The 72,089-nt window shown below is 45.4% G+C and overlaps 1 protein-coding gene across 1 annotated transcript; it reads right to left on the bottom strand.

Annotated features, from left to right (window-relative positions):
* Positions 1–31,871: 31,871 nt before the first annotated feature.
* Positions 31,872–40,688, bottom strand: net1 (neuroepithelial cell transforming 1). The gene is made up of 9 exons (XM_080022197.1): positions 40,387–40,688; positions 36,832–36,939; positions 36,406–36,570; positions 35,603–35,665; positions 35,125–35,298; positions 34,309–34,566; positions 33,968–34,138; positions 33,002–33,188; positions 31,872–32,779 (listed from the first exon to the last, which is right to left on the bottom strand). Exons 1-9 carry the CDS (start codon positions 40,477–40,479, stop codon positions 32,229–32,231), a joined length of 1,770 nt encoding a protein of 589 aa, XP_079878323.1. The 5' UTR covers positions 40,480–40,688; the 3' UTR covers positions 31,872–32,228.
* Positions 40,689–72,089: the final 31,401 nt, after the last annotated feature.

Genomic DNA, 72,089 nt, shown 5'->3' with positions numbered 1-72,089 from the left:
TAAATTTATCCAGAGGGAAATACTTGTGCAGCAGTTGCAGTACAAAGTAGGAAAGGAGTGCAAATACACAAAATAAACAATAGAAGAGTTAAAATGATCATTGAGGCGCAATAACCGTACGTGCAGCCAGACATGTCACAGGTTAGTGGTAGGTATAAGTATGAATGTCAACTAGTTCGCAGTCGGGCCAAAAGTAGCAGTTACAGAACAGGTCATAAATTAAAGATCCTCTATGATCTGCAACCAAATGTACAAATGCAAGAAATTGAATTGAAAGGTTAAAAGTAAATATCATAAATGTAAACAAGTTAACGGTAAGGTGCAGTCACTAGATATTCAGTTAAATTTCCCGAAATGAAGTGTTTATAATCAACCATTGAATGGTAAGGTGCAAATCCAACATACAATGTTTCAAATATCACAGGTTAACGGTCCAGTAGGAATAACAGAGACGTATGAGAAGTGGAAAATGTCTATGTACTGTATCTACAATATCAGTTCAAAATACAAGTAAATGTACATGTTTGATTCAAATGTTCAATGACTGTCCATGATATTTCACATAACGTCCCTGTTATTGCACATAAGACTCACGGCGTCCCATAAATCAGGGCGTTGTAAATAACTGCAATCCACTGAGAGATAGTCATCCTGAGAGAAAGGGGAGGATGTAAGGACGGAGGCTGGAACCACCTTAGCACCTCATGCCTCTGATGCCCATCTCTGTCTGATGTACGTGAGTTGTACAGTTCCATGGCCACAGAGAGATAGGATTTCATGTGACGTTCTGTCATGCATCATGGTATCAGTTAATTTATATTATATATATATATATATATATATATATATATATATATATATATATATATATATATATATATATATATATACACACACACATACACACACGGACACACACACACACGGACACACACACACACACACACACACACACACACACACATACATACATGGAAAAAAAACACTGAAAATATCGAACCCTCATTGTTACTGTAGGAGAAGTAGAATAATTACAAGTAGAAGTAGTTATGAGGCCTATATTGGTATATCAGTAGTTTACTAAAAAACGACTCAAGGATTAAGGTTCTTATTGAGTTACTTTTTTCGTAACAGGTAGAGGTACGTGTGCTGTGGTGAGAGTACATGTAACGAGTTACTTTCCTCCCCTGGATGTAACCGTCCAGCAGTGATGTAAGCTGCTCATTTCTGTGCCTGAGGTCCAGTCGTTCTACTTTGAGGTGCAGTCCCCCTACTCCGAGGCTGCGTGCTCTGCGCGGCGTCCAATATCAAGCTGGGACATTTTAGTTTGGATGCCACGCGACATCTAAATAAAATAACATTTAAAATAAATATACACAGAACAGCTGCGAGACACCACCTGCTCCACCAAATTCATCTCAAAACGCCACCTAAGAAAAACACCCGCTCCACATAAAAGCAACACCTAAAGACACCACCTGCTCCGCCAAATTCATCTAAAAACAGCACCTGGAAACTCTGAACCCGACTCTGACAACAGCAGAGGTGGAAAGTCCAGGATCATAAAGTCAAACTCCACTCCAGGGTTTTGAGTCGACCGTGTGGGATTTGTTTGTTCGCACCAACCCAGATGGATCGAAAAACACAGAAACTGGGTTTTTACTTTTCCGAACCTGGAGTTTTCCCAAACTGGGTCCAGTTCAGGGAGTTGATGATCCCCTGTGACATCGTCATCATGGATTCCCTAACCGATTTCCAAAACAATCACCATTTGATTGATGTCAAAATAACAATAGTTTGTTAAAATGTTGAAGAATAACATTGTTTTTGATGTTCTGATCAATGGTCATAATATTACATTATTATGATTGTTTCTTGTATGCAAATATCTTCTGAAACCACCGGTTGTCACCCCCAGGTTAATGCCCAAATTGGTCCCAGCTCTGCCCTCGCCACTGACCCAGAGGAACATGGATCATCTCGCCCAGAACCAAGATGTGGATCTCCGCAGGATTCTGGAATCTGAGTGTCCAGGCTCAGCCGAAAGTCGCATCAATATTTGGTTTGGCCCTGATTGAGCGGCCTCCCAACACACACAAACAAACACACACACACACACGCACACACACACAAAGTTAGTAATGCATGAGAAAGACAGACCTGCAGACAGACAGGCATGCAGGCAGACAGTCATGCAGACAGATGTTCTATTTCCTGGTCCGTAGACTCAACCTCCAGCTACAGTCAGGGTGTCCAGACACTGTACATATAAACCTGGAACAAGTTGCTTACGTTACATAACATATCAAAGTGTAATATGTGACTATCTACTTGTTTCTGTTTCAACTTTCCTCATAAACATAATCCCTTTGTCATCTCCTTAGGTCGTCTGACTCAGCATTTGCCTGGAAGATACTTCACGTGTGTTTATCTACAGTTGGAAATCAGAACATGTGCATCATGGCCCCACGTATGACAACATTTTCACATTTAATCCAAAGGACCAATTTGTCATTTTTTTTAAGTTCCTAGTACACTTACATTTTAATTACTAGTTGCTATTCCAATGGTTACTTGTAGCTATTTTAATTTTACTAGTCAAAATGTATAATGTACTTGTACTTATTTATTAGATACTAGTAACTATTCTTATTGTTGCCATTAACTATTGTACTGTCATGTTACTTACAATTGTATTAAGCCATTGAATCCGATGGGGCTCTGTGTTTCAGATATCAAATATTTGGCTCCGACTAGTATCTATTCTATTGTTAATAGTATCTATTACATTGTTTCTAGTATCTACATTGTTACTAGTATCTCTTCTTTTGTCACTAGGGTCTCTTCTATTCTCACTAGGATCTCTTCCATTGTTACTAGTATCTATTCCTTTTGTTACTCGTCTATATTCCATTGTGACTATTATATCCCTATTGTTACTAGTATCTGTTCCCATTGTTATCAGTATATACATATACACAGTATATTCCCATTGTTATTACTGTAGTATCTGGTCAAAAAATACACTGTTACTGGTAAAACTTTTTTTTTCTTTACTGCATTACTGTAATATGTGTGGTTTTAAAATGAAGGATACTCTGTGTCTTTGAAGACTAAACATTCCAGTTCCTGCTTTGACTGCAGTTTGAATTCAAGGAGGTGAATAATATTTCAAGTGCTTTTTGGTCATAACTTCTCACTCGCAGCAGAGAAAAACAGGAGGAAGTGTGGACTCTAAACTTGTGCAATGACAGCAGGTACATGTCTGTGTGGGAAGGTCGCGGAGATTTCTATCACATCACATCGAGGACAAATCACCACATTATCATTTGTTTACTTTGAAAGAGTTGAGACAGAATATTTCATGTTCTATACATCTATTCTATGTATAAACATGGAGATTTTTGGCCTCACTCTGTTCAATGCAACATTATAATATTTTCGTTTAAATTTTTGTTATTTTATTAGCCTACAGCAACACTCTAGGATGACGTCAACAGTGTGAGAAGCCTTTGCTCAGACGTTATTAATTCACAATCCCAAACTGTAGCAGAGCGACACGGCGCCTCATGGCGATCAGATACCGCTGGAAGACACTCGCGACAATAATTATAATAAAAATAAACAATAGATCTATGGATATGATTTATGTCTCCTCCTCCCCATCACTGTGAGGCTTGTACTCGTGCTCTGACTCATGACACCCGTCTCTCTCCACAACGTTGTGCAACAGCTACATGAGGAGATGGTTATCTGCACCGGGGGGCAAGAATTAAGTCACACATTAAAAAAAAAAAAAACACCATTTAAAAAAAACAATGAAAAATAAGTATTTACTCACAGTCTTACTGTAGCCCTTAATGACGAGCTGAGGTTAACCGCTAAGCACTGGTTGACAGACAGACAGACAGACAGGACATTGAAAAATTGCAGCGTTACAGCAGCTCATAAGCAATAGGCAAAAATAACAAAGGAAATGAAAATAGAAAGTAATGGGGAAAAAAAACAGAAATAATAAAAAAAATAAAAATTGGCAAGATGCTATAAAACGAAATATTTACTGAAAAAATAGTTCTGCATATACAATAAAACAAGAGAAATTAAAAAGAATTTGGCAATATACAAACAATATAAAAAAAATATTTTACTGTTTATTGTTTAATATACAGTACATTTTTAGTGTACTGTACAACAAAATTAATTTCAAACAAAAAAATAAAACAAGAAAAAACATGTACAATGACGCTACAAATGTACGGTAAAAGTGAAGCTAAACAATAAACTATTGAATAAATAAAGGGAAATTAGACCAATATTTTAACATGAACCAGGGGGAGAAAGTTGTTTGTTATGGTCTAGCGCGCGGACAACCATACAGTACGACTCAGGAACGAGCTGATCTCCTGCTCGGCCGCCCGCCACATTTCATCCGACGTGAACACAACATACACGTCTGCTGTCGGACACTTAGAAGGGCGTTTCCCGTGCGGGTGGTCCCACCGTGAGCATGTGTACTATATATCTCCCTGTTCACGGTTCATCCCACAGATTCCCCAAAAATCCCCGGGAACTTTCTATGGACCTCCTGATACTCCTGAAGAGGAGGGTTCTAGACGGAAAAAACACAGAACTAGGTCTCCTTATCAGGGCAACACAAGTCATTGAGAATAATATCTGTTCATATACTCTACTGAGCGGTACATGATCACATTACGGCAAAATATAATCCTAGGTCTGTGCATGAAACAGTAAGAATCCAACCTGTGGTCATTAGCTGCCTGTCTCTCAACCCCTCTATTCACTGCACGCTATAAACAGAAACTACAATAAAAAGACAAAAAAGGCAAAAATGAAATACATCAAAAATTAAAAAGGTGGTAGGATTTGAGGGGGGTCCGAGTCGGGCGACCCCGGCTCCGAGCAGAGGGGGTAAAACAATCCGGCAGCCACCACCGAGCTCCTTGATCCTCTGGGCAGCCAGACAGGAAGCGCTTTAATCACAGCTTCCGGTTCTGAGCGGGCCGCCTTGTTTTGTCTGGTAGAAGGGTGGGAGGCGGGAGGAGGGGGTTGCTTGGTTGGTTAATGCATCCAGCAGCTGTTGCTGGAGGCCACAACTGTACACCATGGGTATCTGCCGTCATGGCGGAGCACAAAGACGCGATTTGATGTGTGTGTTTGTGTGTGTGTGTGTCGGAAAAACAAAGTGACTGAGGAAACTTTCTCCCCTCTTTCCCCTCGGGGCATTTCAGCAGTGGACTTGCACTAAGTCACTGAGTTGGTGTGTTTTCTGCCCTGATACACGCTAATTAGCAGCAACACAGTAGGTTTTCAGTCGTTTAAAGCATTAAAGTGGTAATCCATAAGATTATTTTGGTAAAAAAATAAAAAATAAAAAAAAATCACATAGTCAATATTCATCTCATATTTGCTGAGCCGACACTTGCAGAGCAGACATTTGTATTTGCATTATACATGTGCTGCTCGATATGTGTATTCCGTCATTGGTGGCGGGGTCCGCCGCCTTTCCCGGAGAACAATGCAAAGATCACTGAAAGGCAGGTGTGGTGAATTTGATAAAGCAGCGTTGCTCGTTGTGGTCAGTAAACCGTGTCGATCAATATGGATGAAAGGTCCCCAAATATCCCCACAGCCTCAAGTGACCAACAAACAAACAAACAAAAATAAAAAAAATCAGGAGAAAAGATTAAATTAATTCTTCTGCTCCACACACACACACACACACACACACACACACACACACTTTTGCTATAGTGCATATCAGGCTCTCTTCACCAGACACTGCATAATGTTGGTGATCAAGGAGTATTCCATAAACTCACTTTACAGGACCACACGCTGGTATTTAACGTCCATGTTACAGACGTGGTCATCGTTGTTATTCCTTTTGGCCGCGCTGGAGCTCCACAACCTCACCGCAGTTGAACAAAAACAACAACAACAGCAGAAACGCACTCATTATGGCTAGTAAACGTCTTAACTCACTGGCAAAAGGAGCCGGACAAGAGAGACATTGTTCGGTGAGGAATGAGCTCACTTACGGGCAGATCCGTCTCCGTGAACCAGTTTTCAGACACATGACACCCGCACACTGCATCTGAACATGGGAGTTATGATTTAAACATGAGGCGGTGGGAGGGCGAGGCCCGGGGGCTGAGACAGTGGACGTTGTTCTGTGGGACCCCAACCTTATTCGTGAAGGGTCTTCCTAAACACGGCTCCCATGGTGCTTTGGGAGCGTTAGGATTCCGACGCTTACCTTGTATCCTAAAAGTGCCAAAGCTCTCATGGCGCTTTATCCTGTTCTGAGTATCCTGAAACTCCCAAAGCGGAAGCATGGTGCGTCGGGAGGTTTAAGGTACTTGGACTTCCCGAGGACTTTCCTTGTACTATAAAACTCCCGAACGCACCATGGGAGTTATGATTTAAACATGAGTCGGTGGGAGGGCGAGGCCCGGGGGTTGAGACAGTGGACGTTGTTCTGTGGGACCTCAACCTTATCCGTGAAGGGTCTTACAAAACACGGCTGCCATGGCGCTTTGGGAGTTTTGAGTTTGATGACTTTCCCTGCGTCTTAAAACCTTGAGTCCTAGTTTAAGGGTACGAGGACTTTCCTCTGAGTTTTCTAGTACCCTGAAACTCCCGAAACACCATGGGAGGCCCGGAGGCTGAGGCAGTGGAAGTCGCGCTGTGGAAACTCAACCTTATCCGTGAAGGATCTTCCAAAACATGGCTCCCATGGCGCTTTGGGGGATTTAGAGTGTTAGGAAAGTCCCATTTTGTATTCCAGCAAAGTCACAGAGTCCAAGCCACTGAAATTACCCTCAATCACATAGTTGTGATTACGCTCCAGATCAGTGATTCCAAACCTAGGGAGCCAGACCCCCCGAAGGGAGCCGCCAGAGATGGGGGGGGTGGGGGTCGCAAGGCCTTGGACGATTTGAGGCACATGTTTACAATTTGTCAAACACCGGTTCAAAAAGAATGCACCTCGGCGTCAAATCAGTTCAAATGTAAATTGACGCAATTCCATAACTTAATGTTCTCATGTACGGTGTCCTCCGTCTCTCACGCTCGGACTTCAAAGTCAATCACGAACGGGAGGCGCAGCTTACGGACTCATTATTTCTGGCGCTCCTGGGAGACTCCCACGTAAACAAAGAAATTCTTGTCACAGGAGCACCATCAGATGCACTCACTGGCCCTCAAGATAAGAGCGTCAACAGCATCGTTTTGCGTTCCGTCTCGATGCCCGACGCGACAATTCCGTGCGTCCCGGCCTCCCTCTAATGCTTAAAACACAGTGTTGTCGCGTCGATGCCAAAGCCGCCAATGACCTCCGGGCTTCTCAGAATGGGCTCTCGCGGAGCCAGGCCTCGCTCTACTCGGAATTCACCGCAGTCAAAATATCAAACCGCCACGGCGGGCTGTTGGGGGGAAAACAAGGACGGTGCCGGCGTCGCCGCGCTGGTCCAACCAACGAGCAAGCTGCTATAGCAACGAGCCGAGCGGCGATTATCATAAACAAATAACCCAAAACGAGACACTTTGGGGTTATCTTGTGGAGAGCCAGAGACAGAGGAGGCTCAGGAAGCAGGGAACAATCCCAAAATCCATAGTTCAAATTACAGGGGAGATCGGGGGGGGGGGGGGGGGGGGGGTCTGACCCCTCTAATTAAGACTTGGACCCCCCCCTCCAAAAAAAGAGGTTAAAACAACAGGTCGGAAGTCGAGTCGAGTCTAAACACATATATATCCTTCTTACCTGTAACCATAAACTTTACAATATACAGTATTTCACATATTCATGCCTGGAAGAAATCTTTGTAATACCATTTCAGACACCCCTAAAGTGGACCATGACACTGAGCATCGCGCCCTGCCAAAAAAAGGCCCGCGTGTAGGCATGTTTAATGGGGACACGTTCTCAGTCTCTGTCTTACAAAAATCATTTATGTCTATCCTATATTTTCCCTCTCCTCTAATAAAGTAATAAGTAATTTGTGATATTTGAATCATACAAATCCCCAACTAATAACCATCTCATTTCAGTCTATTTTCAAATATCCAGACATACATGCTCCCACTTCCTCTTTGTGATGCAAAAATAATTCCAAATTTTGAAAATCCAAGTTGTTGTTTTTTTTTGTTTTAAATCACACGCAAACTAAGGCGGCTTTAAAATTAAAGTTGATTGATTTAAAAATAAAATATGGATCAAGCTCACGTATCCGCTCTTCCATGTTCGGCTGAAGCTCCAAAAGTGAATCCATCCACGAAAAAAAAACAGCAACTGATAAATTAGTTTGGTTCCCAAGCTGCACCTGCAACTCCTCCATTTGTTATTTTGCGATCAGGGAGTCTACGCCGCTGCAGCTACACCAGGACAAACATTTCTAGGGCGGCCATCTTAATTCCTTCCTTTAATACCTTTTCTGCCCCGGCCCCAATTAAAGCAACTCATTCCATGATCCTATTCATTTTTTTCACAATATATGTTTTAAACGAACAAATTCCATTTATGTAAATGTGTGTAGCAGGTCTAATATAATCCAATATAATACAATGTTGTATAAAATAATATAATATAATATAATATAATATAATATAATATAATATTATATTATATTATATTATATTATATTATATTACATTAAACTATGTTATATTATATTATATTAATGCTAATATATATAATATATTAGCATTATATAAAAAATACGTCCCAATGATGTATTTATGTGTATATGTATATTGTTGTTAAAAATATAAATTAAGAAGAAAATTAATATATAAATAAATAAATAACTAGAAAATCTTTACAAAATGTGTATATATATATATATATATATATATATATATAGAGAGAGAGTCTTGAATCTTGAAACCTTGCATATATATATATATACATACATATTCATTTTTTACATAATCATCCTGACACATCAATTAATGTGCATTCATCACGAGCGGCGTCGGGAGAGAAAGCTGAGCGGTAGATTATATAACATTTGAGCAGTTATCTGATGTAGTTTGAAGTCCTGTCGTGACCTGAGCCGATATGGCCACACCTTATCAGCAGCACACACGCTGTCAGTGCCTTATCTCCTCGTGAGTGTTCTGATCGTGGTGCACAGACAGGTATTAGAGTTTGGACTGAACCATATCCAATAATACAGATCCAAACGAAATCCTATCAGGTTGGCCCAATCACCGTGGCCTCATGCGAAACAAACCCGGGGTCCTTGAAACGAAAAGGTCGAGAATCACTGGATTACATTCAAAGGTGACTTTTTTTAGATTCGGTTCCTGACGAGTCACTCGTTAAAAAGAGTCGTTCGATTTTCTGATTTTTCTGGCGTTCATTTGATTCAGTTGGTGTAGTTGAGCTCATGTGAGCTCATTTAATTATGTCAAAATGACTTCTTTAGACGGAAGAACGCAAACTGTGGATAGCAGACAATCTTTTTTATCCCAATTCTCTAAATATATGTATCTATGTATTTTGGGAGAGAAATGCAAAGGGTGATTCACAAAAATAGTCCAAAGTTATTTATATTGGTGGAATGTGTAAATCAGTCACATTCATGCTTTGTTCCTTTTCGGCCATACATTTTTTGCTGAGTCGTAGATTCGACATTCAAGAGGTTTATTTGTCACATACATATACATACGGTCATACATATATGCAGTGAAATGTCATGAGACCCGGTGATTACGCACAATAAGCTCCAAAAATACTAAAAATACTAAAAATAGAAGATGTGCTCGGTATGATTGAATGGTTCGCTGATCGTACATGGCTGTGTGAGAGCACTCGGGCTTTATCTTTTTAGGGCTGTCCAGATGCTCCACTAAGCCCTGCTGTGACACAATATCTCACCCCGCCTTATCAACGTCACACTAGTTATCAGTCCCTCATCGGAGGAACAATGGAGCCGTTTCCCGACGGCCGCCATTGCCGTAGATTAAGGAGCGAAGGGGTTTCGTGCTTTTTCGCACTGAGACAGAAACCCGTCCGAGCCGCACCACGTCTTGGGGATCGGCCGAACCGACTCGGCCATTAAGTCCACCCCCCCCAGCGGCTTGTTCAAACACCGCCGAGACAAAGGAGAGCAAAAGCGACGGGCGCCAACGCGGGTCAGAGGGCAAGGAGCGGAAACGCTTCCAGTCAAGGTGAGGAGCAGAGGAGACAATGCAAGAAAAATAAAACAAACAAAAAATATATGTCTCCAGGGAGTCAACTCACATAACATATTCAAACTCAACAGGCTGGAAAACAGTTTTTTGTTTTTTTTGTTTTGTTTGTTTTTTTCCAAGAACATCCCTCCAAACTAATCAGGGATAAACCCAAAATACCACCCCTAACCCCCGCGCTGCCCTCGCTCCCCTGCAATCCTCCCCATTATGGAAACTAAAGGGGGAAATGGTTGATGACTGCGTCTTTAAAAGTGGAGATAATAAACGCCAAACAGCCATGACTTCACCCGACGAACCACTTAATGAAAAACGAGACGGGGGCCTAACGAAGCAATCTGCAACCTTTAAATCCTGGAACCTGGAACCGCCCCCCCTCCCCGCTACCACTTCCATTTTCCGTTTTTACAAGAATCCTCCCAGGTCCCGTGAAAATAGTTCACCGACCCCCACCACCCTCCCCAACTAGAGGCCGGCGTCTTAATGACTTCATCGCGGGTGGATGAGAGGTCACTGCCGGTGAGGAAATCGCAGCGTCCTCGCCCGTTCATCTGCAGCCTTTTCCTTTTTATCGCTGGGTTTGATTCCTTTCCTCTTTGAATGCGTCTTGGTGCTCTCCCCGGCGCTGGGATCCCCTCCCCTCCCTGGCTTGTGTTGCGCCTGTTGTAGTTAAAAAAAAACGACGAGGACGACGAGGCTCCTATCTTGATTTAGTTACATGTTCCAGGATGCAACGGGGCTTGTTTGCGTCTTGTAAAAACGACGGGGCATCCTCGTGTCGGAGCAGCGTGAAGGTCCCCCTGAGGAGAGGCCAGTGCAGGTCGGCATGCAGGTTATTTGGGTTTTATGGTGTTGTTTGTTGCTTCCCCTCATCTACTGAAGTGAATACATTCATTTTACTCTCACTTGTTGGCCAATCGGATGATGGAAAAAGTATTATGCTTATAGTTGGAGGAAAACGTTGTTTTTATCTTGAGATAGATAGATAGATAGATAGATAGATAGATAGATAGATAGATAGATAGATAGATAGATAGATAGATAGATAGATAGATAGATGATTGTTTGTTTGTGACTCGGCAACTACAGCCAGACATCAAGGCTGAACCGAGACCCGAACGACATGGGTGAGTCACGCCGCGAGTCACGCGAGTCACTCCCGAACCGGATCATGAACAAATGCGTGAGCACAGAGCCTGTGAGAATTCCATTCACGGAGCCGTCTCTTCTGTCTCTCATTCACCCCGAAGATACACCGACTGAATCCAAACGAGCGAAGGGTCGGAAAATTGAACATAAAATTGTAAAAAAATGATTTAATCATAGCTAATTATACTTTACAGTACATTACATGATATAGTCATCACGTGTACATAATGTCAATTAGCAGACGCTCCATTCGTCATCATTTGTCATCAGTTGTAGAACAGGTGTTGATTTGATTTAATATATAGACGGGCGGACAGAAAGACAGACAGACAGACAGACAGACAGACAGACAGACAGTCAGACAGACAGACAGACAGATAGATAGATAGATAGATAGATAGATAGATAGATAGATAGATAGATAGATAGATAGATAGACAAATAACAATAAAAAAGATAATAAACAATAAACCTAAAAATAAAAAAATGTAACCATCAAAATGTGGCAATATACAATACACCTAATGATAAACAATTTATAAATAAAGAATAACATAAAAATTTACAATCAAAATTAACCAAAGAAATAATAATAATACACAATGAAATAATTTGGCATTCATCTGTGTGCCTGCGGTGAATTTCTGAGACAAGCTACACCCGCAGTCAGACTCAGTTCCAGTCAGACTTGCAGGTGGCGTCATTTTGGGGATCTCTGGGGATTCCTTCAAGTCACTGACCCAGAAGCCAGTGTGAAGTCATCTCACCTGAGTCCCCTCCTCTTACCATGGCCTCCGCCACCACCACCACCCACTACCAACACTGCTCCACCAATCTGCGGCTGTAATCTGCTTCCTAGTGCTCGCCTCACCTCCTGCCCCGCCCCTGGTAGAGCTGTGGTGGGGTGAGGCGAATCCCGCCCCCACACAAAGGACGCATTGTTAAAAAACCTGTCCCAGGAGGAACCCTGGCACACAAAAAGAGGCTTACGGGCTGGAAGCCAGGCAGCCACCCCCACCCCGCAGGTGTGGGACCAAAGCTGCTGCACTGGAACGGAGCATTCTTGACGAGATTTCAAGTTCAACTTAAAAACAAAACAATTTAGAGGCGTATTAAGCCGGTTTTTCATGAAACATATTAGAAGACCATTTTCAATATTAACCATACCATACCTACACAGGCTAAATCTCATTTGGAGACCAAAACAAGGTGTTCAGCTTGACAACAGTTTTACAGACGGCTTGTGTCTACATTTCAGATGCAGCTGTTTACAGAGAGAGGATGGACTGGAACTAGAACTATATTACGTTGCCATGGCAGCGGCTAATCTGGTTCCAAACACTTAATAAGGCGCCCACTTTCAATCACCCCTTATGTCATTTGCATGCTGCACTTCTTTTATTACCTGAATTGTCTTATCTTTATATCATTGTAGTCTGGGGGTGGTGTGGTTTAAGCAGCCCAACCTGTCTTGGGTCTAAGTAATTGGCCCTAGGATCTGAGGAGGCTGTACGCCTGCTGCTCGTCAGAGACAACAGGTAAAACCTCCATCCCCACACACGCGCAGAGGGAGACTCCGTCATGACAATGTTGCATCTGCTCCCGGTTTGTTACATCTTGCCCACTCTCTATAATTTACTGGTGTGTTTTCAACATTTCTGCCTGTGTCTCTCTGTCGAAGGGTGCTGGAAACGGCACTCGGGTGGCGTTCGACGTAATTTGTCAGTTATTGTCGATGTGTACAGAATTGAAACGTAACTGGTTGGAGTTTTTTTTTTATGTATCTTATTTAACCACAAATTGAAAAGTTGGCAAATCCGATGTATGACAGCGTTGCCCAGGGCGTAGACAGATGTCACACCATCGCCCTCTATAGCAATTAGTATTGGTAGATTCAGTGCCAGGCCTCGGTGGAAAACACTGACAGTCAATCAACAGTGAAAACGCGCCACAGATTAAATTTCCGTCTTAGCAGGGCTGTAGGTTTTGTTTGAACATTGTGGGTGGGATACACTAAGCGGGCGGCCTGGGGGTCCTCCCCCAGGGTGTTTTGAGGGTCAGACTCTTAATTTCCTGCATTCTGCTGAATGTTTATGCACCAATTTGTGCCTCTTCTTTATCAATTTAAGGTGGAAATGTCTTTATGTAATTTCATGTTTTTATTGAGGGGTCCACGCTGCAACTCCTCTGGCTCTCAGGAAACCGTGGACAAATGGCCTAATTTTAAAATATTTAATTTAGCGCTACCAGACCCTTTTCGACGAGCTGCCTTTGGTCTGCTTAGCTTGGGAGTGCTCTGGAGACAGATAATATTGTGCTAGATCCTCTGGAGGCTAAGTGCTTTACCCCCCTGACGGTCGGCCTTTGAAGCGTCCTCTGCTTTATCCAGGGGAGATTGTCTTACCGGTTATGTAACCGTCTGGCCGCGAAAATCCGCTGCAGCTTCACACGCCGCTGCCGTCGCTATTAGCGTGATGGGTGAGACAGGGCTCCGTCTCACCTCACCCCCCCCCCCCCCCCCCCCCGTCTCGCTTTTTGACAGAGGTGTGGCGCTTGGCACGGTCTCCACTCTTCTCCAGCACACAAAGGTGTTGTCGAGCGCGTAATGAAGTGTGCCGTGTCTGAACAAGGGAGTGAAGGTGTGAGTAATGGCGGTGCAGCGGGGGTGAGTAACCTCTTAAATAACATGGCGTGTTCCCCGGGGGCCGGGAATGGGATCCAGGTGCTTCAGTTCGGTTTGGACGGACAGCGCTCACACGCGATCGGAAGGGGGGAAACGGAGCCTGACCCCCCCCCCCCCCCACCACCACCCAGGATCACCTCGGCTGGGTCTGGACCGGGAACCCCCAGCGGACCCCCGATGGACCAGCCGCACGGATCTGCTTCTTATTTGCACCCTAAGCGGACATTGGAACAAATGGTTATTGCCGGAGTGGAAAAGTTCGGAGACGACTCAGTTACTGACAAGAGTCAAAAGCCACTTTCACACTGAATCCGAAAAACGCCGGATCGCATCCGATCAAGCGTGCATCAACATTTTTACACTCTTGTAACAAGTTTGTTTCGGATCCACTTGCAGAGTCACTAAGTCACTATTTTAATTGGAACTGGGCTTTAAACTAAGTAGATAAGTTAAGTACAGTGGTACTTTGACTTACAAGTTTAATTCGTTGCGTGACAGAGCTCGTAATTCAGTCTGCTTGTATAGCAAATCAATTTTCCCCATTGAAATTAATTAAAATGCCATTAATCCGTTTTTTAAATAAGAAAAATGTATTTATAAATAACAAATATTGTATAAAAACATAATAAAACATAATAAATAGAATGTCGAAGAGAATCGCTCATGTTTTTCTATGATTTCATGCTTTAATTCAATGGACATCATCCGCTTCTTCTTCTCAGCACGTATTTTCTTAGGACCCAGGGTTAGAAAAAAAAAATTAGCAAAATAACTGCACAAAAAGCCCAAAACGTGAGCACAAAACATGAAAGAGACGCTTCCACGGTCAGGTAACCACGTGAGGTGAAGGAGTGAGACGCTGGATGCTGGAAGCTGGAAGCTGGATGCTGGATGCTGGATGCTGGATGCTGGATGCTGGATGCTGGATGCTGGATGCTGGAAGCTGGATGCTGGATGCTGGATGCTGGAAGCTGGATGCTGGAAGCTGGATGCTGGAAGCTGGATGCTGGATGCTGGATGCTGGAAGCTGGAAGCTGGATGCTGGATGCTGGAAGCTGGATGCTGGATGCTGGATGCTGGATGCTGGATGCTGGCCGCATTCGCTGGCCACGATGGCCATCAATATCTCTTTTTTCCTGTTCCCGTTCGCACTTTGCAAACACTATATCGGGGAAGTTTTAAACTGTCGTGAATGGAAAATATTAAATATCCTGCTGATCAAACAGCTCTCTGTTGTTCTGGCGTTTTGGAGCATTTTCCGATCTCTACGACATTATTTTGTGATGCGAAATCCGGACACCTGCAGTACCGATAGTCACCACTAGTGGAGGGAGGTCCTCCACCACTGATTCCGACAAACGCCAACGACTCACCAGAAGTCCATTCATTTCTATGGAGTCAGAAACTGCTTACGAAAACTGACACTGGTTATTTGGTGTTATTGTTGGTGTATGTGTTTTTTTGTGACACATTTTGGTTCGACGACAATTGTAAGCTACTTGCTGAGCTTATAGGAACTGTTGGGTGCAACTGTACGCACTATCAATAAATCTTGTCTTAAATGAATTAATTTGTTGTTGTGTGCAGTTATTAATTTGTGGCTTTGCAAAAGATATGGAGCAAGCCGAGCAAACCGCCTGCGTTCCAACATTTCCTCCATAATGGAAATGAGCGATCCCTTTATGACGGGGAGGGAGCTCCGACAGACGGATCCGTTGTGGCATTCGGTGTGAAGGCAGCGTTGCAAACATGTGATGACGACAAGAGCAGTCATGCACTTTTAGTCACCGGGGCCAGAAGGCAGAAAGGCTGAAAGGTCATTCTGGGACGCTGTGTCCCCGTCTGGATTTCTGTTTGTGTTCCAAGTTATACACCACAGGTGATGTTAGAAACCTTGTGGAAAAACAGGTTTGACTGACCCGACAGAGACACAGTTCTGTATAATCCAGATTAATGTAAATAATCATCTCTGTAAATAACACACATGCTGGGTTTGAGTCAAGCCCAACAGCTTTTACTAGTATTGTTATTATTATTGTTATTGTTATTATTATTATTATTATTATTATTATTATTATTATTATGGTCGTTGTTGTTGTTATTATCATCATTATTATTATTGTTTATATTATTATTATTATTTTATTTTTTTTTAATAAGGCACCTGGAAATGTACTTACACGAAATCCTAAATTACACAGTTCAGTCACACGCTGCAGAATCAATGCTCACACAAAATAAACAACAACGTGGCGTGTCCTGGCGAACACCAGTCGTCCCCCATTCTGAGTGTACAGCCAGTCGTGATGTCATGATGATAACATTTCAAATTTAATTAAAGAAGCGAGACGCTTGCCCAACTGCCTCTCTACCGCACTGCTGCCTGTCTACCGCACTGCCGCCTGTCTACCGCACTACTGCCTGTCTACTACACTAGTGCCTGTCTACTGCACTACTGCCTGTCTACTGCACTACACAGTCTAGACATTGTTTTATTCAATGGGATCTTCCCTTGACCAGGAGTCTCATTGAGCTTCATCATATCTGCCACTCGAATACACTGAAGGTGAGTGGACGGGTCAATTGAATGCACTGGTGATGAGTTGGAGTCTCGGCGAATGCCCCGCGCAGGGCCTGGCTGCGTCTGCCGAGCCACGTACGGGAGCAAGCAAACGACCCTTTTGCAAGAGCACCTCACGGCCCCCGACTCACTTCAACTATTTGGTCCCTGAGAAGCGGGTGCAGACAGGCGCTCGCCCATGCAGGAACACGTCACCCTTCTCCGCGGTCGCAGTAAAACTCTACCACCCGACCTCCGACCCCTCCGCCTGGCCAACGCGTGCAGCTGCCACTATCCGCCGCTATCTCCGTCCGCGCCCTCGAGCTGTTGTTAGCTGGCTACAGGCCGTGAGGGACCAGGTCTCCCAGTTCGACAACCACCGGCCCCACCCTTACACCCGGCTTTAGCAGTTTTGAGTTCGGCCATTAATCAGCGATCCTCGCCGTGTTCAGCGAGCCGGCAAATCAGGAAAGACAAGAGTTAACACGGCGGAAGTTTGACGTTTTGCTCCGGTGACATGAAGGGCGATTAGTGTCAATCACATTTCTAACCGCAACCACCCCCCCCCCCCCAAAGGGCTCGCCGCCTTCGGAAGAACGTTTCCCACAAGCGGGTTTAATCCTCTCATTCAACGGAAAGGATTCCGCAACAACGGGGCGACTTCCTCATCGGCGGTGACCCCTGGTCGACCCCGAGACGCGAGTTGTATGAATGTGCGGGAAGGCAAAAGACGAACGTCATTATCCTTGGGAATTACACCTTGAGCCACAGGGGTTCGACTTGGAGACTTATTGGGATGACGAGTCATTTTCGTTCAGCCTTGGGCTTTATTATTACATCACCTTCACTCCCTCTCAGAGGGGACCCGACCGTACATTTGGGGGGATTTGCCCGTGGGCCCCCACGGTCCGGATTCCGCGCTTGAACTCCCAAAAAAAACCCTCCGCATTACAACGGCGGCGTCGCGCGACGTGATCCGGACGCTTTGGACACATCAGCTCCTCCGTCACTTCATTCCTCAGGTGAGATCAAGAGGATGGAGGAAACAGGAAGCCAAGATGAAGAAAAATTAGGTGCGAGTCAAGGACGGAGGGAGAGAGGGAGGGAGGGAGGGAGGGGGGGAGGGGTGTGAAGCGATAACTTCCCAGAAAGTATTCTCCAACAAATTGGTTTATAATTCCAGTTTGGAGACTTTCTTTGATGTTGGTTGGGGGCGTGGTCGTTATCATCAAGGCGAGGGGGAGGCTCTCGGCTCATAATGCAGATGCCTGGCGATGAGTCTTCCGAAAAACACGCTCCGAGACGGAACAGAGGATGAGAGAAGAGGGGAAGGAGGGTGAGGGGGGGGGGGGATTAGCGGTGCATGCTGGGAGATGTGGGCGGAGGGTGGGACGCGCTTCAAAGAAATGACATCTTCGATGGCAGACACCGGAACGACGGCCTCACTCCGATGTCGGAGAGTCTGGGAACGCATCCCGGTCCTTATGCAACTACCCCCTCCCCTACCGCCCCCCTGCCTCCCCCCTGTCTCCCCCCCTGTCTCCCCCTCTCTCCATGGGGGAGACCTGTGATCTGATGTTTGTATATATCGATGTGGATTTCCCGTTCTGCCCTAATCCTAACGACCTGACGCTGACTAACACTGACGTTCTGGACATTCCTCCGCTGGGACGCAGCACTTTCCCTCCTCCTCAGCCCAGACACTTTATTTCAGGAGTTATTATTATTATTATTTAAAGTTCTGCAAAAAGACCATTTCCAGACCGTTCTCATATGTTGTATATTAAACATATTTTTTAACATATTTCAAAATATAAATAATCTATATACAGTATAATATACACTACTCACAAAAAGTTAGGGATATTCGGCTTTCGGGTGAAATTTCAGGATGAACCTAAAATGCACTATAACCTTTACAGGTGAACTTAATTTGACCTTCTCTAAACTTTTGAATGCACATGTCCAACTGTTCAATGTTTCAGTACGTTCAGTACTCCGTGAATCGACCAATACATTTCCTGGTTCAATTAGAAATGGTATTTAAACAGTCCTCTTCATCATGCTGTTCACATTTTTACATCATGAGACCAAGACGACACCTAACAATTGATCAACAGTACCTCGCCACTGCGAGGCATCAAACAGGACGTTCTCAGAGGAAAGTGGCCACTGAGCTTAGAGTGTCACAGAGTGTCACCAGCAGGTTGCAACAGAGATACAGAGACTGGAAGAGTCACAGAAAGGCATGGAAGTGGACGTCCTTTGGCCACCTCCCACACTTATGAGCGCTTCATTGTGAAGAGTGCCCTGCGGTACGGGATGATGATGCCACTCAACTCCAGGCACATTTAAGGGAGGTGAGAGGCACCAAAGTGTCACGTCAGACCATTCGAAACCGTTGACATCAGCATGGTCTCCGTGCTAGACGACCTGCAAGGGTACCTGACCACACCACCAGGCACAGGCATCATCGTCTTGCAAGGGCCAGGGAGCATTCATGCTGGACGAGGGACCAGTGGCCTCAGTGCTGTTCTCCGATGAAAGTCGATTCACGCTGAGCAGAAATGATGGCCGCCAACGATGTTGGAGACGTCAAGGAGAGAGCTATGCATCAGCCACTGTTGTCACCAGACGAGCCTTTGGTGGTGGTGGTGTTACAGTGTGGGCAGGTGTGTCTGGTCAATACAGAACTTCCCTACACTTTGTGAATTGTACAGTGACAAGCCCAGACTACCTGAATAACATCATTTATCCAGTCATTGTGCCCCTGCATGAACAACACAGGCCTAATTTCATCTTCATGGACGACAATTCTCCACCTCATCGAGGTGGCATCATTAGGGAACGGCTGCTGGAGACTGGGGCACCTCAAATGGAGTGGCCTGCACATTCTCCAGACCTGAATCCCATAGAAAACCTATGGGATCAGCTGAGTGGCCGTGTAGAGGCTCGTAACTCTGTACCCCAGAACCTCAATGACCTGAAGGCAGCCCTTCAAGAAGAGTGGGGGGCCAGGCCTCAGCAGACAATAAGTCGACTTGTGAACAGCATGAGACGTCGTTGTCAAGCTGTAATTGATGCTCAAGGGCACATGACAAGTTATTGAGACATTGACATTTTTTGTTGTGGTAAACCCACCACTGTTGTTGGCTTTTGTTTCAATACATTGTTTGAGATGAGGAATTCACCATTGCATGCTTCTACTTAAATGCCCTACTTTCATGATATAATATCACTGTAGCGTGAACTTTTTACATTTTCCTTAAATTTCACCCGAAAGCCAAATATCCCTAACTTTTTGTGAGTAGTGTATATCATAATATATTATATATATATATTTGTAATATATTACAATATAAATGATTAATCAACATGAATATATTATAATGTACATCATTCATATTTTGAATAATTACATAAATTAAAACATGTGGAATTTAATTGAATAATATATTCAATTACAAACATATACCATCATATATTTTATAGCATATTATAATATATTTATTATCTATATATTAAATGTATAATAATAAGATGTTTGAAATGAAATTTGAAATTGTATTTTCATCCAAGCATGAATAGCTTGAAGAAGGCCTGGGAGATTATTGACATTTTTTTACTGGTGATTTACTGATGGCTACCAGCACAAAAAAAATGTAATATAAGTTTTTCATCATGCTTAAAATGACAAAAAATATAAAACCATCAGTAGGATATGTTTTACCAAAAACTACCAGCCACGCCCCCCCCTTTTATGTTTTTTTTAACACATAAAAGTCAATGAAACACAACACCACCTAATGACATGGAGCCTTTCTTTCTTTTTCTTTCTTTCTTTCTCTCTCCCTCTCTCTCTTTCTTTGACAAACAGGCGTGTTTGACTTGGCCCCGGCACTGCAGCTGCCAAGCTCTTAACTCCAGTGTCTACAAGAGAGCTGAGCCGCTGCAGGACAATGGACTCCTGCACACCTCCACCTCCCAAAACAGAAACACTGTTATACAACCCGGCTCCTCCTCACGAGGAGGAGCGGGAGGAGGAGGAGGAGGAGGACTAGAAGTAACAGTGAGGCCTTCACCTTTTTCCTGATTAAGTTTGCATGTTTATTTTTGGACCCCAACTTCCAGGCTGGATATTAAGATTCTGATGTTTGTTGACGGTGTAAAGTGTTAAATCGGCCTCTATTCTTGTTCTGGAGCGCTGTAGAACCGCAAGTCTGTTCTTGACGGTTTAAAGTGGTAATCCGTTACACTACGAGTCCCGGAATTCCATTTGAAACTTCAACGTTTGTTTTTTGGGGGGTTTTTTCCCCACATCCAGGTTTACCCTGAACTTTGCTCCACAACAATCAATGTAATTTCTCCAAACCCTGCCCTCTTCTGATTGATTGCCTTGGTCTTGTTTTTTCTTGGTCACTAGAGGTCGCGGGGATATTTTTTCCTCGGGCCAGGCAGGAAAGGCAGGAAAACCCATTATTATCGAAATCATCATTAAGTCACAGTTTGTCAACATATTCCGTGTGATATGTCAAATCCTGCCAAACGGTCTACCACGCTTTACTAGCCTTATCCTGTAGTGCTGTAAAGAAACGGGTGACATTTATCAGTGTAGGACAGTTTTGAGGAGGGTTTGAAACTATCCAAGTCCTCCTCCAATCTATGTTCCACACTGTGTGTGTCCCAGGACCAGGTGGAGAGGAGGAGGAGGAGGAGGAGAAAGGGAACACACCATGGCGGAGTGATGGAGGACGGAGGGATATCAGCCTGACCAATCTTTCATCCGGGGATTTGCGTTAACACCCATCTCTCCATGCCAACCCCTGCCTGCAAATCTCTTTCTCCCCCTTTTTTTTGGACTTAAAGTGATCAAGTCCACATTGTGTCCTCGCCCCCCCCACCCGTGGCCAAATGGCAGCAGAGGAGGGGTTAGGATGAGGGGATTAGTCTTGAAATTCAGCTCATAATTATGACAATCAGCCCCTGTTTTTGTAACGGATCTCCAATTTGGCCTGGGAGGGCGGGGTGGTCGGTGAAGACCACACAGCTGGGAAGGAAGAAATGCCTGTAGGGGCTCAATCCCACCCATCTCCTCCACCGGGCCAGGCCATCCAGCTAGGGATCTGTGTGGTCAGGAGAAAGGCATCATGCCTCCAAGACACATGTACACTACGGGAGATGCGATTTTGTTTTACAGCAAGACCTTTTCGGGTGTCCCACGGGATGGTGGCAACCTTCGCCTATTCTGGAATCAACGGAATCCCCCCTGGATTGGTCAAGTGCTCGAGGGTCTCAGAGCTGTAACCGGGTCAACTTTACTCAATCCTAAGCAACGTCTTAAATCTTGAGAAAGTCCAACTCCAACCCAAGTCAGTCTCAAGTCTTGAGAAAGTCCAACTCAGGCCCAAGTCAGTCTCAAGTCTTGAGAAGGTCCAATTCAGGCCCAAGTCAGTCTCAAGTCTTGACAAGGTCCAACTCAGACTCAAGTCAGGTTCAAGTCTTGACAAGGTCCATCTCAGGCCCAAGTCAGTCTCAAGTCTTGAGAAGGTCCATCTCAGGCCCAAGTCAGTCTCAAGTCTTGTGAAGGTCCAACTCAGGCCCAAGTCAGTCTCAAGTCTTGAAAAGGTCCAATTCAGGCCCAAGTCAGTCTCAAGTCTTGAGACCCAAGCCAGTCTCAAGTCTTGACAAGGTCCAACTCAGGCCCAAGTCAGTCTCAAGTCTTGCAAAGGTCTGACTCAGTCCCAAGTCAGTCTCAAGTCTTGAGAAGGTCCAACTTAGGCCCAAGTCAGTCTCAAGTCTTGAGAAGGTCCGACTCAGTCCCAAGTCAGTCTCAAGTCTTGAGAAGGTCCAACTCAGGCCCAAGTCAGTCTCAAGTCTTGAGAACCAAGTCAGTCTCAAGTCTTGACATGGTCCAACTCAGGCCCAAGTCAGTCACAAATCTTGAGACCCAAGTCAGTCTCATGTCTTGAGAAGGTCCAACTCAGGCCCAAGTCAGTGTTAAGGTCTACAGTTGACACTCGGTTAATTCCCTGACGTTCTAATCGACAGCAACCTCCACGTAATGTGAAAAGGAAGAGGTTTAGTCTACGCTCCTGAACACTGTGACAGCCTGGTAATTGGTCACTTCAGCTGTTTTTGGGGTTATGGAACTTGTGAACCTGCCATCCCAGGAAGGTCCCTCCGCCCGGTCGTCGAAAAGCAGAACGCTAAAGGTCATGTCTTCAAGAAAGGAAAAGTCCAACTGTGGGTCTTTCCTCTTTACTTGATTTATATGAGCTGTTTTCCTGCTCTTACGTCAACTACGATTGAGGGGAAGTCTGCTACAATATTGAGTTTGCTAACTTTACTTCTTTTAATCAAACTAACTGAAGGAATGTAGTTATCTAGATATAGTCTATCTATACATGTTGAAAATAAATTGAATGAGCTAATGTTGCAGGTCTTTGCAGAGATTTGCATTGGCCAGCCACAGAGGAAGACTTTCATCACCGGTTGTGGCGGAATTTATCTGTCGTCCACTAAATCATCTTATTTCTTCAGTGCTTTCATGACCATGCTGAGGGCTAACAGAACATTTTGCTCCATCTGTTGTAAGGGTCGGACCATCTGACCCCTGCATTCTTTACCAACGGCTGCTTGTAATATTAGAGATCAACCCCAAATCTGGCCTTACGTTATTTTTTGCTCTGTCTGCAATGTGAAATTCAATTAACCATTGGATTTGTTCTTCTTCATGGGACAGGTACGACTGAAGTATCTTAAAAAACATGCACAATTGTTTTTTTTAACGGTACATTTGGGTGCTGTCGTTGTACAATCTGGGTAAAGATTGAGACCACCTTACCCCCAAGGGAGGGGAAGCAGTTGGTGAGACTGCATCAGAATCAGAATCAGAATCAGAGCGAGTTTAATCCGCCATTTTCATGTACGAGGAATTTGTGTGGAATTTTTGAGGGTTTAATGCTCAAAAAAATGCTTGACAGTCTGAAAAATAAAATTTTATAGAATAAAAGTAAAGTGAAAATAAAATAAAAAGAAAAATTGCCAATGGGTTCACAAATAGCTGAAAAATACAAACAGAAATATTCAAACATTAAAATATACAGAAAATGCAATGTGCGATTCTATGCACAGGATCAATTATTGGTCTGGGTATATAGGGTATAAATAATAAAGTAAATAAATCTTTTTTGGACAGACTTTCTGTTCTGTTCAGTTTTTTAGGGTTGCATTAAGTGACTTGTTATAGACAAAGAGATTTGTTTTTGTGAGCCCTTGCTTGACTGGAATTCCTGGAATACCTCACAGGTCGACTTTTTTTTACCCATAGACAACCAATCACAAATAAAAATAAATAAATGTAATTATGGCAATTATGGCTTTTTTTTTTTTCTTCAAAGCTTTAAAGTGAGTGATTGGCTTAAAACATTGCAAAAACTGATGGAACCTGATCTGAGAGCAACTCCCAGAATGTACTTCTGGAGGAGTCAACAAATCCCAGAATGCAGTTATGTGGCAGTAAAATGTATTTACGGCTCAGTGACTTCTCGAGGGGCGGGGGTGCGGCCACAGCATGGGATGGATGGACACATGCAGGCTTATCCATGTTGCAACACAATTAAGACAACACACAGGAATTCACCTGCTCAGAAATATTTGCCTGGTTTCAAGGTAGAAGGTACAACCCATATCTGCACGTTTTGAAAGGAGGAGGTGAAGTCCTTCTTAGTCTAAATCTTATTTGGGAAGCCTTTTTTAGACTACTATTAAATTACATTATATTATGTCGGAGGGTTAAGGAGAGCTTTTGTCCAAAGCAACTTACAACGAGTGCATTTTGTTGGTAGTATGAAACGCCTGTAAATCACAGTCCCTGGAAAAAAATACAAAACAGGAATAGGTGACTTTTACAGGAAAGATCCCTTAAAAATATGCCATAAGCCCAAAAACAGAGGACACTGGAGTGGGAATAGAAGTTGAAAATGATCCCCAAGACATATACTTTTGCTGATGAGCGGATGCTCTTTGGACCGTTCTGGACTGAACCAAGTCTTTCATTTCTGCCGCATAAGCTCATGATCGCACAGGTCAAATCTTTCAAGTCTTAAGGGAAATGTTTACGCCTCAGGCTGTTACAGGGACCTTCTTAAAAGGGCCGTCAAAGACAGTAAGTGTCTGTCTCAGGACGGACACCCTAGTAGCAGCACTTACTTTTCCTTCCAGTGTTGTCCAACTGTTACTGTACATGTTGTACCTACTGACACACTCACTCACCCAGGCGTTTTTTTTCCGTGGCCTAGAAAGAGCAGGTCTCTTTCTCAGCGGATCTACGGTGAGATATGCACAGGCCCAGATGTCAAAAAGAGCACACAATCTATTGACAGACTTTGAGACGGTGTGTTGGAACGACAGAACAATCTAAGCTGAACTGAAGACAACCAGGCATTCAGCTTTTTTTTATCTCTTATCTGTTCCCCAGTCGGGTGTTTCCAGGGCGAAAAAGCAACAAATATCCTTTGGAAGCAGGCTCCTGAAACGGAAGGAAACCGAGCGAAAATAAAGAAAATACCAAATCTGCCGGCCCCGTGCTGTATCTCAGCCATGCAGCCTCAGCACATAGTAAAAGATTGATTCCACACGTCAACGGACTCAGAAGATGAAACGGACAGGAAGGTGTGGTGTTACCAACCTGCGTCCAAAGAAAACAGTCTTTCAGCCTGAACAGAGCTGTTTCTCCTCCGTATCCCTAAATCCACAGGCCTCTCCAGGAGGAAATGAAAGAGCAAGTGCCATTAGAAAGCTATATATTGGAAAATTAAAGCTTTTCTTCTACATCTCAAAGAAAACATTTCTACTAATGTGTCATGTTATTCCTCACGGCTGTAGAGGTGTATAGCTCCAATTCTACAGCCCCCAAAATGTTATCTCGGCCTTTGCTGTAAACGCTAAAAGCTTTCGATTTAAGTTATAAAACAAATAAGGTGTGGCTTTGTGTCAGTGTTGGGGTCATTGAACAGATTCCCAAGTGAAACATCCTTTGGCTGAGTCGTTCTGGTGCAGCCGCACACATTTTTGACAATGACAAACCAGTTATTTCACTGCAGCTACGGGAGGTTATTTCGCACCCGGATGATACGGCTTTTCTCTCCTGTGGAGATGCCGTTCCCACCAGATCACAACAGTCTCTTTGGCGGGGCGGCCGATTTTTGCACACCAACCCAAGTATTTTGATAAACGATTGCACCTCTGAGCATTCCTGATACTCAAGTGAAATCTTGTTTTTTACATCATTTCAATGTCTCTTTCTTGTCTTTATGGTATCTTTATTGTATCTACATTATTAAGTATGTACTTTTTCCTCCCACACTAGACTTTTTAAAAGGTGGCAATTTTTAGGACACCATTATGAGTCGTCCTTCAAGGTTCTTTTTTCTTCTTCTAACGTGTCCCCTGAGGCGAAAAGGAAATCCCTGAGAGGAGGTGATATTTGTCTCAAAAAGCACAGCGCACTGGGCTGACAGGTCCCTTTTGCAGCATGTGAGTGATGACTGATCGTGCCCTTCTGTTCTCCCTGATCCAACCTTGTTTTGTCCGGACGAGTCTAGTCGAGCCGAGCGAGTGTTGACATAAACACCGAGTTGAGTTTTTGACTGAGGTGGCGTTATGAACCAGTTCGACCCCAGGCTTCTCTCGGGTTACCCCCAGGCTGTGCCAGAGTTTGTTTAAAGCTTTCTGTGGCTTTGCGGTCCAGGGCGTGGGTTAAGTAAACCGATATTAAAGGTTTGTATTTAGGTGATTTCCAGCGGCCCCTGTGGCGTTTGGCCCATTGACACCGGAGGAGGCCACCGTACTCACTGGTGTCTTACACAAGTCTAAAGGGGATGTGGAGGCAGAAACTGCGCAACCACACACAGCAACTCAACGTGTTACTGTGTTCTTAAGGACAAGGATTTATTTGACACTGGCGCGACTTGTGTGTGGGGTGGGTAGCTTGGCCTTTTTAGCATGCCTGGCCTTGGCTCAGTAGCGTTCATCACCCACGGTCCGGCTGCATAACAATGTAATGGACTGAGGCCATGGCTATATAGACTTGATTGTCCCATCTGTCACTCCCCCATTAGCTGTGTTATAGTTGGCTCAGCTCAGGCCTGAGTTCCCGTCTATACACTATAGACTAATCAATTGCACTAGAGAGAGTTAAATACCTTGTTGACAAATGGATGGAACAAATGCGGCAGTACTCACCTGTGAGAGCGACCGGCAAGGGGGAGAAGGGGGGAAATCCGACAAAAGGTCCAGTCAATGGGGGATGAGGGCTTCTAGAAACTGTCCCTCACCTGGAATACTCTCCAGTCCAGACAGGTCCATGTCGATCACCTGGCGGCCAAGGTCACTTCAACACCAACACCAGCCACCACTCCAAAGGAAGGCCGCAGGAAAAACACGCCCAAAACTGTCGGCAGGATATTAAACTTTCTAGTCTACACACAACAACAACAAAGTGAAATATATGGCGAAGACTAGATGAAACAGTTCAACTGAGTCTTAGTGAAGACCTGGTGTCTGCCAACACAGGATCTGATGCATTGTTCCCTTGTTGTGGCAAAAAGGGTTAGGGCCTATCTAGAAGTTTGAAGTTAGGCGAGTAAGGTGGGTCATTAGTGGGATATGCAGCGGGAGCCCGTGCCTCCCATCACAGGGCCACAGAAAAACCCTCAGAACCTTTATCCTTTTCTTACCAGGTGGTAATGATATCCCGGAGCCACCCCTCTACCACATCCACAGCACAATTAATCCAGACTTATGACCCACATCAGAGATAGGATTTATGTTTCCAATTGCTCATTGTTAGCGAGGTTCAGTTTCAGGAGTTCATTAATTAAATAATTCTTCTTCAATAATTGTAACTCAGTTCTCCTACTTCTGTGGTAATAGAGTAGCATGTCTACTGTATTGTATATACAAAAGTAGAAAAGCGAGTGACTGGGTCAAACTGATCTCTGGGGTAACACTTATAATTCCTTCCCCAGTTTGACCAGATTTCTCCGGTCCCGTCTCTCTCAGCGTGGACGGACGGGCCCAGGGGCGAGCTTAGATAACAGGGTACGTAAAAGGCTGTTAACTGGGAGCTTTCAGCCAGAGTGTTATGTTATGTAGACAGTGGTGGAAGAAGAAGAAGAGGAAGAAGAGGGGGTTGAGTGTCGCGGGATGTGGCGGTGATGGATTACCTGTGTGAGACGCAGCTGGTGGCGTCAGTCAGTCATCCCCCTTCGGCCCTTTGGCTCTTTGGGTGTTTGGGTCTTTCAACCGTGCACACGAGCTGCTGAGAGAGAACCCTCTGGTAGTCTTGAGAAGATGGGCGGGTTGGTGTGTCCGAGCCTCCTCTGGTTCACAGAAAAGAAGAGAAAAGAAAGGAAAAACATTTGATTTCTGGCTCAAACTCCTCTTAAACTACATAGATAGATAGATAGATAGATAGATAGATAGATAGATAGATAGATAGATAGATAGATAGATAGATAGATTCAAAATGTTGTGCAATTTGTGCTGTTTGTGCAATTTTTCATAGTTACAAATTTGTTGTATAAAGAATAAAATATTTTGCTGAAGATACATATTATAGGTTGCAATCTGTGGTAAAAAAAAAAAGTAATGCTAAAATTGCAATTTACACTGTCTTAAAGCAGAGTCAGAGTCCTTTATTTGTGGTAATTCTGCGTGTAGGATAACTGTGGTGGTGTCACAGATGGTGAATATTAAATATTTTACAGGTGTTACGTAAAGTACCTGAATATCCAAAAGTGCAGCGATTGTGACGGTTGGTTGTTACGTAAGAGGATCCTGACGGTCTTACTTTCATGGGAACGTCAACCTGGTTTCTTGGACAAACCTCAAAGCACTTCAACAGCTACGTCACCCTGAAAGATCACACCGAGTCCTATGCTCATCTAGTGGGTGCGAGATAATTTAGGAGCATTAAAATCCCAAAACAGTCTTAGCCATGCTCCACGGCCTCTGTCTTGATATTAAGCCCAAAGACTACCGGGCAGATTTATGGATTTGATCTTTAGCGGCGCAGTACAGCAATAGATGAATTGGCAATGTTTGTTTGTTCTTCGTGTACTGACACTGAAAACCATGAAGTCATCGCTCGCAAAAGGTTTCATCAAGTGACCGACTGACCAAAGACCATTTTCGCGTAACTAAAGCAAGCTGCGCAGAAGCAAACAAAAACAAACAATAATCGTTGTGGCTTTCAAGGCCAGGATTCATGACAGTTTGTATGGTTTGAGTTTGAAATCGGCCAAACATATACTTTTTAATGACATGCGGGTCTTTAACAACGTATTTGCGGGCACCATTTAGATCATATTTAGATCATCAACTTCCAAGTTTTTCATACTTCTCTGCGGCTTTGGGGAGCAGGTCAAAGCCAAACTGCTCCATTGGGCAAAGCACACGAGAGCGGTCGTTTGCTGAAGTGTGTTGATTGTGGCTCTGGCTTGTGGAAAGCAGGAGGCAATGACTCGAGAGCGCCCACACCTCGGAGAGACAGAGCGAGGCCGTTGCCGAGTCAAATTGCAATCCAAGTGTGGGTTTTGGCAAGGAAAGACCAGCGCAGACCCAAATGAATGCGGCAGAAAGAAAAACACCGCCCGGCTCCATCGACACTTAATGCCTGACGTTAAAAGTGTTGAAGGGAAACTCCTACCGACCACTCAGCTTGAATTATTACATACCGAATAATTATAATTGTTGTCATACTTCCAAAGTAATGAAGTTGCGCGCTGTGCCCAATTGTTGTGTTAATGATTCTGCTAAAAGTAAAGGGTTTAAGGGAAACCTGACACCAAAGCAAGAGAGTAGAGTTAGAGTAGAAGTAGAGGGAGGTAAAGTAGAGGTAGAGAACTAGCAGAGTAGAGTACAGGAAGTGTAAAGGGGGGTAAAGCAGAGGCAGAGTCAGAGGTAGTGTGGAGGTAAAGTACAGGAGAGGGAGGGTAGAAGTAGGTAGAGTAGATGCAGAGTAGAGAAGAGGAAGGTAGTGTAGAGGTTGTGTAGAGGGAGAGTACAGGAGAGGGAGGGTAGAAGTAGGTAGAGTAGATGCAGAGTAGAGAAAGGTAGTGTAGAGGTTGTGTGGAGGTAGAGTACAGGAAGAGCAGAGGCAGAGTCAGGGGTAGTGTAGAGGTAGAGTACAGTAGAGGAGGGTAGTGTGGAGGGTGAGTAGAGGGAGGTAAAGTAGAGGTACTATAGAGGTAGAGTAGAATAGAGGGAGGGTGGAAGTAGCGAGCATGAAGGTGGAGTAGAAGTAGAGTACAGTAGAGGGGGAGTAGAGGGAGGTAGAGTAGAGCTAGTGTAGAGTACAGAAGAGGGAGGGTAGAAGTAGCTAGAGTGAAGGTAGAGTAGAGGGAGGCAGCCTCCCTTGTCGCTCTCTTCTGGAGGTACAACAGATTATAATCGGCTCCGAAGTTGTGAACCGTGGCATATTTTCACATTGCATAACTGTTGCTTTATAGACTGAATGACTCCTGCGTCCTCCATTCTCAGCTCTTTCAGTTGTACCTTTCATGGTGCGGTAAAAGGGTTTGGGAAACCTGACACTGGAGTAGGGGAGCGCATTAGGCTGTCCCGCTCCGGAGGCTTGCTCCTGGACTGTTCTAAAAGTGGAAATGTGCTTTTCTTGGCACCCACGTGGTTGTGACCTTTCTAGGCAAGAAAAACTAGGTAAGCAGTAAACGTCATATACAATGTATATCTCCAACTCAAGTTGGAGGTGCTCAAATTCAAGGTATTATCCTTTTTCCGAACCCAATGGCAGTAATTGTTTGTTTGGGAGGCTGAAGTCTGACACTAGAATGAATATACACAAAAACTGTCGGTGAATCAATCCTAGTGGCTTTTTTAAACTCCGCTCAAATGGACAGTGGATAGAAGAGCAGAGCCCGACAGGTGGATGCAGAGGAGGTGGAGGGTGCGGAGCAAAGCAGGTCATGCAGGAGGGACTGGCTGCTTACACGGGCCAGCCAAAAAAGGGCATGGAAGCGCGTGGCGCCGTCAAGCTGTCTGACAGAACCAGCTCCGCAAGCTAAGCCTCGTTTTTTTTTGCGTAGGAAGACATCTGGAGATCCACACGGCCACGTGAATAAAGACAACAAACCAGGGAGACTTGGATGCAAATCTTAAACAAATCTTTATTGTCGTTGTTTGTATTCCGTGTTATTTTTTTTACACCACTTACATACAGGCTGTGGCAGTGCACTCACTTTTTAGCTCGTGTTTGGCTTTTTAAAAGCGTCCTTGAAGACCAAAACGGTCTGCATTCCATCCTCTTCATCACTTACAGAATCCTTTTCCTTCCCTTCTCCCTTCCCCTACCTGACCCTTCCCATAAATTCCAATTCCAATAAATCTCACTGGTCTTTGACCAGTGACCAACTCAACTCTTCCATCCATTGTTTCCTTATCATCCTCTTCTTCCATCCATCAAAACTTCCAAGTCAACATTCTCTCCCATCCCCGCCATCAACTCCTGTTTTGTTTTTTGTTTCCGCCCGACCGGCTGCCCCGCCCCCGGGGACTGATTTCATACCCGCCCGCTGCACTACTCGACGGCCGCGGGCGTGTTCATTCTGCTGCTCCCGGGGGCGGAAAGCGGGCGGCGGCGTCGACAACTGCAGCTCCACGCAAAAGATGCAACATTGAAAAAGTGACGGATCGGTGTCGTTTTCTTTTTCGCGTTTTTTTTTTTTGTTTTTTTTTTAAACCAACATGGCTCAGTTCAAAAGTTGTCGGAATTCGTTTCACGCCGAATGAAACGTCGTCCCCTCTCGTCTTCATAAATTTGTATTTATATATTTTTTTAAATCGCTATTTTTTTCGCAGTGTAGTCGCAGAGTCACACATCCACGTTTGCATGTTAATTAAACTAATGCCTCTGACTGCAGTGGATGCAGGAAAAACAAAAATATTAATTGTCCAGGTTTTAAAAATCGGTTTTGTCTTTTTTCAAAAGGAATGTACAAAAATAAGACTTATCCACCAGGAAAAAATGTATAATCAGACTTAATAGTAATTTGTGTCGTTAGGTTATTTTTTTTCCTCACCTCCCCCGCAAAATAACTTCAGCTACGACCTACAAACAGTGCTGCTTTAAAAAAATCAAATATGTAACCAAAAAAAAAGAGCTACAGTAAAATAAAAATATAATATTTAAAAAAAAAAGGTAAAAATTGAATTACACCCCCCCCCCACGCACCTCCCCCGTCCACAAAAAGATTAATCAAAATAAATGTTTAAATAACAGAAAACAACAGTAAACAGAATTTGATGCACGAGCTCCGTGTCGTGGACAAACAGCCGACGTGATGCTTCCCTTCGAGTCTCTTCACAATACTGCATCCACAGAGGTAAATAGCTGCCGAAATACTGCCGTACGAGTACACACATAAATACGGGACGCAAATAAAAAAAAGTCTGGAAAGGTCCTCTCTCTCCTCCTGCGCCGTCCCTCCTTATTCATTTTTATGTATTACCGTTTGAAAACATATAATGACATTTTTCTTTTAAGGATTTAAAAAGGCAAAATGTCCGCCTGAGGGGGAGCCTGTTCCCGTTCCTCCCGCTTTACACCATCGTCTCTTTTCTCTTCCCCAGCGAACAGAGAGACCTCTTGTCCTTTTTGGGTTTGTGCGACGTTGGGGGGGAGGACAGCGGGGGCGTGGACCCCGAGGAGGACGAAGAGCGGGACGGGGACGGGGACGAGGACGGGGACGGGGACGAGCACGAGGACGAGGACGAAGAGGCGACGCTGGGCGCGGGGCTGCCGGCGCCGCTGCCGACGCTCACACTGTCGGGGTCGCCGCGGCAGGGCGAGCAGGGGGCGGAGCGGGACGTGGCCCGCGGCCGGTCGTTCTCGTCCGTCTCCTCCATGCGGACGATGGCGGAGGCGGAGGACGGGCGGCGCTTGACGCGGGCGTCGCCGCCAGGGGCCACGGGGGCGGGGGCGGGGGCGGGGGCCGGGGAGGGGGAGGGCGCGGCGGTCGGCGGCCGGTGGACAGAGATGGCGGCGCGGAGGCAGTTGAGCCACTGCTGCTTGTGGAAGACGTCGTTGACCTGCAGCGTGTGCGACTGGCCCTGGCCCGGGTCCTGGAAACGCACCCGGAAGATGTTCTTCGCTGGAGGGGGAGGAAAAGAAAGGGTTTGAATTTAAAAATAAAACAATAAATGTGACGTTCAACCGGCAGTTCCATCTTCCGTTGTGGAACCCGGGACTGAATCTTTGACATTTCGTTAAACTGTGCCATTGAAATGTCTTTCAATGTTGAATGGGCTTGGCAAAAGAAACAAATAAAATAAATAAATAAAATACATTTGATCAACTGGTTTCGGGCGCTCACCTTTGTCGCTGTTGCTGAAGGCGCCCCGGAAGGAGCCGCCCATGCGCACGTCCCCGTCCTGCAGGTCCTCCAGCACCAGGTCCTGCACCGGGATGGGCTGCCGGTAGACCTGGAAGCCCTGGCGCTCGTTGCGGGTGACGGGCCGCGTCAGCACCAGCAGCTCGGTGAACAGGAAGACGTGCAGCTTCTGGAGGAGGGAGGAGGAGGAGGCGGGTCAGAACCGCCACATCTCATCACATACTCCTGCCCAAGGGGCCGCGAAGGACTTGCAGAGGGGGGCTGGAGCTTTATTTTTACACATATTAAATTTTTTTTTATTCTATTATATAAGCTATATTATATAAATATGTTATATGTTACATTTCCTAAATATTTTTTTTTGTTTAATTTCTTGCATTTTTTACATTTATATAAACAGTATATATATATATATACACACACACACACACACACACACAGTATATAGATTCAAATTAAAAAAACATATTTTTATGTAATTTTAATATATATATATATTATATAGAGGAAGGGATCTCTTGTCTGTATGTCCTTCGATTATATCGACAACAGTTCATCCAATCTACTTCAGACATGTTGGGTGTATCGCCGGGGACCCGAGGATGTGCAGTGACGAATTTGGGACAATCTGGACCCGTGACACGTGCAATGTTAATAAACTTTCAATGACCAGCGACCAGCGAGCCGGCGTGGGGGCGTGGGGGCGGGGCTTCAGGGCTCCGTGACTGAGTCACAATAAGTCACAGCTTCCCCCCCTGACTTTCGCTGGCAGTTTCGACTTCCATTGTGGAACACTGGACTGAGCCAATGACATTTTGTGGTGTCACTGTGCCATTCCAACGTCTTAGAATATCTTAACATTCTGAACGGGCATGTACTCGTTTATATTAAGAAGAAACGAAAGATATGAAATAAAACCACTGAAGGTCCATATTTGAAGTGCCGTACCGTGCCGCTCTTGTTGCGCAGCTCCCCGTGGCAGAGCAGGCTCTTGCACTGGTCGATGCGCGGGTCGCGCTGCCGCTCGTCCAGGTACTCCAGCTTGTCGATGTAGTAGAGGCACTCCGACTCGCCCTTCTTGGTGTTGATGTCGGACAGCACGCCCTGGATGATGGTGATCTGGGAGCCGCAAAAAAACAAAAAAACAAACAAAAACACCATGAGCCGCGGGTCTTGATACCACGCAAACATTTCTAAACGTCAATACTTGGAGGAAGTGGCGTGGCGCCCTTTTCTCAGCTTAGATCGAGTCGCAAACAAACGGAAACATTGAATTTCGGCGCCCTCACCGCTCGCTCCAGGCCGGCGGCGTCCGGGTGCTCGGGCGCCGTGTGCTTCAGCACCTCGCGCAGCAGCAGCGGGTACTTGACCAGACGCGAGCGCGGGATGTCCAGGAAGCTCCACAGGTCCAGCTTGCGGCTGAAGGGCGACTCCAGGCAGCGCTGCAGGAAGTCCTGCACGCGCGGGTCCTGCTTCTTCTGGTCCAGCAGCGCCTTGGCCGCCAGCTGGTTGCTGCAGTAGTCCCTGTAGGCGTTGAGCCGGGGCAGCTGCACGGAAGAAGGACGGCGACAGTAATATTAATTCATCACGCAATGTTTTACCAAACGCAAAAAGTGTTTAACGTTCAATAAAATGGGGAAAAGGTAAAATGAACGGAATACAACAATTGTATATGAAGTGGATAAAGGACGATAGTCAAGGATTTACATTTTTTACCTTTTTTTTTAAGAATTTTAAATATTTAAATGAGCACCTTTCATACATTAAATGCAGCTCAAAGTGCTTCACTGTTACGACGACTACATAAATGAGGACATGAAGGACAAAAAAAATTTAAAAAATCAGAATTCTGAACAATTAAAAGCCCAAAAAAAAAGAGATGAAAAGAAATGAATTAATAAAATAAAGTTAAAAACTAAATTATTAATTAATTAATGTATATTTATATATTACATTAAGGTAGAAAATAAAGAATAAGAGTTACTGAAAAATTATATGCAAGGTTAAATAAATGTGTACTGTGAGAATTTACACCCTGGAACAGGATCTGGACCATATCCAGATCCAACCCAAAAATCTAGGGTGGGGGCGGGGGCAGGACGTACCCAGCCGACGACGATGCTCCCGATCTGGCCCACGGTGCCGTCGGGCCCCGTGGCCTTGGAGAGCTGCTCCAGCAGGTCCTCGTGCAGCGGGATGTAGGCGTCCAGGTTCCCGAAGATGTGGGTCAGCTCCTCCTCCGACATGATGGACAGCTTCAGCATGGGGTCGTGGTACGCCTGCATGGAGAGAGAGAGAAAAAGCCCAAGACATTAAAAAAAATTAAATAAAAATAATTTAAATAAAAGAATCACAATAAATCAAAAAGAACAAACTTCCACTCCGGAGGCTAAGAATAGCTCCGACAACGAGGGCTTTAAAAGGACGCGAGTCGGAAAAATCAAAACAAAACAGAGGCATCGTTTCTCTTTTTATAGTTGCTGGCCCGGGCCCCGGCGCCGTTTGATTTCATCTTGTTTGCGTTACGTGCAGCGCTCCCCCCCCCCCACCACCCCCACCCGAAAATGAAAAAAAAGCACGGACCTTGCGTGCGAGCTGGAGGTCTTCAATCAGGTCCTGTTCTCCACGAGAGAGCTCGAATATGGCCTGGGGGGGGGGGGGGGGTAATGAAAAGGAAAAAAAAAAAAAAAAAAAACAAGACATTAAAACAAAGTGAAACAGGATGTCATCACATTCTTACATTACCAAATGATTCAAACCCCCCCCCCCCACCCCTGGTGAGGCTGGTTGAACGGGGCGTCCTGCCAGGCAGCCAACACGGCTCACAAGCAGCCTGTCACGACCACCTCACTGTTGCTGCCCTTCTGGACGGGATTCTGGGTTTGAAGGACGAAAAGCGGATTTTCCCACAAAACCAAAAGACGGCCTCCGACGGTCGGTTCATATGTGCGTGCGCGTGTGTGTGTGTGTGTGTGTGTGTGTGTCTGGAAACTTGGAAACTGCAGTGGGCGTGGAGCGGAGCCCTGGACGGCTTTTTAGCGCCCATTTAGCGCAAACATCGCGCAGCCATGAGAAACCCGTCGTCGAGAAGAAGGTTCTGGCGGAGGAGTGTGTGTGTGTGTGTGTGTGTGTGTGTGTGTGTGTGTGTGTGTGTGTGTGTGTGTGTGTCTGGGGTGGGGGGGTTGAATTAGGGGGGAACGGAGCAGGAATTCCTGTCTGCGAGCCCTCTGGGTTTAATATTAAAAAACTCTCCAGCCAGACAAGCTCGACATTGCGGCGGCGGCGTCTGGACTTCTAACCCCGGGGCGCCTCTTCCCGTGACGCGCTTGGGTACCCTGGTCCCCCACCCACCTCCGCCCCCCGGGGAAAACCCTACGCCCTCTCACCTCCTGCCTCTTGATCTCCTTGGTGGAGAAGGTCCCCTTCTGGTGGACGTCGAGCGTCTCCGACCACAGCGTGCTGTTGCGGCGCTTGGGCGGCGTGGGGGCCGCCGCCTTGCTGCAGGGCTTCTGGGGCGCGCCCGGCGACTTGCCATCGCCCCGGAACGAGGCCTGTGGACACACAACCACCACCGCTCGCGTTAACCGGCAAATAAGACCACCGTCTCGGCTGAAATGTTTCATCTCAAGGGACGCCCCAGCTCTGGATCCAAGGGCTGCGCGGCGAACCGACGAGCCCCGCGGCTGTGAAATTGGGGGAAATGCACCTTTTTCGGCCTTTCCCCCGACAAACAACTGGGGCATCCCTTCAACCCGAGCGCGGAGCCGGCTCAGAAAAACACAAAAATAAAAGCCCCGGGCGGCGAAACTCACCTGGATGGTCTGGCCGAAACGCCGGACGGCCCCATTCTTCACCGGAGAGATGAGGTTGGCTAGCGACGTCACCCTGCCGAGCGGTCGGACGCGCTTGGTGCTGGGTTCCTGCAGGAGGAGAGCCACGGACGGGGACAGGAAGAAGGTGTTCATCATACACGTGATTAGAGACACCAAACACAACGGCGGCGGAGTTGAAATAACGCGACTCTACGCTTTTGGATGGTGGAATTTCCAATCGCTGCAGTATGAGGTCATAAGGACTGGACCAGAAGCCGCCAACCCACCCCCTCCCCCCAACCCCCTCCCTCCAGCCAACATGTGCTGCCTGGACAGACACATGTTGGTGTCTAGTCAGCGGAGGAAGAGGAATACCTCTCCCTCCCTCCCTCTCCCCCCAACAGCTGCTCTCTCCATCATGTGGAGGGTCCCAGGCCAGGGGCTTGTGGGCTCCCCGAGCACAAAGACCCTCTCTGATCGCGACTATCTGGCCCCGGGGAAGGCGGGGGGGTGGCTGGAGGCATGCCAGGAATGCCCTGCTCTCAGCTGCCCCCCTGTCTCACACACACACACACACACACACACACACACACACACACACACACACACACACACACACACACACACACACACACACACACTTCTTGATAGGAGCAGAACTCTCGGCTGGAGTGTTTCTGCTCCATCACTCAAGCAGCGGGGTGCGAGATAAATGGTTCATGATACTGTCGGCTCTCCGGCTTCCTCAAGCGAGAGAGAGAGAGAGAGAGAGAGAGAGAGACGGGGGTTTTTGTCCGACCCAAGGCGTCGCGTGGGGTTCGTGTCTTGGAGCTGCGAGTCTGGACAGGCCGCCCTCCCCGGCTTTGCGTGAGAGCAGCAGTACCGCACCTGGGCCAGGTGGGCCCCGGCAGCCCCACCCCCCACCACCTCCACCCGGCCCGGAGCAGAGGGAGAAAGGGGGGGGGGGGGTGCTTGGGATGCCGCCAACAGCAGCAGGAATCAAAGCGCTGCTGCACGTCTTGAGGTGGTGATTTCAGAAAGAGGAACGTGCATGACGACTCGAGACCTTTGTAATTAGGCCTTTTTTTTGAGAGAATGGGGGTGGGGTTAAAGAAAATTAAAAATAATAATGATTCTGCAGAGGGTAGCTCTTGTTTTTCCTCCTGACTCAGGGCGGAGGTGGGGTGGGGGGGGGGTTTCCTTGGCTCAGCGAAAACTGAAAATAACAGAGCGGCCGCTCAGCCCTCCAGGCTCCGCCAGCAGCTGTGCAACAGATCTGCACAGTCTGTCTGGCAGGCAGCGCCGGTAAAGAGGTCACAGAACCCGCAGCCGGGCTGGGGCGGGTTGGGCCGGAGCGGAGCGGGTCAGACGGTCTCTGTGGAACGCGCCAAAAGCCCCCCCCCCCCCCCCCCGCTTCACAGATAGAGCCGCCGCCGCCGGAACGGCTGAGGAGAGACCGCAACCGCCACCGCTCTGACGACAAAGCAGATGCGGCGAGGCCAGCCGCTGGAATCCAGAACCAACCCCCTCCCCCCTCCCCCCTAAAGAATTATGTAAAATGGTCGATTTATTTGCCTGGTTAACACAGTGCAGAGTGTCGCTATAACAAAGAGCGTCATGTGGGATGACTGACGGAGGGAGGAAGTGTATTGCTCCCAAGTGTGTGTGTGTGTGTGTGTGTGTGTGTGTGTGTGTGTGTGTGTGTGTGTGTCGGCGGGGGGGCTGGGTCATGAGTGGCGGGGGCGCTCCCAAAGTCAATATTGGAAACGCGTGTCACCCTTTGTGATTTTCCTGCCCTTTGGAGAGCAGCGCTCTGCGATAACAAAAGGCCGCACTGGTCCTGCGCTTTGCCCCCCCCCCCCCCCCCCCCAAAAAAAATCCCTATCTGCCGCTAGACAGAGACAGAGAGAGAGAGAGAGAGAGAGAGAGAGAGAGAGAGAGAGAGAGAGAGAGAGAGAGAGAGAGAGAGAGAGGGAGACAGAGAGAGCATTCTATTCCTGACAGTGTGACCAGAACTCCATGCCGTAAAAGTCGAGTCCGCTCCGCGCAGGAAACCGGGGTCGGATCCGGGGTTTGTGTGCGACTCACGTTTCCAGCGGCCCCCTTGCATTCTACACATGTGGCCTTCCTCAAACTCCTGACCCTGGATTACCAACTCATAAACTTCCAAGGGCTGGGAGTCTTTTTGTTTTTTTGTTTGGTCTGCGGAGGCTCCCAAAAAGTCCCCTCGAACCCAGCCCCACCCCCTCCACCCCCGCCCCTCCTCCCCCAGACGCTCTCTGTTCTCTTTGATGTGAAACCCCATGTGCGTGCAGCGAACTAATACCGCCGCTTTGCCCCTGTTCCGCCGTGCGCTCCCCCGATTACAGCACGGCTCCAGCTGACAGAGGATATTAAGAGTGTGGGTGGGGGTTTGGTTTCAGCGTACCACACTCAGACTTTCGGTCCATACCAACTCCACCCCAGTGTCCCCAGAACCGTAGATCGCGAGGAGGGGGCTTGCACGCCGACCCCTTTGGCTCAACGCTGCGGGCGGGAGCCGACGAGCCGAGCCTCCTGTGAAATGGGGGAAGCTGGAGTGGTTCCCTTTTACGCGAATCGATGCCCTTTCCACTTCTGCTTCGAACCCAGAGGTTTACCGGCAACCCAACTTCTGCTTCCGGAAAAGTCGCTTCTTTCCCGGGTGACAACCGCAAAACCCCCCAAAAAAAAGAAAAAAAAAAAAAAAAAGGAGAAGGGAGGAGGTTCAGAGATGGAAGGGAAACTCATGTCTACGTCTGGGTGAGAACCAGGAGGACGCCCCACCTGGTGCAGGTGCAGTTGCCCCCCCTCCTTAATCGTGCAGGAGAAGAACTCCGTCAGGAATGCCCCTGAAGGAGCACAACGCACCTGAAAAGTGCGTCCAGGCAGATTGCATCTGGGGGGTGGGGGGGTGGGGGTCTGGGGTCAATTAGCATCACTGTCAACCTGAGCTATTGTACTTGAAAGTTCCTGGTTTGACGGGAAATTCAGAGAGGGCTCAGTCGCTGTCTCCCAGGTGTGTGTGTGTGTGTGTGTGTGTGTGTGTGTGTGTGTTGGGGGGGGGGGGGGGTTTGTCCTGAAGGGACAGCTGTATCGTTTGCCGTTTACACCCACACCGAACCAGCACCCTGGCGGAGGCACCCAAGAGGCGCCGCCGTCACCCAGAGGCGCCGCCGTCACCCAGCCCTCTGTGATTTACGCCACGTCGGGTCAGATCACAGCAGGAGCAGAACTGACACGCACTGTTCTTCAAGCCTCAAGGAGGTACAAAGTCCAACACACACACACACACACACATACACACAAATACACACACATACACACACACACACACCCTGCGTGTCCAGGTGAGATAAGCAGGGCTAGGCATTGATTTACTCACAGCTGATTAAAAAAATAAAACAATGAGGTGACTTCACCTGAACGGCAGCTCTGGTTCAACCGATACCCACAAGACCGTGACAGAGACTCGCTCGGATTCTAAATCACCAAAATAAAAAAATAAACATAAAAAACGCAGATGCAGTTTCTCACCTCTGACTCTTTGCTGGCCTGGTTCTGGTAGTCTATCACTTGCAGAGTCCGTTTGATGGGCACCAAGCTACCCAGTTCATCGTAAGCCACCATAGCTTTCAGCAGAAACACAATATCCACTTAAATCCTGACGGGGGTCAGCTCGGAGTAATCCACATTAGAAAGACTATGATTTCTAAAAAAAAACAAAAAACTGAGAGTTTAAGAAAAAAACAAACCCACACCCTACTTAATATATACTGAAAACTTGTCCCTGTGTTTCCTAGTGTTTCTCCCCTGTAGGGACAGGGCTCTCTCACACACACGAGCACACTTTCTAAACTTTGGTCTGAGCCCCAGGGAGGGAGGGTGGTAATATATTGGGCAGTGGGCGGGGCTATGCGGAGGCCACGCCCACTATCCGCTCCGGTCCAAGGGTGGGCGTGGCTCAGAGAGCTCTGAGCCACGCCCACCCCCGCAGCGGACGACTCCATGTGACTAAACAGTAGTGAGAAGTGGGAGATGGGAAAAGTTTGTACTGTCAACATTTCTGCAGAATTTCACGCAGCAACAATACGGGCAAACTGGACCTTGTACAATACAAAAATGGCCTTTTTATAAAAATAGGGACAGGGAGACATGCTGAGCCTTAACGAGAGGTAGCGTGGAAAAAGTAAAAAATTAAAAAAAAATAAACGTTCCGATTGTTTCTTGTTGAGAAAAAGCCATGACCACTGTGTATACAAAGGTATTTTGTTTTTTTTCTTCTTCCCAAGTGGAGCCGCCACAAATATCTGGGCTTACGCCAATCATATTTCCATCCAAAATTAAAGGGAAATTTGAAGCCAATTTGAAAGATGTTGCTGCGAATAAAAGGTGAATTAGGAGTGTTTCCTTTCCTGCCTCAAAGTTTGGGTTGAAGCAATTTATATGCATATATGTATATAATCAATGTATATTTCTACATTTGCCATATTGACATTTTCTTCTTGTCTTTTTGTATGTAAGCTGTTGCTGACACTGCAATTTTCCCTTCGTGGATGAATAAATCATCTATCGATCGATCTATCTATTTTTCAAATGCCAATCGGTGAAACTCCAGTGTGTGTGCATGAACACAGCAGTCTTTCCACCGGTTGCTTTGTCTCCACTTTCCTGCAGTGAAACCAGCTTCCACTCGGCTTTCTATTAAAAGCTAAATATGCCAATCAACATGTGGGTGGTAGTCACACCCGAGCTCCAATGCCCCCCAATAAACAGGTTTCAGCCTAGACAGCCCTGTATACATAATACTATACCCCATGTGTGTGTGTGTGTGTCAGCACAGTATTGATATTCTAATTGATCAGCCTCCCCCCGTTCCAGCTGATAAGGGGTGACAACGAGCGTCCTTGTTATTTAAAGTGGACAACAGACAACGTGTGACTCTTTACACCCGGCCGCAGCAGAGAGCACGCCCGGCTTTGATTATTTCATTAATGAAGTGACGTATAATGCCCGAAGCGTAATGGCTTTATAGTTTTTTTTCTTTGAATGGCGAGGACACCAGAACGAGCCGCAGGGCGACTGATATTCAAATTGCTGTCATTTCATTTCAGCCGTAAATGATCTGAATGGTTTTTAAGTAAGTGTGGAGGTGATGATAATTCAACTTTTACTTGTGAACGGCTTTACTCGGGGCTGTCACAATTGTGAATTTCTAGTCGCCGATTCAACTGTCATCCAAGTAATGGCGGTTAAGAATTTTCGGTGTTATTTTTGTGTTGTGAACATTGGAACAGAAAAAGTATGCAACAGTTAATAAAGATAGACAGACAGATGACAGAACATTTGGCAAATAGACCAATCCCAATAAATACAATCTAGAAAACTAAAAATTAACCAGCACACAAAAAAAAACAACAGGAAAAATAATTTGGCAACCTAACCTAAAATAGTATAAAAAAAATAAAAATAAAAATAAAAAATAAAATATTTTTTTTTTTTGCAATCCACAGCTACATTATGTATTGTATAAATGCTATTAGAACATTATAATTACTACTTTTTGTTATATCTTCTAGTCAGTTTTTAAACCCTTATCCTATATTGACCATTTTTGAGCAAATTCTTATTCCCAATCCCATATTGCCACATTTCTTTAAATGTTGTTGTTTTTATTCTTATTACTTTATTCTTATTTTCTACTGTTTTTCTAAATGTGTGCTGCCGTGACACCGCAATTTCCCTCCGGGGATAAATAAAGCATCTATTATCGTTTTATTATTTTTGTTACAATTTCTCATATTACTTGTTTTTTCATGTACTTCTTTCCTCGACTGTGTAATGTTGTTGAGCCCCTGCTGGCACAGCAATTTCCTCCAGGATGAATCAAGTTTTGTTTTGTTTTATCTTATCTTTCTGGAAGGCCCCACTGTGGTGAAAACAAGACAACGTCATGCCCTGACAAAATGCATGACCTTACAGGTCAGAAATATTGAAGGGAGTTTTATGAAAATAAAAACAAGCTGGGGAAGTTAGGCATGATTAACTTTACATGACTATGAATATAATTCAATTAACTTTAGAAGGATTCTGATCATTAATTATACATTTCCACACGCATGACAGTCAACCAGAGAGCAACATCAATGGGTGGGAAGGGTGTGTATTGGGTGGGAGTGGGGGGTGGGGGTACTAGTTTCAGTGAAATTCCTCTGTGAAACTTACGGACTGGGCAAAGTGGAAGACTTCTATCACAATACTCACAGGACGTTTTTCACAATATCAATTAAAAAAGTGCATGTTAGAGAACAGTTATCATAATACTACACTACTATAGTGTCGGAGTCAGGCTTTATACTCACACACAGGGAACTTGACTATGGTTTATCAGTGACTCAGTATGTACAGATTAAAAAATGTAAAGTAATATTGGAGACAAATATTTACATAAAATACTACTGAAGTATTAGATTTGATAGGTTATCCTCATGTATCTGTATACATATCTTTAACTGCAATGTGTACACTTGTGTTTTTATTTTAGGTTATCCATACTTGTACAGTATATCTGTGTGTGTGTGTGTGTGTGTGTGTGTGTGTGTGTGTGTGTGTGTGTGTGTATATATATATATATATATATATATATATATATATATATATATATATATATATATATATATACACACACACACACACACACACACACACACGCGCTGCTCCAATGGGCGAGCGGGAGAGTGACTGAGGTGTCGAGTGAAATGGAGCAACGTTAGTGTGTAGTTAAACCAGGGATCGTGCTGGGGGAATACGCGAGCGGTCTCGGGGGGGCGGGGGGGCAAATGGATGAGACCAACGCGCTGCTTCCGTCTCACCCGCCTGAGTCAACACAAAGGCGTGAAGCAGTACCCAGACCCCATGCAGGGGGAGGAGAGGGAGAGGGTGAGAGGGATGGGAAGGTTGACACCTCCACTGGAGCATCTGTTAAACAATACAAACGCAGGCCAACAGGCCTATTTGTCTGGCATGCGGCCCACAACTGTGCCACACAGACAGACCGACAAATATCTCCCAAATACGCACGACACACCTGGGTGTACTCACAGGTTGGGTGGTGCGATATACTGTTATATTGTTATAATATCGACATATCGCCATGTCATTGTGATGTTGTCATAATATCAATATAGTGTTATAATATCGATTATATCATTACATCGTCATAATATCGATATATTGTCAAAATAGACCTGTCGTTTTGGAGATGCTCTGACCCAGTCGTCTAGCATCACAGTTTGGCCCTTTTCAAAGTGGCTCAGATCCTTACGCTTGACCATCTTTCCTTCTTCCAACCCATCAACTTCAAGGACTGACTGTTCACTTGCTGCCTCATACATCCCACCCCTTGACAGGTGCCACTGGAACCAGATGATCAATGTTATTCACTTCACCTGTCAGTGGTTGAAATGTTGTGGCTGATGTGCATCGTTATAATATCGATGTATAGTTATAATATCCATATATCATTATAAAGTTGTGATAATATCAACATATCGTCATAACATTAATCCAATGTCATAATATCAATATATCTTCATAATATCATTATATCGTCACAATATCCATCTATCATTATCACATCAATTTATCGTTATAATATTGTTATATTGTTGTATCGATATATAGTTATATTGTCATTATATCAATATATCATTGTTATATTGATCCATAGTTATAATATTGATATACCATTTTAATATCGTCATTACAATGTCACGATACTGATATATTGTCATAATATTGATGAGCCTAGAGGAGGAGTGGTAGCCTCTCAATACAGTACATTAACGGTAAATGCTTGCATTCTGCCCTGCCTGCCACCTTTGCTGAAATTATTAATATGCAAAGCTGCACAGTCCAGATGTTTCAATGGAAGTGCATTGATACAATGCAATCTTACCTCAAATCTACAAAGCACAGAGCAAAAAAAATTTAATAAATAAAAATCTAGACACCGGGACAATTAAACGTCTGACATGAGGGGTCGGAGAGATTCCAGCAGAACCACGATGCTGTCTGTCTACGCAGCGTCTATTAAAACGAGGGTGTGTTTGTTTTTATTATCGTTCCAACGCTGTACGCCGCTGCGAAGCGAACGCCTCAGTGTTGCTCACGGCTGCACTGAGTCAGATGCCCGTCTGAGGCGGGCGGCACTCAAACCAACCACAACGTGGCTGGACCTGCCTGGCCCCACCAGACCACCTCCACCTCCACCACCCAGGGCTCGAGTGAAAGCGCCTGAGCTGAGGTGAAAACACACTGTGAATTTCTGGGATTTGAAAGCCTGGAGTTACAGCAGATATGAAGCTGGTTAAAGTATTTGGTTTGATGAGTTCTGGAGTTTATTTCAGGGTTCATCCACGGTGGTGTGCATTTTTTTTATTTTAGGGCCGGAGTCGAAGGTCACACATGCCAGAGTCAGGACCTGTTTACATTTTCATATATATGGAATTTGTCGGTGGTGAGGATTGCTGCATCGCTGTGCAGACATTTAGCATAAAGAAAAAGCTTAAAATCCTGAAAAAAAACAAAAAGCAAATTACAGGTATTCCTCACTTAACAACCGAGTTCCTTTCCCTCAACCAGGCAATTCAGTCAATAAGCGAGGACCCGCGTTATTTCATGGTAAGAGGGCGTGGCTGGTATATATAGTGTATATAGTATATACAGTTTATATAGTGTTATTTCACAGTAAGGGGGCGTGGCCATTGCGAACGCTAGTGGAGTCAATACCGACAGACTGTGGGAACGAGACTGTTTATATAGTTTATATAGTGTATAAATATAAATATAAAGTGTATATTGTAAATATAGTATATATAGTGTATCAAGTATATACAGTGTTTATAGTATATATAGTGTATATAATATATAGTGTATATAGTATATATAGTGTATAGTATATATAGTGTATACCATGTACATAGTGTATATAGTATATACAGTGTATATAGTATATATAGTGTATATAGTATATAAAGGGTGATGCACGATGAGATGCTTGACACTGAGATGCTGTGCTATTGTACAAAGTGTATAATAGAGACTGGTCAGAGAGCTGCTTCTAAGTCCTAACGCTCATTAAACAGGAAGGTCCTTCAGGTTTATACTTGCATTGTTATTTCAATGTATTGCACAGCTTTTGCACAAGTTGTGTGAGTGAGTGCGGGGACGGGTGTGTGTGTGCGTGTGTGCGTGCGTGATATTTTTTACTTTTCTCACACACACACACACACACACACACACACACACACACACACACACACACACAACACACACACACACACACACACACACACACACACACACACACACACACACACACACACGCGCGCTCAGCTGTCCCGGCTATGAAGCTAGACCAGCTTTTAGACACGGGGGGGGTGAGTCATTCAGTGAGCCACGCCATTTCACCGCTCCTTAACCTATGCCGTGCCAGGGCCAGATGGGGCCCCTGAGGGTCCCAGGGCAGGACATGGGGGCTAATTACAGCGCTGAAGCTGGGTTCATACTTGCCCCGAGCACGAGGGAGCGTGCGACGCAAATGACGTCACCTGGGGGTGACGCCATGGCGCGGGGTGGAGCACCTCTGATATCTCGTGAATCGGCGCGAGGGGCAATCCTCCTCGGCACAACCTCAGACTCTGTGCGTGCGGCCGTGTTTGCGTGCCGTCTGGCGCGCGCGCCCGTCTTCGTTTGCTACTTCCCGCTTCACACGGTACTTTCTCTCTACCGCCACCTGCGGTTTCTGAGGATACTGCAATGGCCAATGTGCCAGCTACAAACGCCCTGCGCTCTCTGCGCAGCGCCCGCTCGAAGGTATAACCGGGGCTTGACGGGGGGCAGAGGGGGAATTAGGCTGAGCGAGTGCTGGCCGGAGCTCCCTCTAGCGCCCCCCTGGGGAAAAATGTTGGTAGCAACAGGAAAGTGGCACAACAGCTGAACTATTTGGCCGTTTCGGGGCAAAACTGTTTATGTGTTGAAGTGGTCTGAGTGTTGTTGTGTCGCCGCTCGACGCGCACCGCTTGTGAGAGCAGTGCCACAACCGCAATGCTCAAGACCAGACCGGCGCACTAGGCGTTACTCAACATTGTTCGTTCCCTCGTCAGCGCTCACACCCAGGCAGGAGCCGGGGCCGCTCACAAAGCACAGCGAGGTACATTTACATTTACATTTACATTTAGTCATTGATCAGACGCTTTTATCCAAAGCGACTTACAATTGTTCAAACACCGACGGACGCAGCCATCAGGAGCAATTAGGGGTTAAGTGTCTTGCTCAAGGACACTACAGCATGCTAGCAGGAGGAGCCTGGGATCGAACCAGCAACCTTTAGATCACTAGACCACCAGCTCTACCGCCTGAGCTACCATCCCTACCATTCCCTAACCGGGAAGCGCCGGCAAGACCATCATTCCAGTTGGTCAGCGCTTCGTAGGCAAGACGGGAGGGAAGGCCGTCGTACGACCTGACGCTCAGCTGTTTCCAGTCATGTGAACAGACCGTTTACAAAAATGTTAAGAATTAAAAAAAAAAAAAAAAGAAATACAATTCATGTACAGGAATGTTCACAAATCAGTGTAGGGACAATATCAGCCCCTGGTCAGAGGGATTGGAGAACTCCATTCTGTTCTATTCTATAACTATTCTTCCAAAAAGAATGACCGCATGGTGAGTCATGCTTACAAAAGGTCCTCAAGTGTTTGATTCCAGGCCAAGCCATTACTTGTTACTTCCAGTTCCTGACTCAAAAAAATGCATAAATTTCTCTTTGAAAGACTCGAATAGAACGATTCTTCCGCAAAATCTCGTTTTTCCCCGCCCGCTTTCAATCCAAGGTGACTGCAAGGACCGCCGGAGGACAGAGTCTCGTTAGCATGGACGATGGAAAAAATAAAATAAATAAATAAATCCTCCACTTCGCAGAGGCGCTGGACTTTTCGTGGAATCCTTCGTGGAAACCGTCAACAAGCGCCCGAGGCAACGCCGCAAACGCCAATTCCGTCATTTTCCTGCCAGACGGTTTTACCCGCCGGCGCTACGTGGGTGTTTATTGTGGCAACACCCTGGTCGGCCCTGCACCGGCCGGGCGGGTCAGCGCTCCGTGGACGTGGCGTGTCGACCCTGCCGGCGTTGGCCCACTCCGCCCCACCCAACTCCACCACAACAGGGTGTCTGGTGGAGGCCGGACGCCGACGTGGACTGATTTCTCCCTCTCAAAACGCTGACGCTGATGTATTTGTGGTTGCGAACAGTACTTTTTTTAAATTGTATATATATATATATATATATATATATATATATATATATATATATATATATATATATATATAGATATATTTTTTTTTTATTCCAGATAGCACTTCAATCTCCTGTCGCTTCCACCTGCAGCCTCGCACTGATCTACCAGTTAGCACGCAGTGTGTCACCGTCTCTGAACTGGACACACGGTGATGAAATCAGCATTGAACCGTCGCATACGAATCCGGATGGACAAAAATGTAATTTCCCCTCCCCAAACTGGGAGTATCCCTTTAATAAAGTAAAACGTTCACGAATGTCCCCCCCCCCTCGGTGCTGCAGCTGCAACCATATTGCAGTATTATAAGAATGTAGAGCGGCTGAAATGTACAAGCGGAGGCTTAGTGATTTATCTGCCATGTTGGGCTTTTGTGAATCTTCAAAGGAGACGTTGTAAATGTCCCTTCACGAGTGGCTTTCATTGCGCGTTGACGTACGACCTCATTCCTCAAGGTTTTTACAGTAAAAACCCTAGTAGCACTTTGTGACACAAAACTCCGGTATCTCTTATCCAAACAGACCGTTACTTGTACATTCAGATGGCTCAGAATTTCCCCCAAAGGGAACTTCAAATGTAGTTTGTGTTAAGACGCAGGTCTTAAGCGCAAAGTTGTTGAGGGACCTGGTAGTTTTAAGGGGTGAATAGTCGGCGGGTGGATCTGTGGGTGGATCCATCCATCCCTTGGGTTCTCTCCTCATAAAAAGCTCCTTGGTGGTCCTTGGCGGTCGAGAGAACCAAGCTGTGAAACGGAGTTCAGCGAGGCAGGTGTAAAGCGAAGGAGCAAAACACGCCGCGAGAAAGGCAAACGCGAGGGGCCTCCTTTGATTGAAAGCAGGGAGCGCCCTCCCTCCCTGCTTCCCTGCACTCCCAGAGAGCTTTGTTTGGCTAAATCACAGCCGCAGATCAAACTTGGTTGCGGAACCGCAGACTGTTCCGAGCGGCAGATCCCCCCTAATCCGCTCCATGTGAGCAGAAAAACAACCTGGACTGAAGGGGAGAGAACAGGCTGCTTGTTTACAAACCCTGATTGGCTGGACACACGGCGCAGCGCACGGTCGCGCCGGCGAGGGTTCAAACCCAAACATCCCAGGGAAGCGCCGCGATCGAACGGCCAGATTAAAGCTGTGTATAGAAGGTACCAACCATCGCTTTGGTTTGACACTGGGCAAGGCTTGAAAACCTGTCTATCTGTTCCACAACCGCTGCTCACGCGGTCGCATATTTTTTTTTGTTTTTTTAACAGAAGCCACCAACGAGGGATGTTAAAACGTTAAAACTATGTTAAACGCCACTGAGAGACCGACAATAACAGTTGCCCCATTGCCAAGTTGCCGCCGACAACCAGATTTGAGCTATTGTCAACCGCCTCGTCGGGTTGCTTCAAAAAGGAGTGAAACGAGCAAGAATCTTGAAATATGGACGACAATTAAGCAGGATTATCATCACTCACATTATAAACAGATTAAAATTCGGGCAACCATTCTATCAGTCGCGGCAACAGACAGCGACAGAATTGCCGACTTGGCAACCACTTGTAAAAGTTAGGGGCGTGTGTTGTGTAACCTGCAGACAACAAATAAACACTATGGTTGGTTCACCGCTCAGGCATTCTATTCACGCCCTCTGAAGATGATCGGGAAAAACTCTGATACGTGGCCGCAGACGCTGCATTACAACGGCAGACGCATCCCCTCTCTCTCTCTCTCTCTCTCTCTCTCTCTCTCTCTGTCTGTTTCGTTTGGGTGTCGGCTGTGAAATCGACGACAACAGCCTGTTGCCCGGGGTGATTAAAGACGGGAGGGTAACCGCACAGCAGAGCAACAATGACAGATCTGAGGTGGGTGTGCGTGTGTGTAGGAGTCGGAAATATTTGAACCAATGCAACAATATTGATAAAGAAAAACAAAAAAAAACAAGAGGATTTCAAAACACTGTTTGACATCATCCAGTGTGATGGATTACGATCATCATTTTAAATAGCGGTTCCGTAACGGCTGACGTAACAGCTGTAAGCACAAAGCCAATGCGCTTATGTGGTTCAAATCAGCAGGTCGCAATCTTGTTTCAATAATGTAGCCCCTTTTGAAATAATTGTTCCCCTTTTGAAATAATTGTTCAGCCAAGTACCCCCGGACACACACACACACACACACACACACACACACACACACACACACACACACACACACACACACACACACACACACACACACACACACACACACACTTTTGTATTTCCTTTTTTTTGCTGGTCATGTGTGATATGCAATACAAACCCAATAATCATAGTTTCGCTATCATCATTGACTGCATTCAAGGGCTTTTGCGGCGCTTGTCACTCCAGCTTGGCGCGCCGCGTGCTAGAGGGAGGGACAGTCCTTTCAATTTATGGTGGATTTCTGTTGTGTGTGTCCAATTATTATAAATGATCACCAGGGTTGAGTTCTTGTGATGTGCTCCACAGATAACGTCCTATATAATATATACTCACACAATACACGTCAGGGTAAGAGAGTGACTGGAGGTGACTTGGAGACCGGGGGCGCTATTTGACGTAGGCGGAGATGAGCGAGCGGAGCAACACAGAAAGTCACACTGTGGCCCCACTGGCCCCTAGTTCGCACTAGGGAAGTTCAAGACACGGTTTCACCCCAAAATGTCATGTTATTTTCCCAGATAGGCCTATTTATTTTCCACACTTAATCACCGTCGTTCCAACGGGTCGTGTCTGCGCTGTCCTTTCAGTACCCACAGCCCCATACGGCAGTTAACGACTGCATTGAAAATAGGAATACTGATGCGGTGGAAGATTCATTGAACACTTACATCTTTTTTATTGAATCCAATACAGTTTCATTATTTTAGGAATTATGCATTATTTTAAGAGTGATATGTTTTTAAATTAATCTTTTCAAAAACCCTGCAGTACTCCAGAGTACCCCGAGGGGTGCGCGTACCCCCATTTGAGAAATGTTGGTTTAAATCATCAGTATGATTATGAGTCGTAGTGGTGGTATTTTAATATTGTTTAATAAGCGTCCACACCGAAATGAGGTGTAATTCCATTCTCCTTTCATCTTCCATGATTTAACCGCCATGAGAGAATTTATAATGACACCAACTCTTGTTTAAAATGTGGTTGTTTTAGTTTTTTTTTTTACAGACTGACTAGAGCATTTAAAGTTATGTAATTAGGTCAAATCAAATCTAACAACAAACATCTTCTTACACGGCGAGCCCAAGGACAACATGTTATAAAATGGAGGTTTGTGGTGTAATTCAAGATTCCTTTAGTCTCACAGGCAAACTTGTCTTGAAATTAATTCAGACAAGATGGCGGGCGGGTTTCATCAAGTTCATTTTTCGGGACTGTAATGCTGCAATTTTTTTTTTAATAAAAAGAAGGAAGAAAGACATCTTAGACCGCCATTGTTTTTTTATTTTAAAAAAAGAACACCTAGAAATGACATGTTAACAATTTAAAACGCTGAGTGGTGCTTTAAACGAGACAGGTAAACTAGTTCCCACTCATTTTCACACAGTCCCAGACTTGACGACATTCCTTCCATCGTAACTGAAGGAGGTGGTACGCTTCAAAAGAAGTAGAAGTTTTGGACCTAAGAGACGTGTTCAGAACCAGACGAGAAGAAACCGATCCGGTGATCTGGGGCTCTTGCGGTGTTGCCAGCGCAAGCTCCCAAACTCTGTCTTTTGCCTTTGGCACTCTCTGCAGTTGAGGTAAATAAAAGCCCTGGTCACTAATTGAGGAAATACAGGTAATGTCAATAAAACACATTGTTTGACTCATTGTTTGAGTTTGATTTCACAAATTTTTTTTTTCCTTCTTTATATAAAGCAAAGCCACTCCCACCGCCTCTCGCCACCGAGTTTGTGCTTCTCTCAGCTCTTATCGAGTTCTCACGGGGTATTTTGCTCGTGGTGTTCCGGGGAAATGTTCTCCGGTGGGTTCTTACGTATTTTTTAAGTTTTAGGTAAAGTTTTTTTAAGTTTACCACCTGCTCCTGTGTTCTTGGCCGAGGCCTTTGTGTTTGTTTCAAAGGGCTCATCTTATTCTCATCTTATTTAAACGCTTTCTGCTGACAAGAGTAGTTACTACAACGAGTCATTCATGTAAAAACAATAAAAACAAGGCAGAAACCGAAATGAGCACCGATTAAGTCAGATATACAGAAGTTGAGCCTCTTTAGTGTCCTGGCCACGTCGCCACAAAATGGTGCATGACGGCTGTAATGCCGGTCTACCCTGAGTGTTTTACTGGGCTAGTTTAGGGTCCTTTGCAGGACTACATTTCTGAGCATCATAAATTCCGGTGGCGTACGTGTCTGAGAGCGTGTGTAAATTCAAGCGTTCAGCAGGTGACATAAAAGAAAGATAAGGACAAGGAGCGGTGGGAGGCTTCTGACGGTGAAATGAGCCCTTTCCATTGCGGGAACCATATCTCGAACTGGGGCAGGAACCAATGGGTTAGGATTTAAGATTAGCTAGGACGACTTTGTTTATCCTCCAGGAAATCCAGGAAAATTCATGGCAGCGCACCATGATGTAATACCGGTGATCAGCTGTTTCAACACCCCCCCCCCCTTTCCTCGTAGTACGCGCTTCCTCTCACGACTTTCGTTTGACAGAAGAAAATGGCAGGAGAGCCACCACACACTCTTTTTGGGACGGCTGGGCTTCCCGTCTCAGAAGGTTCTGGCCCTCAACGGTTCCTCATTTAGCCCCTGTTAACTTGGTGGAAAAACGCAGCTAATGTCAGGCCGCTGATTTTGGCGTTTGGGACCTTAGGAAAATAAATAAATAGATGGATTAAACACCAAAGAGGTACACGGCACAGTCTGAAAGTCAGAAAGATGATTTCCCAGGTTGGTTCAGAAAACGATGGGATGGGCCCCGCCAGGGAGTTTCCAGGCAGAACCGCAATATTCTTATTTCCTCAGCTCTTTCCCCAGAAAATCCGACTGCTTATGGAAAGAGGTGCGGAATCTTGGTGCGTAATTACACCGTCCCATTAGCTGTCATCCCCAGGCCTCCACCCAAAAGTACTTCAGACACTTCAGTTATGTAATGTGTACGAGAAAAAAACAAAAAAAAATAAAAAAAAAATAAACTCCCAGACAAGGTGTTCTGGGGAAAAATGTCATCAAAATGCCTTCCCTGGTCTCCGACATGCCTATTCGGGAGTCTGAATATATTTTGGAGGTTGTGTTGTTTGTTGGGAGGTGAGACAGAGCTCTGCAGCAGCGCTTAATGGGAAATTCACCGCCACCGAGGTTAACCACCGGCGTGAGACATAATGTCGGCAAAGACGGGGCCAATTGTCAGTGAGTCCACCGGTCGTGCTTTTGGGTTCAGGCTCGCCTTCAGTGTCGCAATTTTTGTGCAGCATTGGTGCGCAGAGGTGCTGTTGAGTGGAAACGCCGCCGTGTTGTTTACAAATCATAGGTTCATCTACTGTATCTCAAATAAAAGTATAAATCGTGACATAGAACATTGGATCTCGTTGGCCAGAGTGACTTTGGATGGGGGTCACAGTTCCACACACCCACCCACACCCACACCCACACACACACACCTTAAGCGTGGGGCCACTACAGTACATGAAGTTGTTTGGCTAGACAGAGAGTCTGTGCGTTATTAGCACGGTGGAATTCCCATCAGCTCCACTGTGTTATCGCATACCTTGAAATCGAAGCCGCACAGGCTCGCGGCGTCTCCGTCATCTTTCTCTCTGCGCTTCCGCTTCTGCGGGACAAAAGACAGACAGACAGGCAGGCAGGCAGGTCAGTGAGACAGACAAGTCAGCGAGTAATGACCATGCACGCAGCTGAAAGCGGAACTCCTGTACTTTGATGGCACATTGAGCCAACTGCGCCACACTTCCTTGAAATGGTTCCTTTTGTAAAAATGATCCTTTGCCATACAGATTATACCACAGTTGGCCTCCAGTTTCACGTCGCTACTATTTTCACACCAGGCAAGGACACAAAATGATATCTTTAGTTGAGATTGCAAAGATCTGGTTTTGGTACACAAATGACATTGTCAGTTGCACCACATTGCAAGGTTAATAAAAGGCTGCTTGGTAGGAGTAATGGTTGGTGGTGTAGCTTATCCATCACAATGAATGAGGCCATCTGGAACCAATATGAAATCAGCGCCTATATTCTTGATCGTGTGACTCGCGGGGTTTTTATTATTCTGCTCTCTGACGCTGAAAAAATACACCAACAATGAAAACATCTGAAGGTTGGGTATCAACATTTAAAATGTATTGAACTGAAATGTCTGAAAACGGGCAAAATTGCATTGAAGCCTCCCCACCCGTCCATCTCTTCAGCGAGACAACAAAAACAACGACCCGATATTGTTTCTCCAATGAGCACAGAGGCGGGGTTTCTTCTGTTCACCGCAACATATTTTGGGGATTTTCTTTTAAATGCTCGGATGAAGTGATTGGTATTTGTAGCAGGAACAACATTATTTTTTTAATAAACCTTGGCCATATTCATCCATCCGCAGAGCCTCCAATCCACGCTCTCACACAAGGCCGTTTCTTCTGCAAGTCTGCCTGATGCAGGCCGCGGGGTCTGGGCCCCATGTTGACTTTATTGCCCCGCTCCATTGTGGTGTAACTGCGGTCACGGCTGGAGGCCTCGTCGGGCAACAGGAAAGAGTTAATTAGGCTTTAACACCTCCACGTGGCTTGTCTGTTTGCCAGGCAGCAAGGAGGGAGGGGGTACAGCAGGTGAGAATGGAAGATCGAGTCTGGCCTATGGAGGGACAGAATGAGAGGGAGGCCCGGGGGGGGCCTCCTGTGTGCCTGGGGCTCCGTCATTACAGTCCATTAACCGCGGAGGGTCCGCCGGCCGGTGTCTGGACACACAGGACGGCCAAGACCTGAATGGCCAGCGAGGGGAGCAGGGCCAAAATGGACTCCAAATGCCCCCAGGGGGAGGGAGGGAGGGAGGGAGGGAGCGGGCAGCTGAGAGGAACAGCCGAGCCGTGTTTGTTGGTCTGGTTGGTGGCCGAGAGGCATTTCCTCCCTCAAGACACTAAACCCGTTTGCTTTCCCACATCCTCAACAACAACAAAAACCCCTTGAGAAATAGGTGCCTATTGAACGTTTCTGACTAAACAACTTTAGACTTTGACGCATTCCAAGATTCCAAGGGCTGCAGTGCCTGTTAGTCCTGGACCAACAAGTTGGAGGCTACGTAACCGTCAGGGCTGAGTGCTCCTCAGACAACAGAGGGTTTTACCACAGCGTCATCTCACCGCTAATCGGTGGACAGAAACCCGATGGCGTGATACCGGAGAGGCAAAGTTTCACTCTGGAAGCTTTAAAACCCAAAGGAGGAAAGACGTCAGGGTCTTTATTTATTTATTTATTTTAAACCAAGGGGCAAAAACCTCACAGACCAAATAATTTACCGATCGCGGCGTTGACGTAACAAAGACGAGCTTCAATGGCGACCGAGGCCAAGGCTGTAACTGTTGAGGCAGATGGAATACCAGGATGCAGCTTAATCAAGGCGTCATTACGGCTTTGTACGACCGCTAAGTTATTCAACACATACCACGGATACTACCAAAACCATTACTCCTGCAAATCCTTATTGTCCATTATTAGGCGATTAAACAACTTGGAAGCACTCTGGCCATCCTTACTGCATTTTGAAGATTCTACAAGATATAAATGTTGACATTATAAAAAAAATAATAATAATTCTATGTTAAATGCTGTATTACCAACTCTTGGTACAAGGAATTGCAGAAAGTATGACAATGCCAACTATGGAAAAAATGACAATGATTGATGACAAGCTCAGCTTACTGTTGAAACCACACGCACACACACACACGCACGCACACACGCACGCACGCGCACGCACACGCACACACGTTTCCCAAACTGCGGTCCGTGACACGCCAGCGGCTCGAAGGAATTGCAGTGGGTCTGTATATTATATGTTGTTATAACTTCTATATTGTTGTAGTCTATAACTCATCGTGTTTTTTTGGATATACTGTACATTTAGTAAAACTGGCCATTTTTTGTTTTGCATTTGGCTATTTCTTTTTTTTAATTTGGCTATTCTTATTTTATTTACTGCTAAGCTTTCTAGTCTCTTCCACAATGCACCGATTTACCATTGAGTCCGATTTTTAATCTTTACCACGACAAATTCCTTTGTGTGAAAATTAACTTGCCGAAATAAACAAATAAATAAATATATATATATATATATATATATATTCATAAATATCTAATATATACCTGTCAGCCAAAGTTTAGTCTGGAAAGTTCTAAAAACATGATAAACCTTATTTGGGAATCCCTATCTTAGTTGAAACATCTGGCTTTTACACTAGTACACCCACACACACACACACACACACACACACACACACGGTGTGATATTATCAAAACATGCCACAACAGACCCCAAAGCTGCCTTGGTGTTGGTGGTGTGTCTGTGAGAGAGCGGGAGAAAGGGAGAGGGAGACAGAGGCGGGGGGTTGTGCTGATGTCAGCATGTCGCCGTCAGTGGGCCGGCGAGGTGATGTGCGTGCTAAGTGTGAGTTCTCTCTCCAACCTAAACATTACTTTAATCTCAGGTCTTAGCACGCGCGATTAAAAAAAAAAAAAAAAAAAAAAAAGGAGACAAAAAGCAGAGGGGAGGGAGGGTCTACTTCGCCGGGGTAAAATGAACGGGTAGACACGCTAACTTTCACCCCCCCTTTTCCCCCAGACAGGAATATCTGTGCATCATTCCATCATTTCATGTCCCATTTTGACAATGTAACATCAAAAACAGAAGTTATTGACTTTTCTCCTGCATGTGCGACCATGAAATGTTTTAAGCCTGGCGCTTAAGCGCTCCGGCTGCTCCGTGCATGCCCATCCGCCACAGGCCGGCCTTCCAAGCGGGGAAGTGTCTCATCTCCCCGCCCTCAAAGGACCTGGCCCCATGCGCTCTTTCTTGCTGTTCCCCCTCCCCATCCCCCTGGAGACGTGACCTGCCCCTTTTACCTGAACATTAGTGACGTCGAATGTGACACGTCCGGAAAAAAAAACGAAAAAAAACAGAGGCATACTGGTCTACTGACACGGGAAGGCAGACAAACGGCTATTTTTAGCGGGTTTACTCGCGTTTAAAAACAAAATAAACACATAAACGCTAAAACTGTTCTTATACAAGTTCTAAAAATGGTAAATGATTGGGTGAATATGGGGCACAGTAAATAACGCAGTTGAATCTGACTGTTAATATGAAAGTTATAATATATACAGATGTACAGTGATGAACTATACGAGTAGAAATTAAATCTTAATTAAATCCTTTTAGTCAACGGCCTCTACCTGCTTGGTCATAACACTCACATTATTATTGATTGTTATTTCCCCCAAAATATTTCTTGTGCGTAAAAATATCTTATGAAGTAGCCAAAAGCCATCCCCAGAACCCGACACGTGTCAGATGGGGACTGACGGGCAGATGGAAAGAGAAGACCGAAGGACTCTCAGAGAGGCAGACGTGATGACCGAAAAGCGGGCGGAAGATGAAAGCGCCTGGCGGGTCTGAGGCTTTCTGAGAGACTGGCAGCTCGCTGATGGAAAGGCTCGCCTTTTTCCCCCCTCGCCCACACACACAAAAAAAAAAAAAAAAAAAAAGACACGGTCTCCAGTTACCATGACATCATGGGCTCAGCGTTCCAACGAAAAAACCCACAACTTTGACCCGGGGACGTCGGTTTGGAACCTGTCGCACGATTGGACGGGAGAGGCGAGCGAGGCCGGCAACTGTTGGAGGAACAGCTCGGCTCCAGTGTTTGGTGAAGGAGAACACTAATATTTAGAAAGAAAGAGAGAACGGATGGAGCGGCAGTGTGTGACAGAGCACTTAGAACACACACACACACACACACACACACACACACACACACACACACACACACACACACACACACACACACACACACACACACACACACACACACACACACACACACACACACACACACACACACACGGCCCTTTGGGGCCAGAGACAAAGAAGGCCGTGTTCTTGGGGGAGTTTTATTGATCGGTCGCATAATCAACCGGCTGATCCACAGAGAATGCATCGAACAGAAATTTTTTGAATTCATCTCTTGCATTATTGTATTTACTTGCGCCATTTCCAACTTGACTGAATGGAGAATTGCACGTCTTTCCTCCAATTTACAAAATGAAACATTACCTTTTAGATTTTGTAAACTCAAGATGGCTGCTTTAGTTCAGACACGTTTTCAGTCGTTTTATGGCCTAAATGTACCAAATCACTGACAGATAAATGGGATAATAATATGGATGAATTAATAGCTGTAACCCTAGCACAATTTAGAGGGAGATGCTGTTATTCAACACACACACACACACACACACACACACACACACACACACACACACACACACACACACACACACACACACACACACACACACACACAGTGTGTGTCAGTAAAAGCCTGAGCCAGTCATTGACTTGAATACACAGCGACTGGCCCCTGTCATTAGCAGGACAAAGGGCCCGGAGGCTCAGCAGGGGCCGCGAGTCAAACACCTCGCTCCACAACTGTCATCGCACTTTGTAGCCCATGCATTTGATCTTGCCGCAAACTCTGTGCGGGTTTAAACTTGGAATTAATCCAAAGGGAAATTCATCAGAAAGTGTTTCATCACGAATCTGTAATGAAATGGCGCGTGGCTTTGAACAGTTTGCAACATTGATACAGAATCCGTTTGCAAAAACTTTAAAATAGAAAAACAAATCTGTTTAATTATGAGCCATTTCTTTAAATACCTTGTTTGAATGTTAGGAATAAATATATTTGTAGTTATTTATATATTGACCTTGGAAAATGTACATTGCTGATTAGAACAACATTTGACATAACATTTTAGTGAAAGGTCATTAAGGCCTGAACCAGTGGATATGGACACATTAGAATAACTTGAATTATCCCACAAGGAAATTGTGTCCTAATATTCCTATATTAAAGTTTATAATGAAACAAAAACAAACATAAAACAGACCCCATGTCATTCCTTTGAGGACCCCTAGGGATCAGTACCCCAGAACTATGCTTGTACTAAAGGTCGGGTTGGTTCATGTTGATAATATCATATATCATATTATTATTACAGTCAGATTATTACAGATGTGGACAAATTTGTTGAAATTTCAGGAGGAATGAAAAGTGATTAAATTAAAATAAATTTTCTCAGGTATACCTGCATGTCGTTGTTGGGACCCCTTAGAAAATATTATAAATAATTTGATTATAGTGATATATCAAACCAAATGTTTTCTTTAATTGGTATCACACATCAGTCATTCGGCCTATTTAAATGTAGAAAAGGAGTCACTCTGCTGTTTGGTATCATCATGTGCACCACACTAAACACGACCAGAGCAAGCAAAGGAGAGTGTTGTCTGAGGTGATCAGAAAGAAAATGATAGACAAGCATGTTAAAGGTAAAGGCTATAAGAGCATCTCCAAGCAGCTTGATGTTCCTGTGACTACAGCTGCAAATATTATTAAGAAGTTAAAGGTCCATGGGAATGTAGCCAACCTCCCTGGACACGGCCACAAGAAGAGAATTGACCCCAGATTGAACAGAAGGATAGTGCCAATGGTAGAAAAAGAGCCAAGGACAATTTCCAAAGAAGTACAATCTGAACTCCAAGGTCAAGGTACATCAGTGTCTGATCGCACCATCTGTCGCTTTTTGAGTGAAAGTGGGCTCCATGGAAGAAGAGCCAGGAGGACTCCACTTTTGAAGGAAACATAAAAAAGCCAGACTGGAATTTGCTCAAATGCATATTGACAAGCCGCAATGCTTCTGGGAGAATGGCCTTTGGACAGATGAGTCAAAACTGGAGCTTTATGGCAAGTCACATCAGCTCTATTTTCACAGGTTACGTTTTGGGGCTGCTTTGCTACCTCTGGCACGGGGTGCCTTGAATCTGTGCAGGGCACAATGAAATCCCAAGACTATCAAGGCCTTCTGGAGCGAAATGTACTGCACAGTGTCAGAAAGCTCTGTCTCAGTCGCAGGTCATGAGTCCTCCATAATGACCCAAAACACACAGCTGAAAGCACCCAAGAATGGATTAGAACAAAACATTGGACTATTCTGAAGTGGCCTTTCTCTGAGCCCTGATCTGAATCCTATCAAACATCTATGGAAAGAGCTGAAACATGCAGTCTGCAGAACTAACATCTAGGGAAAGACCTGAAACATGCAGTCTGCAGAAGGCACCCTTCACACCTGAGACAGCTGGAGCAGTTTGCTCAGGAGGAGTGGGCCCAACTACCTGTTGACAGGTGCAGAAGTCTCACTGAGAGCTGCAGAAACCTCTTGATTGCAGTGATTGCCTCTAAAGGTTGTGCAACAAAATATTAGGCTAAGGGTCCCATCGTTTTTGTCCATGCCATTTTCATTTGTTTTATTATGTTAAATATTCTGTTGAATCAAAAATCAAAGTATGAATTCTATTAAATATGGAATAAACAATGGATGGATGGATGCCAATAATTTTGTGAGTATCAAGGTATTTCACAGAAAATTGTGGGTTCTTCTTTTTTCATCAAAGGGTACCAACAAATTTGTCCACGTCTGTATGTGTCCATAGTGGTTCTGACATTTGGATGTCCAAAGACAATGACTGATAGTGGCAGGAGGTAATGAGACATTCGGAGGCATTATGGACACAGATCTGATGTCACAGGAGAAGCAGTTGAAGAACAAACTGAACACGTGTAAAGTTTTAAGGAGATCCAGCAGAGCAGGGCAGAAAGACAACCAGCTTTCCCAAAGTCTGCAGTGAAATGTGAAGCTATAGGAAAAAACTGTCTGATTCATATTCGATTTATTTAGGTTTAATCTAACTCTAAGACTAGCGTTTTAAGACCTAATTGCAGAGATTCGATGCACTCAGTCTAAAATGAGAAATTTTAGGGGAACGTTCCTTATCGGTTCCTCACTGGTTTGTGGACTGTTTTATAACATTATAATCCGTATCAGATAGTGAGATAACTTTCTTGTTTTAGGAAACCTTATTCAGTGAAACTATCCCATGCCATTGAGATTGTTTGGCTCGCTGGATTGGAGTATTTCGATTTTCAAGATACATTTTTTTTGAGTCCTTGCAGGGTCCACCTCCCGTAAATAGGGATGTTTGTATGAAAACACGCTGCGCCCAATCAACCGGCGCCGCAGTCGGGGCGACCGCCGCCCGACGGTGACTTCAACTTCACCAGCGAACCTCGCAAAGCTCCCGGTGCTGTTCCGACCACCGCTAATTTACCCATCGCATTCCGACGGGTGATTTTCGCTTGATGTGCTCCACCTTGGCATTGCGGCGGAAACCTGATTCGCATTCTTGACGTTACAGAAGGCCCCCACCCCACCCCTCCTTAGGCCTTGTCTGATGAAGTCTGAGACAATGCGGCAAGCGCCCAGGGAATGCATACTTCTTCCAAGGTTGTGCCTCCAGGAGTCGGCATCCCCCACCGCCCCCCTGCTGTACCTGGCCCTGCCCCAACCACTTCAAAGGCCAGAGGGCCGCGCTGAACCTTATTCCTGTTTCAAGTGGCGTGGCTTGAGATAAGAGGAAAGGGGAAAAAAAAACAACAAAAAAAGACGCTTCCAAGATTCTTTTATCGGTAAATTTATACAGGTAAGTGAATGGGAAGGTGTGTGTGTGTGTGTGTGTGTGTGGAGTTAATTTGGAGGTCTGAGCTAACAAGCACCATGTGCCGCTGGGTGGACCAGCCACGCGTGCTGCTTGGAGATGCTGGGGAATCAAAGGGCTGCGGTGCTGGCACAGGATGAGTTGACGCTGGCCTCCTCCGGACACACGCACGCACACGCACACGCACACACACACACACACACACACACACACACACACACACACACACACACACACACACACACACTTCAGACGAGCGATAGATTGGGTTTCACGTCAGAAAGCCTGGAATGCCGGCACCGCTCTCTGCTCTAATCTCGCTCTGTTTCCAATCGGACAATCGCATTTTAGTTTTACAGTTAAGTACGACTGGGTCAATCAGGACGGAACAACAAAGGGAAGACTTTCAGGCGTTTTGGGTTTCTCCATTCCTCCGGCGGCCATGCGTCAGCCCTTCTCAAAACTCGAACGCAGTGACCACAGTCCCCGAGCGAAAGGATCAGCTGGAGATACAGGCTGTATCCACGTATAAAGCACCGGCAGCTGCAGGAAAGAGCAATGCTGGAATACAGAACGCATTTCGGGTTCTACCGAGGGGAGATTCTGAAATCGAAAGGTTCAGACCACATTTTGTAGATGTTACTCTGCTGACTACATTCTAGAATCCCAAGGTTTGGAACACATTTGACATTATTTAAGTCTAGTTCTAAGGAGGACATGGTAGGAACCAAAGGGCACTGATATATACTTTGCTCAATGCCAAAGTTTGTATCATTTCCTGTCACTCAAGCTCATGACATAACAGAAAGATTAGCAAGTATAACTTGGCTGTCCGTCCACCTGTCGCTCTCCCTTTCCGTCCGTCAGACTGGGATCTGTCTCTCGCTCCGCTCATTTTGAGAGGGAGATGGTCATGGCCCAGCTGGATGTTATTTCTCTGTGGTAGCTTTGGGCCAAAATAAACGACCTGCCTCTGTCTGCCGTGACAATGAACAGCCCTAGTGTTCGTGACTGTGTTGAAAGCTGAGGGGAGATTTAATGCCAAGGCGGATTGTTGTTTCAGGAAAATGGGACCTGATATGTTTCTATCCAGCGTGCCAGGATGGAAGCAAACCACAAGCTTACAATGAATGAGGAGTAAACATATAGACATCTTTTTTTTTTAATTGTTCATGACGTATATCCTTATTGCTTAGATAGGCTGATACTTGGGGAAAGTATTAAAATGACATCCTTCAAGCACAGTGAAATGGTTACTCCAGCCTTAAAGGGGACCTATTATGAAAAACTCACCTTTTCAGTGCTTGTGCACATAGATTTGAAATAAGACGACCCAGTTTGTTTTTTATGGGGTCCCTATTTTGTGGGGTCCCTATGTGAGAAAACATGTGATTCGACAAGCCGTTCAAATGTGTGTCTGCTTCCTCGAGACTCATTTGATAAAACGGCGCCCCCATCTGAGTACGCCACCCACGGCTGGAGAAATACCTTTGCGAAGGTGCGCCATTTATTTTGCGAATGCGCCATACACACTAGCATTATGTCGAGGCTGAGAGCCAAGCATGGGAACTGCTCTGTTGTTGGCGGCACAGACCAGCACAAATCTTTTAAAAGAAAGTGGAATCAATACCAACTGTCTGTGACAAAACTGCAGACGAGGGAAATGTAAGTATTTCAAAAATAATTGTGCTGCGTGTTTCTTCTGCTGTTTTTGAGGCATACCTGTCAACCCTCCCCTTTTTCCCTCGGATTCTCCCCTTATTTCTTCTCAAATTCTACCACTAATATTATATAATAATATTTTCCTGTAAATCTTACGTATTTTAACCTTTCTAAAAAATAAACAAGATGTTCCTAAAAGGTTCCCAGTTGAATAAAACAAAAAAAAAGCCCTGTGCGTAACAGGGTGATAAAGAGAGTACCCTTTAAAAAGCAAAGCTGCTAAGAAACGGAGCTTTTAAAGGTCCAATTTTAATTTTTAGAACGCCAGTAAGTAAAAAGCTGGAATTGTCTGGTTATATATGTACTGTTTTAGTAAGTGTGCACGTAGACCAAAAAGAAAAAAAGATACTTTTTAAAGTACTGTGGGTTATCACTTATGTCAACAGTTAGAGGACTTCACGGCCCACAGTTGACGAGTGTTTGTCTGAAACGTTAACTAGGAATGTCCTGAGTCGAGGCCAAATGCATTTCTCTTCCCTGGCATCTGGCTCAGGCTATCAGCGGAAGACAGTCAGATATAAACGCAAATTTATACCAACAGCAATCAACCTACCTGACCATCCATCGTGATAAGAACAGATTCCATCCAGCTCCATCGCAGACACGGAGACATTACATACCCAACATTCTCATTGCATATTTGTACATTCGCTGTCTGTATGTAGTTTGTGTTGTGTTCATTATTTTGCATTAATCCAAAGTGGCTAAGAAATAAATTGTTCACTGTCAATGTATTTAATTTAAATGTTTTTTACAGTTGGAAATGCTGAATTACCATCTTGTCTCAGAATAAAAGCATTTTCTTGTTAAAGCTATTTGAATGGCCTCTTGAAGTAATTGTAATAATTTTGGGCTATTTTGGCAATATTTCTATGTGGCACTCAATGCTCAACACCGATCTGCCACCAATGTACATTTTGGTAAACAATTGATTTTACCACGGATTAGGCTTGGGTGACCGTGCATAATTCCCAATCGCCCACCCGACAGTGGGGACACAGGTTTTTTTTGGAACGGGACGGAACGAGGCAGTCCCTGAACTCAGTTGAATTGTGTTCCATACATGTCGGAAAGAAAGAAAAATCAATAGATGTAAAATAAAAAGACAGGGTGCTCCGCTGTTTGGAGGAGAAATAAAAAAAAAAAAACCCTCTGCTCCAATTCTCTGAGTTAGGGTTACCTTTTTCTATCATCCATACAAGTAAGAAACTAAAGAAACAAAATCTAAATCTTTCTCTATAAGATTAAATCATATATTGCTAAAAAATAATCCCAAGATTTGAGGCATACCTGTCAACCCCCCCGTTTTTCCCTCGGATTCTCCCCTTATTTCTTCTCAAATTCTACCACTAATATTATATAATAATATTTTCCTGTAAATCTCACGTATTTTAACCTTTCTAAAAAATAAACAAAAAGTTCCTAGTTGAATAAAACAAAAAAAAAGCCCTGTGCGTAACAGGGTCCTAAAGAGAGTGCCCTTTAAAAAGCAAAGCTGCATTGGTGGCATGTAGAGCGGCAATCACGTGCTGGTGGGGGGGGTGTCGGGGGCAGAGGGTGCCTGAGCACCTGCCCCTTTACCCCATGGTGCCATTTTTAATCAAGCACATTATAATTATTTTTCTTTTTTAAAGTGTGAATGGGCATCGAGATAGCGGATTGTCTGGGCAAATTATGAACTTTTATGAGGAACGTGTCCTCTGCGCGCCTGCGATGCCCTGCTCCTCTGGCCAGACTGGTAAAGGGGCCGAGAACCTGGGGGGGGTGGGGGGGGGGGGGTCTGGGGTCCACGTGCCTTTTTAATTTCCAGCACCTGCCCCTCTTAACGTCTTTGTGTGGGCCTGTAGAGCGGGGACGTGAGATCCGATCACCAGTGGTTACTCGACAGCTGAGACCCCCTGAGCTGTGGCCCCCTCTCTCCGCTCCAGTTTGACAACACGGCAAACTGCACTTACACCGTTTCAATGCTTGGAATTTTCCTGGCGGATTAAATTATTTTTGTTTTTTAACCGCCTGTCATCAATGTCAATCGCGATCGATGGAGTCGATCGTCAACTGACGATTTTAATCGAAAATCTGCCCAAGCCTAGCACGAATTTTAAAAATGTCAAGCCTCCACAAAATAAAACCATAGCGAACATAGGCCTTTCAACCCATGGCACAACATGACAGTAGACAAGTCAACCCCTGAACCAGATTTGATCTATTTCCCATCACACAATCCAACATGTAATGGATGTCAGATGAGATCGTTACAGTTGCATCGTGCACGCCTCGGAGCCTCCACTCACCAGGCTGAAGTCCCATTGAGGTCCTGGGGTGAGGAAGGTGAAGGAGCTCCCTCTTCGTAGAGACCTAGAGGACAGACAGAGGAAGAAAGTCGGGACTCAAACAAATCCCAAATATTCCCTGTAGAATTTCAGTACTACCACCTAAAGGCCCCTGTTCGTTGGCATTAGAATTCAGTATTTAGTATATGTATTAGCTTCCGATTATTTGTTCCTGTAGAGCTAGGTGAAAATTTGAAAATGGTTTGAAATGATGAAGACACCATTTTGTAGTGTAAATAAATCTTAATTAAAATAAATGTAGATTAGGAATGCACTAGAATGCCCCACGATATCAGCTCCAAAATATTAAGGGGGTTTTGCGAGAAAACTAGAGTTTGGTCGGATGTCCTACTTATCGGAAATTCAGTGCACTGGCAGATACAGTGATAGCCATTAATATGGTGGAATAACTCCCTATGATCACGATAACAAATCCTTCCCTATCGGCCAGCTCTACCTCCGTTTGCACGAGCACCAAGCTCCAATCTGTATACTCTTCAATAGCGGCAATATAAATCTCAAAAAGGAATCGACACTTCAAGCGTGATTGAGGCCTTGGCAAATGCACCCGAACCCATTTGGATGCAGGTCACGCTACAAACCCCGCCGCCAGTCTGCTGCACTGAAACGTGATGACTTGGACGGAGCAGCCTGCCAAACACCATCTGGGTCACCAGGTGAACCGAAACCCAAACCGCTACAGCCAAGCCCTGGTCTACACTTCAAACACTTAGGCAATAGCCAGACACGTGCGAGCCAAGCTTTCAGAGCGCTCATAGAAGTAAGGCTTCAAACAGCGACGGCGTGATTCCAGGTTGGTGCAGCTACATACCAAAGCCTCAGCATGGTGTAGCCACAGCGCAGTGCCCTCTTCGCCATCCTCCTCACACAGATCCTCGGACCGCGAGCGAGCGACGGGACAGCACCGGCACCGGACTCCAAGTAACAAGTATTGTGTTAGTCACATGGCCGCCCCGCTGCTTTAACTGCAGTAGTCCGGCACCGCTGAGACGCTCTCTTGAGACTTCACCTTCCACCTTGCCCGGCTCTCCACAACCTCCTTCACGCCCGAGGGAGGAGCCTTTACCCCACTACCCCGACACCCACTGCCTCCAGCACCATTAGCCCCCTGCTGTGGGAGGGGGGACAGTCCCGCCTTCTTTGGGACGCACAGGTGGAATAACGACAGACTGAAACCTCCCGCCGCGCTGGTCCCTGTGCCAAACCAATCTCACGTTCGTCAACCCGTGTGAAATGTCATGAGCCTCATCGGTCTCACGATTGACTTTGCCTATTGTCGAAATTGTGAATTCCCTCATCGGTTCGCTCTGGCGTAGAGGTGGAGTAGACACCCTCGTCCCTCTCTTCTGTGGCAATCACGGATGTCACTCCCTGTTGGAGTCAATCTGGTATTTTCCAGTTCAGGGATTCTGATGTGCCGCTGTGTCGTCTCAAACTACGGCCAAGTTCTTTTTATTTATTTGCGGTCTTTGATGCTCCCGTTGAGTTTTATTAACACAATACAAGCCCAAACCAGGACCAGGGTGGTTGTCTCCTGGCTGCACTGGTGTATTCTGCACCAGTAGAAGATGGCGGCAGGGGGCCATCAAACGGTCTGCAGTCAATTATCCTCCCCGTATTTATGGCTATTTCAGCATATGAAAGAAGCAGACATGCCGTGTCCGAAGCGGCATACTACACCACTCCTACTACACCAAACACTCACCCAAGACAGACTCACCACGAGCAAGGAGGTTGACAAACGATGCTATGCGCGCATGTAGAAGCCACACGTCTGTATGATATCAACCTTGCTTGAAGAAAAAAAACGTTTTATTTGTGATGTCATGGAAAGGTACGACATTAACCACAGTTCTAAAGGGTAACAGCGATTGTTGATCTCTGATTGACGGAGCTCGCTGTTACCGTAGAAATGTTCACCACACCCGCGGTGAGGTTTCAAGAGAGTTTTAACGTCACTAGCTGTCAGCTGCTGAGTTGCTGCTGCCACAGAACTCTAGGATCATTTAAGTTACGTTTTACCACAGAGCAGCCATGATTAACACTATTATGAACAATATAAACACAATAATGACAAAATACAAGAAGAAGTAAAACTACTACTACACCCTATAAACCTAAATTACCGTTAGGATTATGGGATGAGTAGTCCCTTCCCTTTTAAAATAATTATTCAAACAGTGTTGTACCTCGTTTGCCAAATTGTATTTTGCTCCTGATCAAATGTTGAAGGTTTTTTTCCCCCGAAACGTCACTGGAGCGAATGACTGGGAAATTCACTTCACACGGGAAACATGACCATTCTAAAAGAGGGAAGTTACCAATGAGTCTGTGAGTAAAAAGAAAAATGGCTTTTCGGGGAAAACTATCGAGTCACCCCATTTCGCATTTTGCTCAAAATACTTAAAAAAAAAAAAAAAGCATCTTGACCTCACAGTGCACCGCGGGGATACGCTTGACAGCCTTGTTTCCAGTGTTAATCCTACAACATTTCACCGGATGTGTGTCACCTGGGCACATTCTGAATGGTGTCGGACCACCCTGCTATGAGTCTGGACAAACGTAACGCTCATCCTGCCGTACTAAACGGTGTGCCAGTATTTTGGACGGAGCAACAATTTTCAAAGCAGGTTCATCACAGGAGTAGCTCATAACATGAATTATGGCTGTTTCATTTCGGTCAGAGCACCAGAATAGACCATGTATGGTTACTTGGCACATAATGGTCTATTCTGGTGTCAAATCAAGGAGCAAAACATTATTCACCATGTCACATGCACAAAACCAGCAGTTTCAATAAGCAAAAAACAAAACATACAAACAAAACGACAATCTAAAGGTGATTTTTGTTTTTCAGAAAAATCACAAACTCAAATGGGCTTTGGAGTATTCTCCGCAATCGCCCTCATAGCTGGTAAACAGCCAAATTCAGTTTTAGCCAGTTTACTCAGTCAAATGACCTCTGACCATATTCCTAATGACAGCTCACATTTTTATTGTTTATAATGGTCACCTTTGACGAACACAAAACACATTTGACAAAAGTACACCTTGCATCTAGATTTTCAGCCAGAAGACGTAAGATTGTGGGAATTTTGAGGTAGGTTTCTCACCATATCTTCCCGGGCAGGTAATATAAAATCTGGTGCTGACTAGGAAACTGGCCAAACCTCTATTTCACATCGTATGGTGTGGTCCTTTAAATTTGAGGGGCCTTCAGGCCTACAGCAAGGCCTACACCACACACTTCTTTCAAACAGTCATAACCCAATCTGACGCTGAACACATTCCCCTGTCATCCGGACCCGGGTGAACAGCCAAGATGCAGGTTTCCCGTGGGGGGGTGGGTGGGCGGGAGAATTCGGGAAGGAGCGTGGCGACTTGGAAGCCTAATAAGGAATCAGGCCACCAGAATCTGGAGAATCCGGCAGCCTCAAGGGGCACTTGTTATGCGTGTGTGTCCGACAAGTGCTGCTGGTCGCGCCCGGCCATTCCAGTCATTTCTGTTGCTCCAGGTGGCGGCTGTCCAAGCAGCCATGCGCCAACTGTCCCCCCCCCGTAGCTTTGGAGCCCCAACTGCCCCCCTCCATCCACACTGCAGGGGTCCAACATACAGTACAGCAGGGCCTCACAAGTCTTGGGGCCCTCGGGACCGGACTACCCAAACAGCTTTAATATTTTAATGATGGGCTTGATAGCGGGTCGATCATTTTCAGAATACTAATTTATTATGCAATATAAAAGATTCCTTGTAATTGTTTTTGGTACTACACTTTCATGTAAATGTTGGAAAGAATATTTGAATGGAAAAAAAAAAAGAAAGAAAAGAAACCTGAGATTAAACGCTAACAAACCGCACAATGCCCCCCCGTATTACTAACGTCTTATCTTATCTCAATTCAATAACAGCACAAACTGGGCCCTGTCGCCAATGTTCTGCAGATCAGTTCCAGGTTGCGGACCGGTGATTTGAAACCACCGTGGTATATTGCTGTAGGTGCTGTATGAGAGAATATATCATATTATGTTATTTTTCTTTGTTTGCCATCTGACAGCTCTCATAAAAATGCCCCTTTATCAACACAATCTAATCCAACCTATTTTTCATTGCCAGTCCTTTGTCATACTGCCCCGAGTAATTATAGTGGTGCGTGAGTCATCCGTTATCAATCCAAGTCTGACACACCGACCTACCCCAGGTTCAAACTCACCAAAATAGTATTGGCTAGTAAAATTATGCTTCTTGACAAGATTTGTGACCGTTCATTTTGAGGAGCAAACGCTTCCCGTGTAGCTCCAGCAGGGCTCTACTCCCTGCACGGTTGATGGTTCAACTCCCCCAGGGACCACCCGTGAAGAAACGGCATGTGCACGCGGCAGGCGCACTTCATGCAGCGCTGTCAACTAGAGCTCGCCGGACCATTTGGAGGCAAGGACACCGGTATACTCACGGAGAAACACGACTTTTCAAACAAAAAGACGCTGACAAGAACAAGGGGTGAACCAAGGTGACACGTACAGTATATGTGTAATACCCCTTTCCCACTGTGAAACGTTGTGGGCGTGGGGACCACAGCGGAGAACCTCACGCTCCCCGCCGGTCCCCGGTCCCCGCCCCCAACCCACTCATTTTGGTGTGAAAACGCTATAAGAAAAAGCGTGCGAGCCCCCAGAGGGAACTATTCCCCAGTTAGCCACCAGACTGGCAACCTCCCACCACGTTTTGCAACTATTCCAGATATCACACAGTTGGTTGCATCGTGGTCGATGAGATGGAGGGAGCTCAACCTTGGTTATTTGGTTATTTCACGGTCACCTCAAAAATACACTCTGCATTGAGTTTAATAACGTCAGTGTTCTCAGATGTGTTCCCTCGTGGTCTGTTTGTAGCATGCCGCCCATCTCCCATATGATGACCTTAGTACAACTGAAATCATATCACCAAGTTCTACCAAAACAACTGGTTGGAAATGTTTCAAACATATATGTATGATTACATTTCCAAACAAAGAGCGATCACTCAGATCGTCAATGGGGTGAAAAGTGTCTGTTCTGTTCGAAGGATAGAGGGCTGAATACAAAGCTTCTGAACAACCCGGCGTCAACGATGACAGAAGCCGCTGAGAGGCTGTGCAAAGTCTCTAAATCAAGATGGCGCAATCAGCGTCAGCGGATCTCCGTTGAGGCGAGGAAGCACCGTTCGTGGAATCATTTTATCCATCAGTCCATCCTTCTATTCCCACCAATCAGCATGCAGCGGCACATCTGAGAACAAGGGCCTCATTCACATGCATTTCAGTGTGAACACAGGAGGTTTCACGGGAATTCACGTGAATGTCAGTTTCATAATTTATGGCTTGGCACAAAGGCTGTGCGTTAGAAGATGATACAGGATGTAGTATCATATTACAATACCATTAAAACAGCAATATACTGCAATTTTAATCTCGTTGCACTTGTGCAATATCTATATATATTTTTTTTAACTGTTGTGCAATTTCACTGTTGTTGCTGTTCTGTTGTAAGATGTCTTCACCACCAATCAATATAAATAAGAATGACGATACCTAATTATAATAGAGCTTTACAATTGATTCTTAAGTTATTTTACTTGTTTATAAAGCTTTAAATGACCTTGTTTCTCCCTTCATCTGTGATTTTCTTTAATTTTTTGTTTCAGCCAGATCACTGAGTTTCTCTGCTGCCTTTCTTTGAAATGTTCCTTCTGTGTCCCATAAAAGCACTCATGAGAGTGCCTTCTGTTTTTATGCCCCTGAACTGTGGAACCCACTGCCCCTGGATATTAGAACGGCACACTCTCTCTGTATTTCAATAGGAAATTAAATACGTATTTTTAATCTGGCTTTTAACTTGGAGTAATATTATAGCCTTTGTTTTGATGTTGTAATCATTGTTTTTTAACATTACTTTCTATGTAAAAAAATGGTGTTTATTTTCTTAATTGACTTTTATTTATAGATTTTTAAAATGTTATTGTTATATTGTTGTAATTGGTCTGTGTTAATTTTGCTATGTGAAGCA

This window comes from Zeus faber (assembly GCF_960531495.2).
Source record: "Zeus faber genome assembly, chromosome: 21".
In the NCBI taxonomy this organism is placed as follows: domain Eukaryota; kingdom Metazoa; phylum Chordata; class Actinopteri; order Zeiformes; family Zeidae; genus Zeus; species Zeus faber.
The sequence above is the reverse complement of the archived record's forward strand: the minus strand, read 5'-3'. Positions and strand labels throughout refer to the sequence as shown.

Excerpts from the sequence above, each read along its gene's own strand:
- net1 (XM_080022197.1), bottom strand. The coding sequence starts at position 40,479 with ATGGTGGCTTACGATGAACTGGGTAGCTTGGTGCCCATCAAACGGACT. Across the intron at positions 36,940-40,386 it reads AGGCCAGCAAAGAGTCAGAG|GAACCCAGCACCAAGCGCGT; the intron begins GTGAGAAACTGC and ends CTCCTCCTGCAG. Across the intron at positions 36,571-36,831 it reads GTTTCGGCCAGACCATCCAG|GCCTCGTTCCGGGGCGATGG; the intron begins GTGAGTTTCGCC and ends GTGTGTCCACAG.